This window comes from Phaethon aethereus (genome assembly GCF_964289735.1).
Source record: "Phaethon aethereus genome assembly, chromosome: 1".
In the NCBI taxonomy this organism is placed as follows: domain Eukaryota; kingdom Metazoa; phylum Chordata; class Aves; order Phaethontiformes; family Phaethontidae; genus Phaethon; species Phaethon aethereus.
Genome location: NC_138575.1, coordinates 94946970 through 95019058, shown reverse-complemented (window position 1 = coordinate 95019058; position 72089 = coordinate 94946970). Strand labels below are relative to the sequence as shown.

At 42.6% G+C, this 72089-nt stretch overlaps 2 protein-coding genes across 2 annotated transcripts; one reads left to right on the top strand and one right to left on the bottom strand.

Moving 5' to 3' along the window:
* Positions 1-42127: 42127 nt before the first annotated feature.
* On the top strand, positions 42128-47232 carry COL8A1 (collagen type VIII alpha 1 chain; the record flags this gene model as incomplete). The annotated part of the gene is made up of 2 exons (XM_082005301.1): positions 42128-42440; positions 44326-47232. 2 exons carry the CDS (start codon positions 42128-42130, stop codon positions 46230-46232), a joined length of 2220 nt encoding a protein of 739 aa, XP_081861427.1. The 3' UTR covers positions 46233-47232.
* Positions 47233-53441: 6209 nt separating this feature from the next.
* Positions 53442-71695, bottom strand: ST3GAL6 (ST3 beta-galactoside alpha-2,3-sialyltransferase 6; the record flags this gene model as incomplete). Its single annotated transcript, XM_082006156.1, has 8 exons — positions 53442-53944; positions 55658-55810; positions 59131-59268; positions 60353-60539; positions 62729-62824; positions 69199-69262; positions 70571-70674; positions 71634-71695. The coding sequence occupies 8 exons, from the start codon at positions 71693-71695 to the stop codon at positions 53864-53866; spliced, it is 885 nt and encodes a 294-aa protein (XP_081862282.1). The 3' UTR covers positions 53442-53863.
* Positions 71696-72089: the final 394 nt, after the last annotated feature.

Below are 72089 nucleotides of genomic sequence, written 5' to 3'. Positions count from 1 at the left end.
TCAGCAGGTGTCTTTGGTAGTAGTTCCAAATAACAGCATTTGCCTTATTATCCAGCATATTAAAAATGTATTTTCTGCTGGTTCACATTGAGCTTTCAGTCCAAGGTGGAGGTTGTGACATCTGCTGAAATGAGATTGCATGCTGCTGGAATGAATTCCCGGCTCCCTTCCAGACTCTAGCTCTCTGTTCCTTAGTGGCTTTGGAGCTAACAGAATCATAAATCGAAGCCGATTTGTGTTCTGTACGGCCAAAGAGTTGCAGTAAAGTCTTAAGATGGGTGGATCTCCCAAAGCACCCTGCCAATTAGAACTATTGTTTATGCCATTGAGCTTCTCATATGGTGAATTGTCCAACACTGCGTTGCATCCAGTAGGTTTCTATGCTGGCGTGTTGCAAATATGTGAGCAAATCATCTGGGTATAGAAATAATAATATTAACAGATATTTTGGACCTCTAGCACAGCTTTCATCCCAAGAGCTTTAAATAGCTACACATGTTAATTAAGCTCTTCCAGCTTCCACTATGACGTAGGTAAATGTTAATATAATCATTTTGCAGATGAAGAGACATTAGCACAGAGCTATTAAAAGACTTGCCTGCTGGCTGATATGACTTCTGTGGAAGGTGGATCCTTTATCTAACAAGACTTTTTCACGTGCTCTTAAGCTGCCAAAGATAAGCTGACTACATGTCTTTACATGTTCTGCCCAATTTACCCCTATCTTTTTTTTCAGTCTCAGAATAGAACCTACCATGTGGTGATACATGGATTCTTAAAACCACCACATTTCACATCCTATGCTAGAGACATTGACGTTCACTGAACTGGTGACCTCTGCAAGAATTCATACATTTAATTAATGAAGATTTCATCTTTGAGAAAAAGCAATCCACAAAAAAAAAAAAAAAAAGCAAAGTCCTACCATTTTTTATTACACAGCTCTAAAATAAATCTGAACACTCAAATGTTCCATTAATTTTAGATGCTTTTTAACTTAAAAATGGCAGATGTCCTTCAAATTTCAGTTCTCCTCTCCTGCTAACAAGTAGGCCTCCTCCTCTTCCATCTGCTATTTGTCAGTAACGCAGTGATAGCTACAGGCCACTTCCCAAAGGAGATTTTAAGATCTCTCTATCTTTCTTCAAATAAGTGCTCATTTTAGAAGAATGAAAGATTCATTTTCTCTTGCCATTTTTGGAAGTCAAAGCACATCTATTTTCCCCATCCTTTGTCAAAGTCATCCCATTATACTCAGAAATTTTATGCTTCTTTCCCCAGTAAAAATCCACCTGGGAATAGTTATATAAAAATAGGATGTTAATAGCTGTGGAATTATGTTGCTAGTTTTGATCTCTAAAACAGTTATATCCACCAGTCAAATTTGCAATTTGACCCATCTTCCTTCATCAAACCTCGTCCTATTCAAGTCCAATTTTAAATTAAAATAACCATGTCTTTTGTTTTACTGTTATCAAAACCAAATATGGTATCTACTAAACCTGCCAGCTATCCTGCTAAGATTTGAAATAATTTTTTAATGTTTGCCAGACCTAAAATTTATCCCAGTCAATCTTGTATTATTATTGCCTAAGAAATTAAAGGCATTAACCAGCTGCTGTGGAGGATAAGTCATTTTATATTTTTGTTTGCATTCATCAGTTTTTGAGGGAAGAAAGGGCTGGTGTTTTTCCAGTTTCCAAAAGCCAAAGATTCTGTTTAACTCCATGTTCCCATATAGGTTTAGACTACCATTTCTGAACATGGTATCTGAGGTCATCCCACATGGAATCAACAATAACATTTAAGTGCCTAGGAATTTCCCATCTCCCTGTGACTTGGACACCAGCGAAGGTATTTTAGTCTGTTAAATTCTCAGTAGTTTAAGCCATGGAAACAGAGGACTGATTTATTTTCTGCCAAACATAACATCTAAATTATCTACAGATAATGGTAGATCCATCTTGGAAGTTACAACTGTATACATCACTTTGACTGTGGTGTCACTCTGGTGTCATCTGAAAGAAAGGTGGAACTTAGAAAATGGTTTTATAACTGACATAGCATACAATTTCAAATTAATTCAGATTAAAATACCAGGGACAAAAGAAAGAGGGGTTAACTCCTAGAGTTGTTCTCCCATATGCAAGAAAATTTTATTTTAGTACTAACTGCAGTGTGAACTTCAGAACAGAGAAGTTCTTATTGCCACGTTCAGATAGCTACAGTATGGAGAACAGTTTGGGTGTAGCTAATGCATCCCACTCTGTCAAAATCCTTCTTGCCACCTCCAGAAAAGGCTAACATTCAACTCAATTCTACATTTATGAAAATGTAAAATGAAATCAATGAACTAACATCATTATGAACTTGTTCTTAATTAATCTAAAATGATACATCTGATTTATACTTGAGAAGACTATTTCCAAGCTGCTGTCCAGAACGTTGCCAGTGTCTTACAATCTGCCTTTATTCAGGATCTGTACTTTCTGCACACCTTCATAATTTCAGAAGTGTTAGGATTATGATTAGAAACATTCTTATCACCGAAATCTTTCTCAGAACTCAGAAGAGGTATCCTTCCTTAGAATCAGCATTAGTTCCTCTTTTTATTCTTTATAGAATGGTCTCAGGAATTAATCAAAGTCTGGACTCCTGTGGCTTCTTACAGCTGAATTATTTCCAGAATCTCTGCTTAGTTATGTTTCCATCCAGATGTTCTTTCTGTTTCTAGACTGTGTGTAGGACTTCAGCTAAGTCAAAGTACTTATCACATTTTGCAGTGCTTGTGCTGTCTCTTATTGTATAAATTTGAGAAAATCTTTAAATGCTTCTTTTAAAGTCATTAGTTAATGTTGTCATTTTTACCAGCCCATTTTATTAATTAAATATATTTAATGGCATTTGAAATGTTTATTTCATCACTCATGCGTGACATCTGAGCATCATTTCTGACTTGTCACACACCTCACCTTATAACTTCTGTCTCTTTGAAGCCTTTAATTTGCATAGCAGTACAGCTGGGAGTCTAGTACAGTCACATATGTAAATGTCACCTATATAATCACAACAAATGATGAAATTTTGGAATAGAAATTCCAAGCATGGTAGAAACACAGTGTGTACTGTAAGTTTTAACCAGCTAATGACATTCATAAGAAAAATAATTCAGTGCTTGGAAGAGTGCAGGCTATGATCTTTGGGGTTAGGGAAGCAAGGGGCAGGGGAACACGAGAAACACGAGATCTGGTGAGATCACAGGACATATCCCAAGTGAAACACAGTTCAAGAGGTGGGATGTGTCATAATTCCTTCAAACACACAAGCAGTGTTTCTGCTGCTGATCCTGGGTAAGGCTTCATATTCCTGTAGAAAGGAAGGCTGACCCACTGACTAAAGTACTACCCTGCCTCCTTCCTACGCCCCACATCTCTTACACACCTCCTGACCAACCATGGGGAGAGGATTTAGCCTCATTCCAGTCACAAAATGGGAGCCTACCTCACAAGGTACTGTGAAGATAAATATGTGAATATTTAGGTACTACTGTAATGATGACCAAATAAGCCACTGGCATAAGCTTATCGGGTACTATATTAGCATGGAGAGGAATTCTGCTGCTTGCCTGTAATGGGAAACTCCTAAAATCTTGCCTTAAAAGGAATGGACAATAAACAGCTTGAATCCCTAAGGGGGTCATACTTTACAGTCCAAAGAGGCATTTTAGTTCCACGGGTGGCATTTTGAATGTGTTCTCAGTACTTTTTCCTCTGTAAACCTGAAAGCATTTTACCTTATGATGAAACATACAAATATAACATTTCTACTTTTTTATTAATAATAGCAGACCATGTTCCCTTTCATTTTCTCATCCTAGCCTGAGTAGAAAACACACATCAGTTTGAGTATGTTTAATTGCTTTGATTTTACTTAAGAGAAAAAGTATGATGAACACCCCCCCCCGCTCTGCTTTTCTGCAATTGATATTTTGCTCTCTGCTATGTATGGGGGCATTTCCACCAGTTCAATTTAAGCCCCTGATTCATCAAAGAAAGTAATCACGTACATAACGTATAACACTTAATCACTCAAAAATAAATGAGACAGACAGATACATGTTTAATTACTTTATCAACTCAGTGCTCTAGACACTTGAACAGGAAAGTTTTGCCTTTTCTTTATGATGTGAGATTCTATAATGCTAACATAAAAGCTGTTTGGCAATTTCATGTCTTTTAAGCTTTTTCCATTTGCCAAAGATCAAAGATGTAACGTGTCAAATATTCAGTTATCTGGGTATCAGCAATGGAGGATAGAATTTACTTTTGTTTCTGCCCATGCAGAGTATGTAGAAGACAGTCAAGGTTGTTCTCTGCTCTGATATTTCATCATTATTATGTTTATGGTGTTTAGAACAATTCTTTCAAATATATTATCCAGAAGTTAGCATACTCCTTACGGCTATAGCTTTTTAGGGTAAATTACATAAAAGGATGTGGTGTGGTGCAGGGAGTTTAGCCAAACAAATAAACAAAGCAGCAAGAATTGGCTGGTGCCAGTCAGGGTGAGGAACACTACCTATACCTGTGGTAAATCGACCACATGGGTCATTGCACACTATATTAGCAAGTTATGTGTTCTGATGTTTTATTAGATTATGTAAAAAATGTGCATTTCACTTCATTTTTCCTTATAATATGAGGCTAAGCTGATAAAAATTCCAGGATGGATAAAGAATTGGTTTGTTGAGATTGGCAGCAGTAAGGAACTGGAAAGTTTACTTTTCTTTTTTTGTTTGTTTTTTTAAGAGGCACGCATAAATAACAACAGTAAAATTACACCATGCCCTTTATACCTACTGTTTCCTTTTACAGGTACCTCTCCCAGAAATAACTAGTCTTGGCTGGCAGAAGCAAATCTTTGTATGCATTAGTTAGAATCAGGAAAAATTTCAAGACAGAAATTCAGTAGTCTTAACAGAGATTAGATTTCATCATAAATTTTAAATTCTGTCCAAGTTCATGGTGTAGAAACATACCAGAGAGAAACACACAGTGATACATAATTCTGTCCTGAAGGCCTGGCAAAATTTCTGTCTGGACCAATAATACCTCCCTATAATCTTCTTGGCATTCAGAGGCCTACTCTTTAATTGCAGTTCAGCGTGCTCCTACAAACCTTTTCTGGGGAGGTGGTTTTGTAGGAATTGCTTTGGCTGAAAAGCCTGAGAAGCTTATCACAGTTATAAGCCACTATTAACAAGAAACACATCTTGTGATAGTTCCAGTATCACTAAAGAAGTGGTCTGCCATTACCCATGTCAATGTTTACCTCAAGGCACGTATCTCACACATTGCCTGGGAAACAAAACCTAAGTCACTGAATTTTCATGGACTAAACGAAGTGCAAAAACTATACTTATTTGCAAGCAAGTTGCAATCACTTACAGCCTCCAATAGACTAATCATAATGATTCAAGTTACTGACATTCGATGGATAATAGGAAATGTATTTTATATCTACAGAACAAGTCCAAAGTATTGCATAAATTAAGAAGGTAGAAAAATTCCTCAGGCATGAGGAGGCAAATTAAAAATGGAGAAAAAGGAGAACTTGCTTTTATTGGCTTAAGGGAACACCTTTACAGCTAAATTTCAAAGCATTGTGCCGGTTCCTAATTATTTAGCCATGTATTTCTCTGAATAAAGTCCACAGGAATTGTCTGGTTAAGACCACCCATTTAGTTCTTAAATTTTCATCCTTAATCTTTTGTCTTGATTTTCCATAAATTGTCTGTCCGCTTTCCATGTTTAAATTCTCCTACACATGAAAAAGTGGCATAAAATCAGTCCAGCCTAGCATGTTATGCACTGTGAACAGCTACTTTTGTTATCATATGAGGAAAAGACAGATTTCGATGGGGAGTGGGTAGGAACAGGGCCCCTGCTAGTAGCTGGAACAACAACGAAGTGGCGTTAAGCAGAGCTAATACCTACCTAATTCACTCTCACGATGAGAAACACAGCTCAACTCCAATGCTATAGAGTAATTGCACAGCGTTTACAGCACACTTACAGTTACACTGAAGTTATCATAGCCAGGGAAATACATGTGTCCACATGCATACTTAGATCCCGCCCCACTTAAGTATTTTGCTGGGGCCTGGCAGACTAAAGTACCCGTCAGGTCTGTATTGAAGCACCTGTTGTGCAGCCAGGGAAGAACTCTCACTGTGCATTTTAACAGAGGTCCCTGTCTGCCTCCATCAGGTACCAAAAGGAGCACATGCTTTCTCAAGGCTTGAGGGTGCTGACAAGCTCATGTAAGATGCTTAACCATCTTGCTGACTTGAGCTCTCTGTTGGATACTAGATCAAGGAGAGGGAATGAAAAATACTTAGGTCTTAGGAAACAGAATACCTAGTTCACCCAGCGGTGACCCAAATTACCGACACTATTACTTGATTACATCAGATAGAGTGATTAATGTTTCTTCTCAAGTCCAATAGTGAGTGGTAACCTACTGAGAACATACCCAATGTGACCGATCCTATTAACTGTCCTCTAAATAGGAAGCAAGATAATACTTCATATCCAGTCTAAGTTAGACACATGCACTGAAACAGTAAAGTACCTGTAAAAGGCAATCAGAATGATTCTTTTCAAGGATAGAATATACAAGATTTTTTTAGCAGCACAGAAATCTGATAAAGCTAACGGGAGTACTATCTGAATGATTCTGAATTTACTATGCTAAAGGAAAGAAAAAAGGCAAGGGGATGTCATGACATCCCTCTCTCCTGTTTTTATTATCAGTCACTGGCAGAAACTTGGCATACCATATCTGAAGCAACTGTGACAAATTCTTTTTTTCTTTTTTTTTTTTGTGAAGGAATATAAAAATGCTTCTACCTCACTGTTGCTTAAAGTTTTGGTTATGATTCAAGCATCTCAAAATATTGAGAATAATTGCAACATTGTGTGCTGCCAGCATTTGCAGTACAAAGCTCTTTGTGTTTTTCTCACAATTTATTTGAAAAAAGAACATTTTGCACCTCAATAGATAGTTGTGGTTTTGGATCATGAAGCACTAAGGGTTTTGATCTGTTCTGATTCCTACAACTTGTGTCTCATTTTTCTCATGGCTTAGAACAAAATATTAATGTGACTCATCTGTCATAAGTAATTTTCATATCCTCTACACTCTGTTTTGGTGTGACTAAAGGAAAGATGTAGTTATGTAAAAAGTATTTGTGTATTTTGTATAAGGAAGGATGGGAATCATAGGTACTTTAAAAAAAAAAAGAACAATGTCAGGAGAAAAGAGTGAGTTAGAAATGAAAGCAACTTATATATAGATTGCAATTAAATGTAAAAATTGCTTTAAAACATGCTATTTTGATTTACTATTTCTTAACTTTAAATATCACAGCTGTCATCCCTGGAATAATGGAAAAGGAAATAATAAATGGGAAAAAATAATGTAGAGTTTATGGACTGGCTTGTCCAAAGTGAGTGCAAAATTTGATACTGAAACATTTACAAGGACACAAATTATGCTTGGAAAGCTGGTATATGAAATTGCAAATGTCAGTTCCAGGATGTCAGTGTTTTCTGGTACAGTTTAGGAAATCCTACGTAGCGTGCTACTTTCAAAAGATGTAATTATGTGTACACATTCCTGTGACTTTTCTCCAGACCAGCCTTCCATTCCACAGTAGTTCTCTCTCACAAAAATTTAAAAAATTCACTAGAAAATAGCACAAACAATGAGTACAGCAGCGATTTTGCTACAGAGGCATTTGCAGCAATTGACCAGATTTCTCTCCCTCAAACACCAGATTGAAATATTTTACTAAATAGATCCAGTTCAATGCAAACCTCATTCCACAAAAGTCATTTGAATTTGGGCTGAATATTGAATCAGCAGGGCTTAAGTATATGCTTAAAATAGAAGCTTTATTTATGTGACTACTTAAATTAACCAGAGGTCATGCTGTTTCTGTGTTAAGAGAGAGAAAACAGTGATTTTCTGCATTCCTGTTTTTGCCTTTCTGCACTTGAATTGCAAAGGCAAAATGTTGTTTTCCACACCCAGTTAATACCTGCAGGTAGCAGAGCAGGAGGGAGAGGAGAAGATTTAGTACACAGAAAAGAAATTCTCCCCTATCCTTTCAGCTACAGCTTTGCACTAATTAATTCTTAAAAGCAGAGCAATGAAATGAAACTCTACCAATCAGGAAAACTAATGCTTAAGTTTCTTCTTAGGAATGGTTTCTCTCATTCTCCTCTCTCTTTCATATTCCCTCCCTCCCTGGCTTCTCCAGGAAGTCTTCTTGGGACTTATTTTCTCCATAACAAAGACGACTGCCTTGTGTGGCTTCATGCTCCCCAACATTATGGCTTTAGACTTGGAACTTCTCCAAATAGTCCTAATGTATATATCAGGGTCTCCATGTGATTTAATAACACAGGGGAGATGGGGATTTTATGAGTAGGAAATCTTTCATGAAATTACTTTTTCAGGTTAAAAAAAAATATTGCACCATGATAGGCTTTCAGTTCTGAAAGTAGTTAAGTGGAAGAACGCACATGAAGTGACCAGTCTCAGGGCATGAAGAGATGGATAATACTAATACCAATACCAATACTAATACTAATAACAACAACAAAAACAACAATAATGGATTAGTTTTACAGAGAACAACATCTCAAAGTGGCCAGGAGATCGTCTCAGAAAAATCAGTGGGAGCCTGTTGAGTGATTTACTGGAGCCAGAAATTGGCTTTTTATTGGTTACACTGTGTAGCAAAACCAAACTCTCAGCACTGGCCAAGGGCATCTTTGGAGCAGGCAAGGCAGGCAGGGGTAGTGGTGGTGGTGTGGAATAGGGAAAGGCACATGAGAACATGAGAAGGAAAGGTGGGGACTGTGTCAGTGATGTTGTGGGGGCTTTTTGAGGACTGAGGGGACTGTGTGTGGGGAGGTTGTGAGAGGACAAGACACTTTTTCTGCTCCTACAGAGCAGAAGAGAAGTTGTCTTTTCTCCTTGGGATCCCTTCTTTTTCTTCCTTCCCCTCCTCCCCACAGGGAGGAGGACATCCAGAGACCTTCCCTTCACTTCCACTATCTCCACCATCACCATCTACACATTCTTCTGTACCTTCTTGATTGTCAAGGAGGGGTTGGTCCTGGTTTGGAGGGACAGGAACTAGGACAGGACCAGGGCAGAAAGCCAGAGAAATCCTGCTGTCGCTGGAGGTAGAAAGGGCAGATGTGATTGCTGCTCCTGCTACTGCTGCTGTACTGGGGCCCTCTTGGTACATGCTGGCACGCCTTTACCCTCTCTCTAATCCCACAAAGGCAGTAACAGCAGCATGGGTGGTACAAACAGGAGACAGGAATGAGCTGTTTGGCTGAAATACCTAATCCCTCAGGCACAGGCAAAGTAGCTTGCCATCCCCTTCAGCCTGGCAACTCTCCATTTTGCTAACTACTCAAAGCTACTTCCGACTTTGTGACTTTCCTTCATCTACACAAGAAGCTGAGCCAAAGCCCCAGACCTAAACACCTGAAAGCTGTAGAGAAGTTGGTATCCAGAGCTAAACTGTGGAGCTCAGAGCCATCTCTAAAAGTGCTGAATGGGCGTATTTGTGTTCTGAATTATTGACTCATTGTTTGAAGGAGAAGGCCTGTTTGGCAGGATAAACAATGAAAAGATATTCTTCATAAAACTAGGATGCAAATGGCAATGAGGTGGTGCATAATGCATTGGCAACTTCTGCTCTCCAGGCTTTAGAGTCCTCTCAGAAAGGTGTCAAATGCACATTTCTTTGTACAGCTCAAATGAATTGGATGAAACCAGTTGCAAATAATGCACAGTACTTGGACATTATCTCCTATCGGTTCCCCAGGTGGCAGTGCATCTGCTAAACTGCACCACAAACTGAACAGGGGTCCACTTGCAAGAGATGGAGGGAGTCATGAGAAAATCACCATGGATTATCTACCAAAGCAAAGGCAGATCGGGAGCCAGTGCTAGATCTGGTATTGCCAGAGAACTGAGGTGGCAATCATTACAGAGATTTTTAAAAGTAAGTTTGACACCAGAAGCCAGAAAGCTTTGTAATCACTAATCTAATCCATAATCAAAACCAAAGGCCCTGGAAAGCAGCTAGTTACTTTCTGGGAGGGCTCTGGGCTTTATGAGGAAGGCATCCACCTGGCTACCATCATGTGGCATCTCTCAGAGCCTGTGCTGGGGCTGGGTAGGCAACTGGAGCCACCAGAAGAATCAGATTCCAGCCAGTGCTCAGAAGCTCAAGGGCTGGTTGGCAACAATGTACTCTGGAGGTACCTGGGCTGATGTTTTGAGATCTCCTTTCTGGCAGAAAATGTTCCTCTGTCTAGAAGATTCAAGTTTCTTTTGTGAAAATGTACTGTTTTGACCAAAATTTAATTAATTCTTTTGTCAGATTTGAGAGAGGGAGACCTTACAATAGCCCAGGTGTGGCATTCAGATGAAACGGGTTGTAGCAGGCACATTTCAAATGGGCTGGAATAAATCTGATGTGAAACAGTCAAGCTACCTACAGGTTTCCCTTGTGAAATTAGTACTCCTTTTTGGCTCCCTCTCCAAATGCTTCCTCCCTCTAAGGTTAGCATAGTCTGGTGGCAGCTGGGCCACCCAGGGCACAGCTCCCTGGGGCCCAGTGGGTTCTGGTGTACACGGCACTCCTGAAGCTCAGCTGTGGAGAGGTTAGGAGCCACTACTCTTGAGTTTTCATTTTACCCTGGCTGATAAAATGCTTAAAGTAAGTGGAGAGATACCTTCAGGTGTGTTTGGCTTTCTGGAGTTACTCTGACTGCTGGGAAACCAGTGGTTCTGGAGAGTAAAGACACAGGCAAGGAAGACCTTAGGCCAAATATCTCAATTTTCATCCACAAGGTCCATCAGCATGTGAAGAGCATCATCCTGTTTATCAAAGAGCTCTTTTTCTAGTAGCCCGTGGGTGCATGTGGGATGGACACTGAGCAGCAAAAGGAGCATGTTGTCAGTGTCTGCAGGCAGGGGCTATGCAGAGAGGTGCTGGGCCCTCCCTAGCTCTGATCCAGCAAAGCACTTAAGTATGTGCTCACACTCCAGCTGGAGCGCAGGTTTCCAGAATTCACCATCCAGAACTTTATTGCACTGAACCCTAAATATCTCGATGGCAGCTGAGCCCACCAAATCATAGAGACTCTTCCCAGTCATGTCAGTGGGATTTGGGTCAGGTGAAGCACATATGACTCGGTAGCAGCTGCATAAGAGCGATTAGCCTATAAAATAGATAAGCATATTTTATATTTATATAGAACATTAGCATTGCCTGTGGCTCCCCTTGTTGGCATTGTCACACTACGAGTGCAGTCACGCTTGGGACTTTGTATGGCAATTCCAAGCACATCCTATCCATCCAAGCCTCTGGGGAGCTAATGACTTTATGTTGCACATTGCATGAGAGGGTTTGTATGTACATTTTCATGGGGGCACCATGAAAGGTGAGATTAAGTAAAAGTTTTTCAGCTGTCCCTCAAGCTGATGATTTTATACCTAGTAATCTGAAAAAGCTATGCAGTGTCTCTGCAGAAGGGCGGGAACAAGGCTCAAGGCACTTTTCTTGAAATCCAAACCGATATTTTGATTTACAGCATAATTATTACAGGATTGCCAATAAAAATACCAAAATTAGGATTTTTAGGCCATATTCAAACTGCTACCTGAGTTTTCACAAGCATGGAATAACTAAAAAGGCTACTCAAAGTGAATGATTTGCCACGTTTTAATACTTCTGAACAGTAGACCTTGAATAAGAAGCCTGAATATGGAGTTAAAAGACTATATTAAGCCACTATGTTCGAAAATCGTGGCCAATATTCCTTAACATTTCTGCAAAAAACAATATTGTGCTCATACATTTCTTATAAGCTCTCTTTTCCTCCTAGGGACCAACTTAAAGTCAACAAAGTAACAACGGGCCTAACACAATCAGGAAATCTAGGTCTCTTAAAGTGAAAAGCAAACAACCTGTCCGTCTTCTGCCCTTTCCTGAAATCTAAATGTAAGTATATCCAGCTTTAAAATCCTAAATGAGTTATACATAATGCCAAAAACAAAGCCCAAAGGCTTAAAACTGAAGTTGTCTTAAAGCTACCACCTACACAGGATTTGATAAGTTATTCCAGTGTTTGCTATACACCAAAGCTTTTGAATTTTGAGTAGAAAAATATATGCTACATAAATTTTGGTGACCATCCTCAGCAGCATTTTTTTTTTCCTAGATAATTAAAGAGATCTACCCTTTCAGTCATTCTGCATTGTTTAATAGGTGAGAACATGTAATTTTGGCATTTCATGTTTATTTAAAGAATCTTGTTTTAAAGCTATTTTTATGGTCAGGAAAAAGTAAAGACAGGTTTCATTAAAAAAGAAATGTCAAAAAACATTATATCCTGGTAATAGAGTGAACCATGTTATTGATGTGCTTTTGATATCCAAAATGTGTATGTACACGTCTGCTTCCATATGTACGCACATGTAAAAATAAAGAGCAGTAACATCCATTGGGAAACCCACTCTTAATACAATGTTTAGTTTAGCTCAATAATGGGAAGAATATGTCAAACATCATTCTGAGTCTTAATGGAAAAGTTTCTGACAACTAGACATTAGCTCATAGTATCCACAGTCATCTTATGCCTATGACCATTGTTTGTTATCAAACTTTTGGAATTAAAAATGCATTATTGCTTAACAAGCTGCATTGCAGTAGTGTCCTGCACTCTGTTTTGGTTTCTAGATAGCTAATTAAAAGAATCCACATATTAAGAATTAATCACAGAAATTCCTCAGGCTTTCCAAACATCTTTTAAGGAGGATGAGCACCACATTCAATCGTGTTTCTCTCTCGCGGAGAAATCCTACACAATTTGTCAGAAATGAAACCAGTAGCATCATGTAAACATGACTGTACAAACGCACGGCTCTAGAGCGTCAGGTCTGGCAGAGACCCCGCTCTGTGAACCCACTGAACTTCTCCAGGCACCGGGCTGGACTGGCGCAGCGCCAGGGTATTAGGATCTCTGGCAGTGACCGCCGCCGGAGCTGTCCCTGGTAACCGTTTCACCCGGCATCGGCTGCTGTGACCCGCCCTATGTCGGGTGCTATGAAAGTGGAACAAGAAAAAAAATAATAAAGAACCAAATGGGGGAGGGAAAAGGGGGGAAGGAAATTGTATAGCCCAAGGCTCCAGTCCACAAAATATTAATAGAGAATAAAACACTTCCCAGCTAGTTTTTACATTCTCCCAGAGCATCCATAAGAAAGTTTTAAAGGCCAATCCATCTAGCAATAAAACATCCATCCAAGAATGGCGGTGGACTTTGATAATTGAGCTGCAAAGTTTCCACAGCAGTTGATGAAAAGACTGTGTAAGAACACTGCTTTTTTTATTAGTAATTTCTTCAAACCTTTCAATGAATATATTCTGGCACTATATAACAATATAGATCACTTTTTTAAAAGTATCACGTGTTCAGTATTTTAGAGTCCTTTACCTACAGCAGGTGAAACAGTAATATGAGCTATTAAATATACTTACTAGACAGAAAAAAGCAGCAGTTAAGCTAAGCATTACAAATTAGCACCTGCCACTTTTCATGTGTGGCAAAATTGCTTTGAGAAAAACAAACACTGTCCTCAGCAATTCACAGATATGAAGGAACAGAGAATTAAGGGGAAAAAAGCCTTAAAAAAGGGTTGAAAGTTCTGGAAGATGTTATTTCCTCTTTTTTTAATCTATTCCAGTGAATAGAGAAGAATTTCAGCAAAGCATTCAGATCTGAATAGAAACATCCCTCAAATTAAAAGGAAACAAAGTCCTTTATCTGTAGCAAGAATACAGAAATTTTTTTCAGACTTGAGCATCAACTGGCAGATAGACTTGAAAGGCATTTGGATCCAGTAGAAGTCCTGAGCTGCTACCAAAATCAACAGTCTAATTGTCTCAGCTGAAACTGGGGCTTAGCTTTTGGGTTTCCTGTAACTAAATCTTGCCACAAACAGCTCTGCTAAGTTTTTCCTCTAACAAAATAAAATACAGCAAAATTAAGATAAATACAAGAGACAATGAAGATGAGTATGTAGTTCCCAACATAAGGCAGAGAGCATATGTTAGAGAAAACTCATGAAGATATCCAAATAGTGCATGTCAGCTCTAAATACTTGATATGACAGTTCTTTAAAAATAAACAATCAAACATCTGAAAGTAATTGCTAGACTAAGGGATTTATGTTTATTTTATTTAAGCAATAAGGTATTTAAAAAATGTACTCAGAATGTCTAGCTTGCTTCACATTGCTTTGGTTTTCTGCACAGTGTCATGGTAGTCACTACCCACCCAAATGTGGTATTTTAATAATATTTTTAACTTGAAAAAGTACAGTTGAAATGAAGAAAGCAAAACTATTCAGAAAGTTTACTAGAATGCATAGTTTAACTTCAGACACTTTCTAACCTAATCAAGAAGCAGAATGAAAAAAATGTACTGAATTCAGATGCACTGAGTCAGGTTATAAAGTTAAATGATTTTATGTGGGTTTACTAAGGTCGTATCTCAAAATGGAAAGAAAACCTAAACAACTGAAAGTAATGTTTCAGTTTATATAGTGCAATATTCTTTCTGTCTATCCTTTTTCCTGTTGAACTGTCTTTTATGCCTCTCAGTGTATGAACTTATTGAACATAGTTGTCTTCTCTGTCCTCAGTTTCCTGCTCATTTTCTCGTGCTTTATGTTCCTCCATTCAATCTGTGCTTATCTGATAATAAGGATTAGTTTACCGGTCTGACTTTTCCCTGTCTGACTTGGGGAGCTGGAAGTACTGGATGATTTTTAGTGGAACTTAAACCTGAAATTACTCACGTGTTTATGGAAAATGTTACTTTACATTTCCAGGACCATTTATTTTAAAAAGGAGTCAGTTGCTGGACTCCTTTAGTCACTCATGAAAACCTAGCTTCAGATTCCTCTCAGCAGCTCTGGATGGGAGGAAATTAAAGGGGAATTACAAAAGAAAAATCCTTTCCAAACATAGCAGTGTTATTCAATAGTTTAGAAATTTACTCCTCTTTTCCTGTTGGCGAATGTGGTTTCTTTAACTAATCCAAGCATTATTGTGAATAAACCCAATGGTTGCTTTTGTCTGTGTTTTGAAGAGGGTCTTGTTTAGGGCTTTAGTAGTGATAATTGACACATAAAGCTCTAGTACAGAAGAACACGGAAAAATAACAAGATGAGCTTGCCTCCACAATTCATTAGGATTGGGAATATTCCATGCATACCTCCTGCTTGCTGTTAGTAACCGTGATGACAAGTTTACAATCCCAGGCTGTGCAGAGCAGAGACCTGAAGAACCGGCTGCTCATTAAATTCGCTGCTTCTCTAGCCCCCTGCTCCCCAGACAACCTCACATATGCACACATGTACACACTTATTTCTTGTCTTTGGCAACAAGCTCATTGGTAGTATTTTGACTGGTGATACACAGTGACTGCCCCTTTGCAAAGTGGGGAGAAGCAGCTAACTCAATGTTGCTCAGGCTGAAAAGGGACGTCAAGCCAGGAGGCAGCAGATTTTTATACTGGTAACAGGAAGTTCATAGAAGACTAGAGCAATGTACCTGTCTGATCTGGGAAACAGCTGTACCATAGAGTAAGTCTTTTTATGCGTTTTGCATTAAGCAGAAATCCTCCTGTTTATGTGCTGAAGTGTATGGTTTGTTAACAGATAGCTCATTAACAGCAACATGTAGAGCATAGATCTGCAGTCATCACTTTGCAAGTGTTTTCTACACATTTTCCATAGCTTCCACGTTTAGGGAAAAGTAGCACTAAGTGAACAGTCTTCTTTCAAAAGCCTCATTGACATAATTTATCAGTGTAATGATTCCTTGTGAACTCACTGAGTTTCTTTAGGAAACACCAATGTATTTTCTATGCAAGGAGTCTCTGGAAATCTCGCCTTTTAAGACAGTTTTCTAGACCCCACGGAGTTCAGACACAGAACTCTATTAATACCTTTGTCTTGTAAAGCTCAGGGAATGCTGCCACAGAATGAGATTAAATTTGAAATACGGTCAGAAGAATTAACCGGCTAATAATGATAGTTCAGCTAAAATATTTGTTATATAATTCAACCTTCTGTTTATTTCAAAAGAGTTCAATGTAATTGCTGCGTTTATTTAAGAAACGGGTAAGGATATTCTTTTTCAATTGCAAAAGTTATGCAAGTATATGTCAAATATTACAGTTCGTAGTAGTCTTGCATAGGAACAATTTCAGAGAATCACAGAATGGTTGAGGTTGGAAGGCATCTTTGGAGGTCATCTTGTCCAAGCCCCCCGTTCAAGCAGGGACACCTAGACCGGTTGCCTAGGACCATGTCCATATGGCTTTTGAATTATCCCTAAGGATGGAGACTCCACAACCTCCGTGGGCAACCCGTGCCAGTGCTACGTCACCCTCACTTTTCTACTCACTCTACTGACTCTCACAATTTCTACTTTATACATCTGAAATGTCCCCTGTACTTGTTCACTGCAGCAGTCTAGCTCATGATTTACAAGGGATGGATAAATGTTGGAGCATGATGCTGAAATCAGGGATATTTTAGCTGAGAAGCTGACACGGTAGTTTACTGAATGCATTTTTTGTACCATTTACTGTAGTCACCTGTGTATTCCTGGTGTAAATGGGAGATGGTGTAAATGCGGTCAGCTATACAGCAGCCTGGCGTCGGCGCACAACATGGGAATGTGAGCCATGCCAGCTGATGGCAAAGCTAAATCTTTCTGTAGAACACTTACTTTGTGTGCAAACGGCACATTTCATGCTACTTTAAATTACAGCTATTTTTAAGCAATCTACAACATAGAAACTTAGTATTTTGAACCTGCAAAAAATCTGGAATGTGCTCAGGTCCCCCCCTCCTGTGCAGTGTTTGTGAAGCTGTCCCTCAATACATGACAAACTGGAAAGACAAAGAAAAGGCAACAGCATGGAGCCTGTGCTGACAGCATAAATAGAAATTTGAGTTTAGCAGACAAAGTTCACAGTTTGCAGTGAAAGGTCATAAGGATTTCAGGCATTTTTGGTATTTTGTCTCTGCTGTCTGCACAGTATCAAGCAAATAAAAAAACCCTGATAGACAGCTTCCAATTCTGTATACTTGGCATCCCTGCTCAGCCTGAAGGAACACGGGAAGCTCTGTGTTTGGCATTCTGCAATTATTTGAGGACACGCCATCCTAACAAAGCTTTAACACTTACTCAGCCCCAACTTGCCTGGTATTTTTTCATGTGACATTTGATAATCTAAAAGGCTTACCCCGCTTCAGTTAAGCCAAGCGGCCTGCAGTTTTCTTGCTGAAAATGCAGTATCCAGTTTAGCATGATGGCAAAGACTCCTAAAATGTTAACTCTCAACAAACAGATTATGTTCTTTTTTTCCCAACCAATGTATAGTCACATTAAAATACCAATGCTTTTATGAGAAATCTCCTACAGTCTGTAGTTGAACCAAAGGAGACTTGCAGGAGTCTGATTTTTTAATTATTATTTTGATTATAATTTTTGCCTGCAGTGAGTTCATTCCCTCCTCTGGATATTATTATAACATCTCCTTTAGGAAAGGTTTAGCTCTAGCCTGTGAAACACTGACAATGACATTTTTATTTCCTGGACTCAACTACATTTAAACCAAGTGGAGACAGTTTTCCCAGAGATATATAACCTCAGAAATCCAAAGAAGAGTTTTATTACCTATCATCTACTTAAGAAGTGAGTGCAACCACTGCTTTTTGTGAAATCACTACTTCCAATATACAGGCCTGTACTGATGAAGCCACAAATGAGGAAAAAACCTTCCTTATTAATCTTGTCTTTGGGTGCGTCTCTCATGGGCTTGGAATAATCAGAGGTATTTTAGGAGTGTGAATGGAATTAAGTAGTAAAAATAGGACAGTAGGTGAGCCAGGTATTGGGTAAATTTTTTTGCAAAGTGTATTCTTTTAATTTTCCAAATGAGCTTTTTCTTTGTGTACCTAGCTTTGCAACCCCTGGTGTATCTCAGCGTGATCATACATCAGGAGTTTGTGTGCCAAACACTCAAGCCCATGTGCTTTATAGGCCCATTGTGCCTATAGATGCTGAGAGGTTCCTGCTGGGGTTTTCCCTGTAACTCCCATTGGCATACCTGACAATGTCATGAGGGATCTATTTCCAATTTTAGATGGTCAGATACTTTGCTCACTTTGTCCTTCAAGGTCAGGCAGAATACCTGTTCCAGCTGCTGAGCAACACATTCCTTCATACCCTTCCCGAGACAGATATTTTTTTATCTTGAAATACAAAACATACTTTGTTGTTGGGTCCCGTTATTAAATTTTCTTTACTGTACCTGAAACCTGATGTGCATTCTACCTGGCTTAAAAGTATAGTAGTTACCTGCACAAGTATCCAGTGGTTGTGAAGAGCTAAAGGTAGAAGGTCTCTCCAGACAATCTTCCTTTGACTTCCTTCTCCTTTTAATTTCCTCTCCCCCCTCACTTTTTACCTAGATACAGATGATTTTGCTCTGAGGTTTAGTAGTCCTGAATGGAGCAGAATAAATGCCTGAATGTACATGTTACCTCCTCCTACCATGGTCAGGTGTGGAATACAAACAAGATTTCACATGCAGTTAAACCTATCCAGGAATGAATATGATCTCTAAATGTGAGGTATAACTGTATAGGAACTGCAGATACACTGAAAATTCATTCTGTTTCTTCCCTAAATGTAGAAAGGTTAAGATCAAAGGCTGGTGCTCACCATTTTCTACCCACCAGCAGAAAAATCTGAAGGTTTTGATGTCTCAGAGCAAAGCACATTCCAATGTGATACTCGTCTAGGATAGCTAGAAAACAAAGTCCCTTGCCTTTTGACAAACAAGAGATAGCGTTTGAAAAACTAAACACAGACTAAAAGACAGTAAGCCAGAAAGGACTGAAAGGGAAGATATTTGTTAATGCTCAGCTTATACCATATTTGCCCTGGCCAATACCAGGAATACGCTGTTTGTAATGAGCTGTCTGCAGGTGATCAGAGTAACCAGGAGAAGAGAGGTCCCTCCTCATTCAAACACATAAGCGAACACTGTGTCTTAAAATAAGGTTTTACCTTTACCAGAAAGAAATATCTTTATAATTTACCATTACGTGATAGTTCCGACTCGAAGGCAGTGTAACACATCTGTGCCCCAGCCAAAAAGGCAGCAGCACCTATATAAAGGACAATTATGTGAACATGTTTTTATTTTGCCTTTTTTTAAAAAAATGCAAGCAGGGTGTTAGGCCTGTGTCTGTGCTTTAGTGGATGGCTCACGCCACCTACGGGGCAGCTTCAGTAGTGAGACGTCTCTACTCTTCAAGGACTTCCCCTGAAAACCCAGTACTGTTTCCATACTGATCAAAAACTGGCCCAACAGACATTTGAATTGGCTGTAGTACCTGTCACTATTTAAATATGTATACATCGATAAGAAATGTTTGATCTTCAGATGCACTGCTACAACATTTGACATTCAATGTGTTTGATTTTATAAATGTATTTGCTAACAATCCGTTTTGTCCTGGTTACAAGTAAGGATATATAAATATCTAAACCTCTTTTGATTATTGCACAAATTAGTTACAGTGACTGTATCTGGAATTAGAAAAATTATACAAGATGGGTTTTAAACATCAAGCCCATTTTGTCTACGGAAGACTGCAGTAGGGAATCTAATAGAACTAGAAACAAAGCTTTGCAAAGCTAATATCACTCATAAAAGCTGAATATCCCTGAACTGCCCGATGCAGTGTTTGTATTAAGCCTAGATGCATACCAGTGTGTGGCTTTGGTGCCAAAGAGAAAAATGTCTTAGATTATAGCTGCAGAAATAGTACCTTTTCCTTAGGAATAACAGTATTTCCTTTATACAACCATGCAAGTGCCAGCCTTTCCACTGCTTTCAGAGGCTCATTTTGATCACCCATTTCAGCTCTTTTTTTCACTCATTAGCACTACCTAGTCATTAAGTCATAACAGGTGAGCTCCAAAAGCAGGGCACAGCCTGAGCAGCTGAGCCTGAAGGTGGGGGACACTGATGGTGGTAGGTCCTTCCGCCGGCCCCGTAGCAGCAAAGGGGTAATCCACAGGAGCCCGGGCAGCCCCTGGGACAGACAGAGAGCGGGGAGGTGGAGGAACCAGCAACTGAATGGATGAAGACACAAGGACTGCAGCATCCTTTCCCCACCCAGCTGGAGCACTGGAAACAGCCTGTGGCAGGAGGCCAGTGCATGCAAAAGACATGGCCTCCCCATGCATTTTACCCAAATCATGCCCTGGTTTGTTTTCTTTCTTCAGCAAACTGGGCTGCTTACAGTATGACAAGGACTTACGTGATTAAAACTGTAGTTAAACCAAACAATTACTCCAGACCTTATTACGCTCTTTTCTCTTTTTAATTAACTAATCCACACCAGGCTAGTGCAATTTTCGGTCAGTGCTTCTTTGCCCTCTTCACCTCCTTCTCTCCAAGATTTTTACAGTCTCACTGAATGCCATATTGGAAAGTTGGCAGTAAGGAAGGCTCCTCCACTGTTTCTCAGGAGATGGACTAACTGCAAACAAGAAGCAGTTGTTTCTGCTCAGCCATGTTATCCCAATTTTACACAAGGACAATGCCATCAATACAAATGAAGATTCTTCTAAATTACAGTACTCACAGATGAGTATCAGGGCCTAAAATTTTATTCCTCTCTCACAATGTGCAGGGTTGTTGTAAAGTTTCCTTCCAGTAAGACCCGTTTCTTCTTACAGTTTTTAGTTCTAAGTGAGGCACACAGTTTTCTAGGGCTGAAGGATTTCTGGGAAAGACTCTGAAAAAGGTTGCTCTGGTGGTTTTAAAACTGGAGTGAAATAGGTACCTTACAGAAGCAAGCTAATTTCAGGTGGCTCCAAAATATACAAAATAGTTATCTAATTCAGGATAAAAGATAATGTCAAGACAAAGAAATATATCCCTTTATTTGTAAAGTACTATTCCATCTCTTAATGGCATCATAGACTGCAAAGGTACATGTTCTTGAAAGCTGTTGTAACTAAAGGCGTAGGGAGGATGCTTGTGTGGGAGGTAAAAATAGAGTAATGAATTGCATTTACTCAGACCAAGCAATGAATTCAGAAGCAGTAGCATGCAGAATTTAAGTAATATAGTGAGGATTTGAGAAAAACTGTGGATAGTACCTATGGTTTCATATTAACTGCAACTACAGTTCTAATTTGCATGGATGAAGTAAAGTAATTGATGTGAATAATTGCTTTAGACACTATGATATATACAAAAACAAGGCTGGAAAAAAAGAGCAGGCAAAATATGGCACCTAGCATGAAAAAAAAAAGCTGTTCCAGTCCTGGAGTCCCCAGAGACAAATCCACCTGATTTTGCTTAAGCAAACAATGTGGGAGGGTGTCCTATTTTAATTTCCTTTTTGACCTCCACTATATCGTTTATCTTGAGTGCTCATCTTGTTGACAAATATATTTTCAGGAAACTATTCTTTTGGGTCTCATAGCCCTGAAGAGAACCTGAATAAATGTGTCTGCTCATCAAGACTGACTTGTGGTCTCTCTGTGGCTTTATTTAAAGTTAGAGGTTCAGAGAGACCTGTGAACAGCCAACTGCAGGGCCTGGAGACTGAGAGAAACAATGTAGTACATAAAAGAGCTTACTGCCACCAAACATTTCTTTTCTCCGTAAATTACTGTGTTAGACATTCATGAGCATAAGAAAGATAAGACTGATGACTTAGTATAGCCCTCATTAAAATGCTCAATGTACTTCTTACAACATCGCTCAGAGCTAAGTAAGGAGTTTCAGACCCATTTTGCAAACGAGGAACCGAAGGAGATTGGCAAAGCGTAGCAATACCTATACAGCAGTCCCAGAAGAATCTGCCATGTTTTGCAGAGGTATCAAAGGTTTAACTTTAAACCAGGTAGCATAGGTAGCACCAGCCAGACAGCATCTTGATGCTCACCACAGGTTGGCTTGCCAAGTTACTTCTATTTCTGCACTGTAGACCCATCTGGAGTCCTGAACTCCAGATGTGTCCTAAATGAAATGTGTGAGCTAAGAGACCTTAAGACACTACAAGAAACTCCATTGCCTGTTGATTTGCTTCTCTTTGTTGCTCCTTTCCTTCTCCAATACAAACTGTAATGCTCAAGGTGGAAGAAACTTGTGAGCAGGGGTTAGAACATGCCAAAAAGAAGGTGCTGGGGAGTCATAGCAAGTCATACATACATGTGCAGAGAGGGCATAGGAGCTGGTGGATCAGGACTGCCTTTTCCATAGGAACAAAAAGAAATGGTGCTGTAAAAGGTCATAGAGGTAGTTTTGAACAATCTTATACACATGCTTAAAAATCTCTAGTTCTTTTAAAACTTTAGCCTGCTCCTTGAGTGATGGTGTGCAGACACACAGGAACAGGACTCACAACCAGAATTTTGCCATCCCCTACCGTTGTCCCGTGATGTGAGTAAGCAGGCAGGATTCAAGTCCAACATAGGAGTTTTTCTTAGAGCCAGGGGCCAATCCATTATTTAACTCAGCAATACCAGACAGTTTATAATCTGCCTTCAGTCTTTGTCAGAGATACTAGCATGTCTAAGTCTATCCTTAGGAATTCATCAGGAAAAAGTATAAGCCAGACATTTCCTTAGTTCTCTAGGGGCAGCATGTCCTCATAGGGAGCAAGAGCAGTATTTCACAATTATCATTTTCTATATGATAGAAAATCCCCTCCAGCACTGTAGGAAAGAAACAGTATCTTATGAGAACAGCAAACATTCAGCACGTGCCTCTTTCACCATTCTGATTCATAGCACCAGCCCCACATTCAGAGATAGCAACTGTAGGATTCTGTGTTACAGCTGTGGTAAAAAGTGTTGGCTTTTCTGGATCTGGACACTGCCACCTCAGCTCATTTCTAATGTGGATGCTTTGGCAGCACACAGCTGAGCAAGCCCATAGATGTGCATTTTAAAATGTGGTAACCTTCAAACTGTGTTTTTCTTGAGAATCATCTATATTATAACTAGAAGGAAAAAAGATGGCACCACTGCATTGCTTTACAAAATTATTCGATGTAGGATTATTACTTTTAGTCAGTGAGGCATCATCACCAAGAGTGAACAAAACTGAACGATGAGTAAGTTTAAAGTGTCTTTGTAATGAGTTTGACACATTTGGAAGCCGTGGGCCCTCCCACGCTTTTTTTTTCACCAATCTTCTGGGATTGGACAAAGATCAAACATAAAAGTGTGTGTAGCCAGCACACAATATACGTGATCACTTTGGTTAAATTATAAAAAAGACTAACATCTAACTTGTCCATGTCATGTTATTTGGCAGAACTAATGATATAATTAAATGGGTTCAAATATCAAAAACATATGTATCTGCTTACATTTATACTTTTTTTTCCATTTTCAAAATAATGCTTTTGTTAGAGAATAAAATTCAATGAGCTTCATATGTACTGGTGGAGTTCTTAAACTCAATTATTTCTTCATCACAATGGCAAGAGAAACTCCAGCACACAAATAATCTAGAAGATTTATAGACTTGATTGCAGTGCTGACACTTGGCCTACAGAACTCCCTAGCAGGCCAAAGACAAGTAGTCTTTTCCGCAGGTATGAAGTGGGTTGGCTGATAGCATCAGCTAAGCCATGGTGAAGGATATGAGCAGAACATTTACAGCCCTACTTCTAGCTAAACTAAGAAATCTTTGAAGTATGATATGTTGATTTCATGAATGTTTAAAGAAAACTTCTGCAGGAAATGGGATCCATATGCAGGTTTTCTTGGGAGTTCCTTGTAAAACAATAGTCAAGTTTGACCATAAGTACGTATTTTTAATTTAATAGATAGGTTTACTTTGCAGGTTCTTCCCTCATTCTCCTACTGCCTGTAGGACTGTACATCAGAGACATCCAAAGTCTGCTTTCATTTAATGAAATGGGATCTTTGTCGCCAGTTAAAAAAAAAAAATCAGATATATGAAATAATGTCTGTTCTCATGACATCTCCAGCTCAGTTTCCAGGAAGAATTTAGGATAGTTTTGAATAGATGAAAAGAATGATAAGAAAAACACTTCCTTCAAAAAAATTAAATGAAAGCAACACTCCTACTTATCTTCCAACTCTTCCATCTTTGGAAATTTTCCATTTAGCTCAGAGGGGCTAGGCAAGTAAAGCTGTTCATCTGTGACATCCCATTAAATGTCATCATCAGCAAGATAAGATGCAGTAAAATGGACTCAATAACAATTACTGCTGTCCACATCAAACCAGATACATTTAATCATAATTTGTGATAATTTCTACAGCAGAAGAATACCAATATCAATAAATTGACCACATGGAAAAGTTAAGACTCAGTGATATTGGTGATTCTTTTTATAAATAGGAATTACCTCCACTGCAGTCAAAATGCTACTATAACTGAGGACAGAATCTGGGCCAGTGGTGGATACCTGCTTACTTAGCTACACAATCGTAGGCCAGGGTTTGGGTATTTTTAAGCTAATACAAACCAGTGCAATTCTAATTTTACTGCCTGAAAACAGGAATTTCATAGATCTAAATTGACATTTGCTCCTTGCCAAAATATTTTGCACTGGCACTTACTGTTGGAAAGACCAGTTTTTCCTACTGCCAAGATTTGAATAAAACTCTGCCAAATTCTTCAGTTCTTAATTGAGCGAAATTCTCATTGTAATTTTGCTTGATTAAGAAAAACAGGCCATAGTCTACTGCATGGATAACTGTCTGGGTATACATAGGTTGAGATCTGTTTAAAAATATTTAACAACTAGCAAACTTCATACAGGTTATAGTTCGCGTTAAAAATTAATGGGGCTATCTATGTATGTCAAATTGCCTGTCTGCACAAGTGACCAGTTCCCCGACTGTTGAATTTCACAAGCTTCTAATGTTGCTAATTGTCACATGGAAGTAATTAATTGAGTCACTTGAGAAAAATCTATTCCAGATCATCTAGGGTTTTTCTTTACAATTGTGGAGGCCTGAATTACTCAACTCTAGGAAGTATTAATTTTTTTTACTTTAAAAAATAGATATTTACCAGTGTAACTGATGCACAAGAACTGATGGGACACAAGTTTCCCAAGGTTACAGTCACTAACTGCATATAGTTTTCCATCATGTCTGTTCATATTTCTGCATTTTATCTGTGTCACAGATCCTCCCAAGGAGAATTACTACACCTTCATAGTTAGGAGGATTCATAATACTAAACTTCAGAAGTAATTTTTAGTCTGAGGCAGACAAGGGAAAACTAGCCAGGAAAATTCTTCAACATTATTGTGTTAATAGTTTTGCATTTCCAAACGAAAAATAAGTAGGTTTGTCTTCTCTTGCATAACAGTTATCACGACATTACAAATGCCACACCAGTGTTGTATGGTCACAATATACTGATGACTGCAAGTGGAGGAAAACACAAAACTCTCCGCTTCCTCTCAATGATTTGTTGTGGCTTAGTTCGTTGAAGACAAGCTCATTTCAGGTGTCGTGTTTAATCAAGGTGAGGACTTTATTCCAACCTGAAGATATAATGGCATGTAATCATTATTACACTATCAAAAAAGTAAATAATTTTCAACTGGCCACTGTTATGAGATTCTGCATCATTTGGGAACAAATATAAGCACAAGAAAGGATAAAACAAGGTATAGCTATTAGGCATAAAGAGAAGAGAGATAACATAAGAAGGAATTCATGAAGAGGAGAGGCATGGGTAGAATTTAACAGCAGTTCTCAAAGGTGATTTATGAGATTTGTACATTAGGAGATAAGCCAGTCTAGAACCTAAATAGGAAAAAGAAACAAAACTGCCAACAATGAAAGATACTGTGTTGGGTTTTTTAAATTTCTTAGTGATTTTGATTACCGGTACTGCCTTTTAGGTTGAAAAGAATAAAAAGAGGAAGGTGATAATTTTTTTCTATAGATACTATTTGAAACGAATCCATCCACATCTGCATTTAAAAGCAATGGCATTGTCATGTGGCAGTAGTTTGCACATTTTGCCCACTATGTCTTAAAAAAAGAGATGAAAACTCTCCGTAAGTTTGCCTTACTTCCCCTCTCTCAAATGTTACTTTCAAAAACCTGTAATTAAAATAGTATCTAATGAAAGAGCAAACATGGATGCCATACAATCCCACAAATTATAAAAGGTCTTAGGTGTTTGTCCAGTACAGTCACTGCTAATTTATTATTAAAGCTTAAATCAGTGAAGATAGAAGAAATTGGATTACCCCTCAATTCCAACCAGTGAGCTGCTAAATTTGTAGTATCTCAGTTAATTCCTTCACACGTCCCCCTCTGTTCATAACCCAGTTTTCCTCCAGGCGCTGCTTCTTTGCCTGCCATGAAGCTGCCGTGCTCTGGGGTCCTGTCAGCCAGCAGCGTGAAACAGTTATGCCACCACAAGCTACTCATATAGATGCAGTAATACCAGTAAAGCTGACTTGGGAGTTTTTGATTTCTTTATTTTAATTCTTACTGATTGTTTCATTTGTGTGTATATGCTTATGTGTATATGAGCAGGGCTTACTATCCCAGCACATTGCTCAGAGTTGCTGGTATGGCTGCTTCTCAGCTAGAAGCACTTTGCCGTTTAGAATTCCTTTATCAGTAAAGTGCTCCTACTCTAAACGTTCCCTAAAGTGCACCCTGCGTCCAGCACTGGCACTTGCCAAAGTATCCCTCAAAGATTTTTTGGAGCTCACAAAGCTGCAAACACATCTTTTGGAAACATTAGTCCCTGGATGACTTTACTAGCACAACTTGCGAGTGCAGTCCTTTAAGAAGCTCATTCCTGCAGGATCTAGTCAGCCTTATTTCATTTATTCAGAGTTTTGCAACAATTTTCAGGGAATACAGCTCAAACCTACAAAAAAAATCCTCTCAAACTCTGAGCCTGAGGGCTATAATTATGTACTCCAGATAATCTCTTTCCTTAGCACAGCTAAACAAGGCTTCCACAAAGCACATTCAGAAGTGTTTCTATTAAGAATACATGATTTCCGCTAACATCTGAAAATCTCAGCAAGCTTCTTGTCCTAACATAAAATTAACTTAGAATTAATGTAGGTGCACCATCTCACAGTCAAACAAAACGAACAAACAAAAGAAAATAATTGTAAGCATTGCTGATAGCCATTCTGCTGTTTGGAGAAACAAGATTCCTTTTTCCTTGCTAGAGAAGTATCTGCCTAGTGTATTTATTTTTTATTTGTTTAAGCCATGGCCTGTAGGTAGCCATGAACCTTTGGTTCTGATGTTCAGCTCTAAAAATCTGGTAGACAAAGTTTGTGGGGAAGAATATGATTTCATTTAAGTGCATTGATTTTTCTAATACCAGATTTTGTGAAGTTAGTCATTGTTATCTTAACTGCATCATCCTGGCAATAGCTAGCACATGCCTTAACTACTCCTTCGCATAGATACAAGAAGAATTTTTAAAAATACATATCTGCTTCAAAAAAAATCCAGATTTTGAAACAAAAAAGGAGGACTGGGCAGGGATAACAGAGGCCTTAGCTGATTGACAATACAGGATATAGAACCTTTCAGATCCTAATCCATGAGGGGATGTTTGCATCTGGCCCCATAATGGAGTCCACATGCCTGAATTAGATGCCTGGACTCCATGCATGTGTGTAAGGGGAGTTAAGTGCCTCAGAGGGGGATTCACAAAAGCCACTGTTTGGGGAGCTGCCTAAGCCAGCCAAATAGGAAAAGCTGAAGACTGCGGTTCATGCTAAGTCCTAGCTCTCTCCTGGGTTTAAGTGCCTTCTGGTGAATGAAGTACATAGGTGCAAGTCCCTCCACTCTCAGGTCATAGCCCATGATCCACTTTTGAAGGCAGGTGCCAAATTTTTCTTTCAAAGTCTGAGCAGCCATCAGCAGCTCAAGCACAGTCTTACTCAGGCCATAGAAGAGGGCTCTAACTCCTTCTTTTAGCAAAGGGCGTTGAAGGGTGCATTTCCTACCTCCTAGGCATGCCCCAGCCAGCAGGCTACAGGCATCAGCTCCCAAGGAGGTGGGTGGGAGCTGGCACAGGTCACAGCACACTGGAGGAGGCCTGGGGAGGGCGAGAGCTATGACAGACTGTCTGAAGGCTTGGGAGGTGTCAGCAGGCAAAGGGAGCCTCAGCTCCACGCCCTGCACCAAGGAAGGTTTATGCGCTGGGACCAAGCAGCCCTTGAGGAAGACTTCAGTGGCCTGCCAGCTCAGGCAACAGCTAATCAGTCCCCAGTCAGGGACCTGGATTTCGATTATGGACTGAAGTGCTTTAATTTCTCCCTCCAGTCCTATCTCCTTGTGTGCTTCCAGCCCCACCTCTGCCCCGTAGTGCTGCAGGCAGCTGAAGGGAGGCTGGTGTCCCCCTTTGATCCGGTTTAGCAGCTGGGTAGCAACAGGTTTGTCAGCCTATCACCGCTGGCATAGTCCTTCATTCTGGCTGCAGTACGGATGAAATGCAAGTGCTAGCTCCTGCTGCAGACGTTTTATAACAGAAAGACAGAAGACTTGAGCACTGACCAGCTTTATAGCCTGTATATTTGCTAGTCCCCCAGTTACCAGAGATCATGGGACCAAATGGCAGCACTGAACATTTCATATTGTTTCTCTTGGCATAGAGTTGAGAGACTTAAGTGAGTGAGCGATCGTATTTGCTCTTCAGTACTTGGCTCTGCTTTCCTTTGGCCTTGGTTGGGTTATTCCTAGGTGACAGATATGGTAATTTCAAGTCCTTTAAACCATAGCAGATTGGGTTGCATATAGGAAATTAATTCTGCCTTATGGTATCTTTGGAGCTTAAATGACTATATATTTTCATGGATCCAGGATAAGGTGGGCGGGGGCGTCCATTTTGTGTCTGTGTGTTTCATAAGTATTATTTTTCTTTACTGTGCTTTTGAGAGACGTGGAAAACATTTACCATAAGTATTCAAACCTACAGGGAGTATTTCACAACTCAGGTTGAAAGTTTTTTTGGTGATGTCATGCTACCCTTATTTCTGCACTTGTAGAGCGGGAAGAGAGTGGCGTCTACGTAGGCCTGTACATGTTATACTTGTTTACAAGTAACAATGATTTCAATCTTTGTCTCTCTGCCCATTGACTAGTCAAGTGGTTATGTGTTGAAGTAGACTTGAATAAGAAGCGTTTCTTACCTGCTGCACAAGAGGAAAAGACAGGAGGTCTTTATGGGCAGATTTGTCTGGCATGAACCAAGGATGTATGTGTGCAGTTCAGCTGTGGTGGCAGTGTAGAGGAGTACACCAGAGTTTTTGGTGGTGATTGCAACCAAGCGCCAGATTACGAAGAGATGTACATTGGTCGACCCACTGTCAACCATTCAGCAACTTTCAACTTCATGTCTGCCCATAGATATGATGCAGAGAACAAAGGGTCTTTCATAAAAATTAAAAGCCTGGTTTTGAAACCATTTTAACCAAATGAGTGCTTAGTTGTGTTTATTGTCATTTTAGTCTTTATCAAGAAAAGCAGCATAGAAAATAAAATTTACCCATTTAGGAAATACTATTGTGAGATAATATCTGCTTGATTTTTGTGAATGGAACAGTGTCAGGTCGTGACTAAGATCAGCACATCCTAACAAATATGACAATATCTGCAATATTTCATAATAAAATAGGAAAATAACTGTTGCTAAGTAATTTTAAAACATCCTCCTGATATCCGTCTGGGTGGAATAGTCTAGTATGTTTAACCTTCTAAGGCAAGATCATTTCTTCCACTGTTTGAGCAAAGGTAGGAAAAGTATGCAAAGGGCAGGAATCTTTTTAATGGACAATAACCTTCCAATAAAAATTGTCTGAGAGACAGTAGTTTTTTACATGAAAAATACTTCAAAGACATTTGTTGTTGTTTTCATATCTCCCTTGGACTGGGACTTTGGAGTTCTGAGGAGCTGCAAAGTTAGAACACAGCAAATATAAAAAAGGGAGAGAGGAGCTGCTCTTTCTCTCGACAGGCTCATCAAAGCACAGTGAACGGAAATATTATAAGTGGTAACAATTCATCTCCAAAATAGAGCCTCCAAAGCCTTTTGCTTTTATTAAAAAAAAAAAAAAGTGTCATGAAGCAGCATGAAGGCAAGAGCAAAGAAAACAAAACACATTTAGTACGCCATCAAAGTGAGAAAAGAAATAGAAATGCTATACCGTGCCAGTTTCAGAAAGAGGCAATCAAGCGAATTTTATGGCAAGAAGGCAACGTGTAAGGCCACAGGATTGCAACAGGAGTCAGAGAACAATAAATTGTTTCAAATTAAGATCAGGCCAAGTACTTCAGAGTCCCACACAGATTTCTTGCTTCATAGTTCAAGAACTCCCAGGACTGTTAAAGTAAACATTGTCCGGGTTGCAAAGGCTAGAGTATGATTGCTGCAAAGGGGCACGTGAAATAAAGTTTCTCTATAACCAAAAGACTTCCACTAAAGAACCAGTGCACCCCAAATTAGACTCTTTTCCTTAATGAGATTTCATGATCTTGATGCCTTGTTAGGGTTAATGGCTCCTGTCTAGATCACTGTAAAGCACTTAAATTTAACCAGTATGTGTGCAGTGCTAAAAAGAGGAGGGAAGAGGAAGAGGAATATAGTTCTAAACCTCAGAGAAGTCCCTGCTTCATCACTGATAATAAAGAGGTAAAAACTTACCCCTTTCCAAAGAGCCATCCCTCCTGCCTGCCTCAGGCATCTGAGAGGTGCCAGGAGCCCTCACCTCCCAAAATGCCCCACTGCAGAGCTCTGGCTGGACCTCAGTGGTAACGGAGACAGGCACCTGCCTTTCCCAAAGCGGCAGCTGGGCTCTATCCACCCAGGACACAGTGCAGCCTTTCTACCCCCAAAATAAAGATATGGTGACAGTGGCTATGGTGTGGCAGGACGTCACCACGGCAGGGTGTCTGCGGCTGGCCCACAGGCCATGCAAGGCAAGTCAGACCTCAAGCAGCACCAGCGACTGAAACAGCACTTGCTACAGTCTCAGGATCAAGAGAAGCACAAGAACAGTTTCTGGCCATTTTCCCCTTGTCTCCTCAGGTTTGGCACTAAGCATAGCTTAACTAGTCTGAAAAGTCAAGCCTACACAAATATTACATCTGCAGACACTGTACTGGTTATACAATGTTTAATCTAATAAAAAGACAGATTATCTTCCCTCTGACATCTGTAACACTCGCTCATTGTCATTACCGAGAACAATTTTATAATCAAAATTTTCCTTTCCATTGCCACTTCTTGGGAGGTGTTTAAGAAAAATACGTACTCTAGCACCTATTTGTGTCTTGCGGGTGTTAATGAAGGGGATTTTTGCATACATATCTAAGCTTTCCTAAAGGCACTGAGATCTACTAATTCACACAATGCTCCCCCTCTAAGCGGTCTTCCCAGACACATGAGAACAGGCTGTATTAAAATAAAATCTATATAGCCTGAGTGTTTCTTAGGACTCAACACACCTTTGCAAAGAATATACTTTTTTTTCTGCTTTTAGTACAATATTTTGGTTAATCAAAGGAGAAACTAAGAGTTATCTGAGCAGTAAAACTGGTAGATATCCTTCAGAATAAGATTCTCCGCCGCTTGTGAGTATTTGGGTGAAGATTCAGGATACGTTTGATTTTATTAATTGCCACAGAAAAAGACAGTCTTCTTCCCTCGCTTTTGTCTACTCCCATACATCTGATAAGATGAAGCATTTCACTGATTAACAAGTTTAACACTAAACTGTGCAGATTATTCACATGTCATTTAGAGCCAGTTGCTAGCGTGTGGCTTGTTCACAAAGCTGTAGCTGGCTGAACCAAGTGGTAGCGAAATGGAAATTCTTTACGCTTTTACCAGTGAGTATAATTCATAGCAGCACTGCTAGAGGCACTGCTTTGGATTAAAATAGTGAAATGCTGTGATACACTTTGCAAACCATTGTACCATAATAACATGAAAACAATTGTACCATGAAAATTTGGGAGGCTTCTACTGCACGCAGCCAGCACAACCTATCTCAGGGCAGAGCAAGGCCAAGAGTGATGAATGACAGCTGAGAGGGAGGTTTCCAAAGAAAGACTGTAGTTCCCTGTCCACACTGTTTTGCAACCAGTAACCACCATAATTCATTATCAACACCTTGAGGTTCAGCCTTCTGGATCAAGCACTTCAGTCTGAAGTACATCTCCAGTTGTCTGTCTTTGCATTTATTTCGGGGTAGGGGACTGGCAGTCGATGTGAAGCATTTTCGCCAGAACAATCCCCAAACTAACAATGCCCCCAGGAGAGGGTTGGTTGACCATCAAAACACTTCCATGAAAACCAGCCTTGTTGCCAGTGGGCTGCGCACCGCAAACCCGTTACATCTACGAGGAGCTCCTTCTGCAGCAGCCGGTAGCACCACTGCTTCAGAGAAGGAGCCCTCAGTTCAGTTTCCACGTTGAACAAACAGCCTCTGCTCGGATGCATCGGCTGCCAGTCCCGGGCTCCGCGCCAGGAGGGCGATTATGTCCCGATAAGCGGGGAGGCAGCTCTGTGCTTTGATCACTTCGTGTGTTCCACGTTATCGGGTCTGGGTTTATGTGCCTCGCGCAGCCGATCGCTGAATGGGGAGCTAGTGGCAGTCACTTAAGTGTCTCCATCAAAGCCGCCTGCCACCAAGACTGTAGGCAAACTGCCCAGAAGAGAGCATTAGGCAGAGGATTCAAGCACATGCTGTATGACAGAGAACAGGAAAATGTATTCAAACACAGGTATTTACTAAATCCTACCTATAATTAATTCTAATCCCATAATTAAAGTCGCATGCTTTTCTGCAAACATTCCCCCACGTTGGTCCTTCCTCCCCACCCTGAGGTCAGACACCGATTCATGCAAACAAGTACACGCCACCACGCAAGAGAGCTGCATCCCTGGGGACTGTGGTCACCCGGCCAGCAGATGCCCAGCTTGCTGATCCTTGTCACGGCTCCCTGCCATCTGACTGCAAGTAGCTTTCAGGCATTTTCCAGCAACCAGCTTCTGGGCCAGATCCTCAATGACATGCAAGAGACTAACTCCCCTGGAAATCAATTACTAGCACCAGGCATCTGAATACCATTGTAAATCATGAGCTTTGTGTTTGTGATGAGTTGGCAGAGCCCTGTGCCTGGGAGTTAGGGGTTGTAGAAATGCCAATCTCATCACGCCCAGGTTTGCTGAGAGAGATGGAGATGCCTACCCGGGCCCACGTAGGTAAGCTCACAGCAGACTGAGCATGCGGAGAGGACTGAAGGCAACATAATTATGTCTGCATAGCCTAATTTCTCCTTCTCCTCATGGCTGCTTCCAGTCCCAAGATGTGTGTTTTCACATAAATACATGAAAATAGTTGTCTGTGTGCAGGTATTTGTACATACAGACGCAAATGCAAATATACACTGTTTGTTAGTAAGAAACTGGGGAAGTCCAAGGGTGCCATTTTCATCCAGAGGCCTGGGTGACCATCCAGATTGAGCACACACACAAATGTTATTTGCAAAAAGACTGGAGACAGTTGTTTTGCCTTTGGAAATGGATTTACAAATGGATAAACTGAGATCTTGCCAGGCATTGTACGAAAAGATCATATAATTACCACTTGAAGACCAAGATATCTTATAGGTGATTACCAGCTTTTAAGACGAAGCCATTGTTTTCATACTTCTCTAAGAAAGCAACGGTAGGCACCATTTTGAATTAAAAAAAAAAGAAATAGGCATCTGCCACATGTTGAATATACCCCATGAGCAGCAGGTTTATGCATGTGTGCCTTTTAAAATGTTTATTATGACAATCCTTGTTATGACTGTCTTAGATTTAGTAAATACCACATGATACTCACAGTTGTTAGACCTTGAGCAAAATACAATTTAATTTAAGTTCCTGAACAATAGCTGTTTCTTGGTAATCTAAACTTAACACAGACACTCAACACTACTTAGTTTCCTTGGAGGGGACAGTGAAAAAGGAGAGAGGGGAAAAAAAACAATCCACCAAACCTGATCTCTGTGGGAGAGTTTCACAAGAGGCAGGATTACATTTACCATCAACCCTACTTGCATCCCTGCTGAAGACCCTTTAGCAAGGTAAACTTTTTGCCTACTCAAGAAACAGGTTAATCACCTTCAATGAAGCTGCAGTGTTAACCAAAAAAGTCGGCAAGAAAATCCTCTAACACTTAGTTTGAAGTTTTAGAAGGCAGGCATTCTTTATTGCAGCCCTGGATGCACGGGGGATCGCTCCACCTAACATGCATGCCCTGAAACAAAAGTTCACCCTTTATATACCTTAAAGACATGAATAATCACACATTTTCCAAGAAATCTCCGCCTCCCTGCCTATCTACTACATTTACGTAATGCTGGTATCGCAAAACTACACTACGCACGTGCAGGGGTCTCGGGTGGTCATCGGTGGGCGTTTGGGGAGTCAGCCCCCTGCTCCTTTTTCCCTTTCATGGTCACAGGTGTCCTGAGGATAGTTTCTTCTCCTTGGATGTTTGCCCCTTCTGTTGTACAGCCAAGTGATCCTTGTTTGAGCACTCCTGCTTGGATGTTTCTACTCTCAAGGTTAAGATATCTTCTCTGTACTCATCAATCTCTCAGTCCTTAACTCCTTAACTCTTTGTTTTAATTTCATGAGGCCTCTTGGTTCACACACCTGCTTTCCTTGTGCTTAACTATTTACACATAGCTGAAGTGTTAGCATTGAGGCAAGTATAGCCTAAGGACTATGAGAGTAGGCTGTTAAAACATAATCACACAGTTATTAGGCTAAAGAAATCTTTAAAAGTTAAACAAATCAAGTAATCAATAATCTTCTAGAAAGTACATAAATGTATCAGTAGGGACTGTTAAAAGTAAAATGATGCAGGACCCCAAACCTGCTTGGGCTGAAGTCAGGCACTGAGCAACCGTTTCCTGTCAACGGCATGGCTGAACCCTCACACAAGGGCTGCGCTCTCCCTTACCATCATCCTGCTCTTGACTGCTGAAAAGAAGATTAAATCAGCATAGCTCGTCTTAATTTGTGTCATGAAACTGGTTAGCTTTCAAAGGAAATTTGGTCCAAGTTGCATTTGGTTGCCTTTACTCCCTCTTTTTATGTGGAGTATGACAGAATTTTCAAAAAGAAACCCCCCAAGCTGAGTTTAATAAGTTTGAAAACATCTGTCTAAATGACATAAAACCTTGTTTGGCACAGAAAGGCTGAAGAGTGCTTTATATTCAAGTGGTAAAGTGTGTATTAAATGGCAGTCTAAGCTCTGAGCAAATGCAGAATTATTTGGCAAGCAGAAGGTTGTTGGGTTTTCCTGCCCCTGAAAGTACAACTTCCCACTAAAATTCAGTCTCCGTGCAGTACAGGGTATCCTCAGATCCCTTCCAAAAGTACTCACTGACTGACAAGTTGACTCCTCAAAGGAGTTTAATGATCCAGAGATTAATTTTAGCCGAGATTAAGTTTTGAAATCGTGTCTTTTGAAAACTGTGGACAACAACGTGCTGGGAAGATCACTGCTCGAGTCACCTACACATCACAGCACTGCTGCTGAGAACAACCACCAATATTTGCTTGACTTTTCACATCTAAAGACATCCCCTGCTTGAAGTCACCCCAGATACTCACTGGTGCTGAGCAACTACAGGAACTAAGGCCTTGAGAGCTGCTCTTCTCATTTTGTGCTAAAATTTCTTAGAATAAAGGTCGCTGGCTAACAGAATTAATTTACAAATGCCCCCCCCCCAAAAAAAACCCCACAGTGATTAATCTAATGCTTTTCAGGTGGTAGGGACCTTAACAAAAATATGTGTAGGGGTGGGCGTGTGCACACGCTTGCAGATATAACCCAGCGGTTTAAGGGAAGCATATTGTACAAGACAGTTAGTTGTTACCCAAGTAACATTAAAAATGAGAACAGGAAAAAAAATGGCTATCGCCTCGTGAAGACTTTGTAGCTTTCTCTTACCAGCCCTTCGTTGACTCCACATGAGCTGCCATGTACCTCTTCCCGTGAGCTGGGGGACAGCCACTGAACTTCCCTGGAGGGCTACTGTGCATCTAACCCACCAGCTCTCTGCAACACTACATATTACTCCTCACGTACGGTAACACGTAATTTGCCATTTCCATTGCATTATGCTGTCCCTGCGTGTCTCTGTATGACAAAGAGTGACTTTAGTGAGGTTTATAACGTTCCCATGGCATTTGACCCCCTCATCCCCAAGAGCAGAGCCATCCCTGGATACACTATTGTAGATACTTGGTAACACAATCAGTTATCAAAGTTAATCCAAGAGTAGCCATGTTCCTAACCACTTTTGATCTGAAGCCAAAAACATCCTAGAGAATTTAGCTTTTTAGCATCAACTATTTTTTAGTAGCCCTCTTCTGGGTACAAAATCTCCAGAGTCACCAGGATTTTTATTTTGCAAGTTTTGCAGCAGTCATTTTCCATGTGGAAACCTGAGTGCTGGCGAGTCCATCCCCTCAGTGCAGTGGGGAACGGGTCCCTGCAGCTTTACGCAGCCCCCCTGGAAGGGACCCCAGGGCAGAAGAGTTCAGGTCACTGAGACCTACTCAGGCCTTATGCCTCTTTGGGAAATAAAGCAGTTCAAAAGCAATGCCTGGTAAATTAAGCCCATAGGGCTGGTCTCTGGGCGAGTATCTTAGAGATTGTGAGACATGGGTAAATTTCAGTTAACCCCAAAATTGGTTGCAGAGCGATCACTTCTCTGTAAGAACCGATAAATCAAGGTCTGGCTTCCACTCTTTGCAAGACCACCTATGATTTCAAGTCCCACATGGATGGGCATCACTCTTTCCATACATTCTTTACACAATTAGGCTAAACCAGCCATTATTTCTTCACACCAATTTAAGAATTATGACTGCTGGTACATTTTGTTTTGTCTTCAGTTTCTACTGACAAATGCAAATAGCCAGAGGAAGGTCCTTTCTAGTTTTCTCAGGAGAACAGCTCTACCAAAGACATTATTGAGAAATGTTTTCACTTGAGCTTTGCCCGTAAAAATGTGGTTTTTCAGGGACTCTCTCTCACCCACAGAGCCAGCCACATGCGTTCATACACAAGCAGCTGAACACTGTGGTTTAGGATAATGTTCCTTCACCCTTGAGTGGCTTGCCCTACCCTAGGTAAAGCAAAATGTTTGTTGTGTCTTAATCTGAACGACTGGTGCAAAATGACACATCACACACCATGAAGGCACAGTTGCTTCTTCTCCATCTTCCTTCAGACATTCAAACAGTTAAGGTACAACTTTGCTTTCTCCAAGCCTTTGGCTTCTCTAGAGGTAGATGCATGCACTGATTTACCTGCCATAAATACACAGACATGTTCCCATTGCTTTCTGAAAGAAACCCAGGAAAATCCCATTCAAAAGCCAGCTTACTGCTCCACTGACAGACACCTTTGAAAGCATATCAGATCACATTACATGAATGTGTTTGGAGATGATCCCTAAATTGCCTGGATTTGGGTGAAGGGTGTGGGAAGTCTTACACTTTGGCTGCATCTTCAGAACAGATTTTTCTCCTCCTCACTCTGGTATTTTCCTTAAGTCCTCAATTTTCACTGCTGGGAAAATCTCCTTTTGGAGTTCATAAGCTCTGGAGGACCTGTCCAACATTTAGGATCTACACACTTCTTTTAAAAACCAAGAGCAAGATTTTTGAAGCTTTTAGGTATTTAAAGATGCTGGTGGTTTCCTAGCAAGGAAATAAAAGCTGTGCACCCAGGCATTCAGAAACAAACTGCAGTGCAGAAAAAAAAGACCTTCAACTTCTCTCTCTCAGCACGTAAGTAACTTTTCAGAGAAGCTGAGTAGGATGAGACAGGCAATGAGCTGAAACATTGAAGGACTATCCCAGGCATACCTCATGCTTCAGGGCAGGCTTGCCTTAGAGTGACAGTGTCCGATAGCAATAATCCAGCTGGATCCACTGCCGGGAGGCAGTGAGCAGTAGCAGTTGCACACATGACTCTATCACATTTCTCATCAAGACTAATTTTGTCTGATCCCTCCTTCCTTTGGGAGCAGGGGGAGAGACGAGCCATATGGCTGGCACCAAACACAGGCCGCTTCCCGGGTACCTGTGGCAGATCCCAAGACCCAGAGAACTCACAGGAGGCCACCAGGGAGGCTCTGATCTCCTCCCACAAAGACACCAGCCAAGTCCCATCTAGCCCGAGGTTGTTCAGTAAATAAACCCCCACCTTCCACCTCAGCTAGTCACAGGCATCAGCCCCAGCCAAAATCAATAGATGACAAGCAATTTGTCATTTCCAGGCCACACTGTTTTGTTTATGATGAGTCAAAAAACACTAAAGGAAACACAGATGTAGTGAGATCACCTCATTTTCTGGAGCCTTCCTATCTCTAGAAGTCTTGTCTGATCTCCCTCAAAATTTCCACGCATGCTCACAAAAACCTCTCATGTGCTACGTGGTCATGTCTGTTAAACTGCAGGTGCGTTGTGTGATGTTTGGCAGGTCTGAGGGAGCTCGGCACAAGCAGCGGGAGGTTGAGTTGACCCTGAGCTGCGGGCAGGCTGGTGTCTCCCTGTCGGAAATTTTTTTCAATTATTTCAAATAGCTCCCACTCACACACAAAGCCCATGTCTTGTAATAAAATCAAGGAGAAAAATCACATCCAAAGGAATTTTACCTATTTCCCTCTCCACTTATTCCACTGAAGTTATCTTTTAAAAAACAAAACAAAACAAAAAACTGGCCACCAGAACAACAAAGTAGCCAAGAAGCTAATTTAATAACCACATTCTTCAAAATCCACCCTGTCCTTCATACTTGTAGGTTTCAACAACAGTCCTAAATCATCCAATATCTTCTAATTTTTTTTTTAAAGGTTTCACTGCATTTCTCTCTTCATACAGGCAATGTTTTTCATTTGGGAGAGATGCACAGAATGCAGCAAATTTTCCAGTAGCTGAGATTTTCCCTGCAAACTGAGGCAGGTGTTACCCTACTCAGCTACAGAGAGGCAAAGCTGCAGCCGCTTACTTGTTATGGTACAGAAAGAACCAGAAAGGCCAACAGAGACAAGAGTGGGGATACTCCCCCCAAAAAAAGGTTGCTCTCAGGGTCCATGTGCCCAGATGAAGCTACAGCAGGTTAATAAGTTATCACGTTGCAGTTGAGCCATGGTAACTGATCACCGTCCTCACAGTCCAGTGCCATTGAGCTTTAAGCAGAAATACCACATCCCAAGGCCCTAATCCTTTAGCGCACAGCAAAGCAGGCAGCCGTGGGCTAAAAGCCACGTTAAACTCACTGGAGATGAAGCGTTTGCTGAAACACTTTGCTGAACAAGGATGAGTGACTGTGCTTGGGCTTTAGCTACACTTAGAAACTCCTGTACATTTTGGCTCTGGTTTTCTTTGCCACATGGCAGCTTCTTACATCCAAGACCTTGAATTCCTGGGATAGAAAGTGACTGCAGAAACTCAGCTGTGCAACATATGCTCCATCTAGTGTTTCTTTACTAATATTTCATTTTCTTAAATGTTTTTTTTTGCTGTTAACACATAGTTCCATCTTTTCTGTAGTTCGTTTGTCTATTTAGGATCATAATTGAAACTATTAACCTTCTGCTGGTTCTTGTAACTACACAGTTTTGACTTAGCCGCCACTTACGCCTTCAGTAATGATGATACACTGATCTCCATTGAGAGATTAGATCTCATAGACCAAAATAAAGGAGAAAGGAGCAGCAAGCATTTCCCCAGGTGCTTTGCTAACGCAAAGCGAATGGAGAACTTTGAGCAGGAGTAAAACATAAAAACTGAATGACACCCAATGTTACCGCCTGGTCAATAACCTTCACCACAGCACAGAGCAGCGAGAGAAGCAGCTTCTCTGGGACAGCCCATGCCAGCCCGCCCGGTGCTCGAGCCGAGATGTACAGTGGCGAGCGGGGAAAACACGACTCATGACTGCAGGGCTCGACACCTGTGGTGGCACTGACCTGATCCCTGAGCTTGGCAAGTTTCGCAGCCATCCTGCAGCCTGCTCACACCTTCTGCCCACCAGGCACGAGTCCCTCACGGACGTGTTGCAAAGTCCCACCTACCCAAATTACTCTGAGGCCCATTTGGGGGACCTACTGTACACTACGCAACGTTAGAGGAGGCAAATGGGGCCGCTTGCTGTCCCCTCCTCCATAAATACATTTTCTCCCTCCAACCCCACGTACCTCTCACGCTTTCCCCCGGCTCTTGGCAGTGGCCTCACCTGCCCCAAGCCAGGTCTCTGTGGGGCCCCTGCAAGGATGTATCCCAGCCCACACTGGGTTGCGCAGTCCCCCAAGTGTGAGGAGTCCTCCCTCATGCTGCAGAATCATCCTGCGCAGGGGAGCCAGGGCTGCAGCCCCGCCAGCAGCTGGACTCGGGCAGGGAGCAGCCACAGGAGGAAAAGGAGGAAAGCATCTCCCCACAAAAAATACCTCCCAATGCATAAGGAGGCACCAGGCTGAGCCCCTTTGCCACAGACTGAGGGGCTTTTTTGTCCTCTATGTTGAACCAGGCTGTGGGGAAAGGACAGGAAAATAAGCAGGCGGCACAAAGCCCTTGCTGCCTCCTCGGGCCACCCTTGTCACACCTGGGCTCAGCCGGGCCCAGCAGCTGCTGGCAGCGAGTCCCAACCAGCGGTTTGGCAAAGCTCTGCTGGCGCGCCTGTGTGGTGAGGGCTTTTCCAAGTGCCCAGGTTGGGTGCAAGGCGTCTTTGCATGGTGGAAAAGCAGGGATGGGCAGGGGGACAGCCGTCAGGCCTGGCAATTGCCATGTGCAATTGAAAAGAGCAGGACATGCCTGCCGGGCTTGGCTGTGGGACAAACTGCAAAATACTCAAACACATGGAGAGTCTCCTTGCTACCTCAGGGTGTCCCCAAATTTGCACTCATTTAGGGAGTTCCCGGTTCCTCATTTGCTGCTCACCTGCAGAAAGGAAAGCCAAGAGCAGATGGGACAAGAAGTCCCAAGCTTATATTTTGTTAAGGAAGAAAGAGAAAGAAAAAACAATCATGTTCCGTTGTGTTAGCAGAGCTGGTGAGGCACTGGGATGGGCTGCCTGGGGAGGGGACAGCATCTGCAGCGGGGGAAGACCTTTAGAAGATAGTTGCACATCCCTGGAGAAAGGCTTGGGTTGGCTAATCCTGCCTGGAGGCAGTGATGGCCCACACAACCCCCAGGTAGCCCAGGTCTTCTGGGTGAAGGCTGAGAGGATCGGAAGCCAGCTCCGGAGGAGAGCTGTCAAGCAGCTGTGATAGGAGTGGAGAGCCCCTGGACTCTGCAGCCACGGGGCACAATCCTAGGGACAGATTTAAGCTGCAGAAACTGAGCTTTCATTGCTATGGAAAGCATAGCAGGACGGGCGTCGATAATTTAGCTTCCTTGGGCAAAAAGTGTTTAAGAGATCCCCCCGTGCCCCTTGCTTGTTCTCTCCCTGAGCTGGAGCTTGCAGCAGAGCTCCCCAAACCTTGTCATGGCACTGACACAAGTGAGAAGGCAGCAAATTGCAGCTTGGGGATGGGAGGCAGCAGGTGCCCATGCAGAGAAACCACAGAGGGCACTGCCCAGGGTGTATGGAGTAGCATAAAACTAAACGCATGTAAGGACATTTGCTATAATAATACTATTTGAGTAAGAGCTTCCAATAAACTGCATATAGGGCTGCTACAGGATGTCCTCCAGGGCAACACACAAACCAGAGCCAGTTTGCAGAGGTTTAGGTTCAGTTTGCTGTAGGAAATGAGAGCAGGTCAGCCCTAATGGGAAACGCAAGACACGAGAAAAACATTTTCTGCCAACCCTGGGTTTCGTTGTGTTTTTCACAGGTGATGGCCATGCTGCTCTTCCCCGTGCAGCTGCTGGCAGTGGCTGTCACCATTTACCTAGAGCTGGTGAGGTCTGCTCAATGCGGTGTCTACTATGGGATCAAGCAGCTGCCACCCCAGGTGCCCCAGTACCAACCCCTCGGACAACAAGTACCTCACATGCCGCTGGGCAAAGAAGGCATCCCGATGCAGCACATGGGCAAGGAGGTGCCCCACATGCAGTATGGGAAAGAGTACCCCCATCTGCCTCAGTACATGAAGGAGGTCCCGCAGATGCCGCTGCTCGGCAAGGACATGGCTCCCAAAAAAGAGAAAGGTAGGCTCAGCACGTCCCTTGCCACCCCTGCACAGTCCCGCGTGCTGCCCCACAGCACTGTCTGCCTGGGGAGGAACTGAAGATGAGGAGCAGGCTGCTGCAGGCTGGGCATGGCACCCAGGGGCCCCAAGGACTGGCCAGGCTGGTACCTGGTCAGTACCTGGCTACGGGTGGACAAAAGGGGCTGACGTAAGCTGTGGGGCAGCTCGGGGTCAGCAGAGGAAGGCCACAATTATCCCCCGGGCTGCAGCACAGCCTCTGAGCAGCCCTACGTGTGACAAGCCTCCAGCACCCAGGGCTGGCCCTAGGTTTGTTTGTGTGCTTGTTCGAGTCTAGGAGAAACCTCGTAATCACACCTGCCTGCAGAAAACCCTCTGATGGGGTTTCAGTGATGGCCCGGGTAGACAGGCTGGGGTCCTGCCTGGAGCTGCTCCCACTCTCACTGCAGCGACCAGACATGAAATAAGAGCTAAAAGCCCCAAGATTTGAATTTACAGGAATATCATGGTTTTGTCTAGATTTGTCCAGACCCTGTGATTTAGAGGTTTGCAGACAAAAACATACAATTACTCTTCTGACTCTGCAGTTCTCTTTCTGTGGGTTATTTATGGGCATAACGGAGGCATTGAAGGTACAGGGCATTACTGCACGAGTCTGCAGTACAAGCACTTTCAGTATTCCGTAAAGGAAGTTTGTATAACGTTAGGATATTTAAGAAAACAACAAAAAATGGCCGAAATACAAAGGGCAACCAGAAACAACCGGTGTCATAAAATCCTTGTGGGGACAGCAAGCGATCTGTGCAAGTTCAGACAAGCTAGTTAACTCTTTTGTCTTATTGAGGGTTCAGCGTAACCACAGCCTCCACTGGCTTGAGGGAAACGGAAGATTGCAGGGCCTATTTTTGGAGTGTCTGAACAAGCACAACTGGCTGTTAGTAAAACCAACCCATCTTGTGAGCAAGGGAGGTTTTCTACGTGCATAAAACACAACATAGGGAGAGAGGGAAGGTTTCTGCCTCCCAAAGAACAGTTAATTCTCTTGCCCTGAAACCTCATCTCTTGCCTTCCCCCAAACCTCTCACTTCTTTATACATTTTAGAGTGGGTGAGAAGCAGACTTTCCACGTAACAAAAAGCCTGCAGCCTGAAAAGCACCCAACTCCCACGCGGCAATTCCCTCACCCTGACCTGCAATGCTAAGCGGTCACATACACAAAAATGTGGGTTTGGACAACAAAAACATTTTGTGAAATGTTTGGAAGAACTCTAACTAGACATGGTTGTGCCAAAAACCTGTGGGAGCTTAGCAATGCTGGATAAGGCTGTAGGCTTCCAGCAATATCTTAATAGGAACCAAAGCCTTGGTGAAAATGCAGTCATACCTACATACAAACTTCTTACTGATACATGAGCAAGATCAATTAAAAAAGATAGTAAGCCCCTCCAGGAAAAGCACTTTTATGCCAGAACTGCTCCTACAGCACGAGACCACCGAGCAGCTTCTGCGTCTGCAAAAACTCTTAAAAGTAATTAGTCTACAGCAACCTGGGACAAAAAGCAGATTTTGCTGCTTAAGATTGTATAGGTGGAAAACACTAGTAAAGTGCATAGCAAAACCCAAGCAAATACAATGCAAAATAATTATTTTATGGTAACAGAAACATGCACGCAAGCTCAGGGTACGCAAAACAGTAGGAACATCCTCTTCTTCCAAACACCAACCTGCACCTCACTGTCCAGCTCTGCCTCCTCACCTAACACAAACCCAAGAGGCATCATAATAAGCACGTTCAATTCAAAGCTTTGTATTTCTCGAAGGATGCGGTTGCAATCACCTTTTGTCTCTCCCCCTCCCCTTTTTTTTTTCGTTTCTTCCCAACCCAGAAATGCCTGTGCGCAGTCTTCGGGGTGAGCAAGGTCCCCCTGGTGAACCTGGACCAAGAGGGCCACCGGGGCCACCAGGGTTACCGGGTCACGGTGTGCCAGGAGCCAAAGGAAAACCGGGCCCACAAGGATATCCAGGAATTGGGAAGCCGGGTTTGCCAGGGATGCCGGGGAAACCAGGGGTCATGGGGCCCCCAGGGCCGAGAGGGGAGATGGGGCCAAAGGGAGAGATTGGGCCCATGGGGATACCTGGGCCGCAAGGACCACCGGGGCCTCACGGGCTTCCCGGCATAGGAAAAGCGGGTGCTCCAGGGCTGCAGGGACAGCCGGGGCCGAAGGGTGAGCCTGGGATGAAGGGTCCCCCAGGAGTTCCCGGGATCCCAGGGCCCAAAGGGGAAAAAGGCGTTGGAATCCCAGGTTTGCCAGGGCTGAAGGGTCCACCTGGGCTGCCTGGCCCTCCTGGCCCTGTGGGGCTGCCAGGGGTTGGCAAGCCAGGCATGGTTGGCTTCCCTGGCCCACAGGGACCCCTAGGCAAACCAGGACCCCCAGGAGAGCTGGGCCTGCAGGGGCCCCCAGGGGCCCCCGGGATCCAAGGCCCTCCTGGCCTTCCCGGTGTTGGCAAGCCCGGCCAGGACGGCGTCCCCGGCCAGCCCGGCTTCCCAGGAGGCAAAGGGGAGCAGGGCCTGCCTGGCCTGCCGGGGCCTCCTGGCCTCCCCGGGGTTGGGAAGCCAGGCTTCCCTGGGCCCAAAGGTGAGCGTGGGGTGGGTGGTCTGCCCGGCCCCCTGGGGCCGAAGGGGGAGAAGGGGCACGCGGGGCCGCCTGGCATGGGGGGGCCGCCGGGAGAGCCAGGCCAGCCGGGACTACCGGGCATCATGGGCCCCCCAGGGGCTGCCGGCTTCCCAGGACCCAAAGGAGAAGGCGGTGCCGTGGGGCCGCCAGGACCGGTCGGCCCCAAGGGCGAACCCGGCCTGCAGGGGTTTCCAGGGAAGCCAGGCTTTCCTGGGGAAGTGGGGGCCCCCGGGCTGCGGGGGCTGCCAGGCCCCACAGGGCCCAAAGGGGAGGCTGGGCACAAAGGCTTGCCAGGGCTGCCAGGTGTCCCAGGGCTCGTGGGGCCGAAAGGTGAGCCGGGGCTCCCTGGTGCCCAGGGGCTTCAGGGCCCCTCGGGCATCCCGGGCATCGCGGGACCCAGTGGTCCCATCGGCCCCCCGGGGCTGCCAGGGGCAAAGGGGGAGCCTGGACTGCCAGGACCCCCTGGCTTCCCCGGTGTAGGCAAACCCGGTGCTGCGGGGCTGCAGGGACCCCCGGGGAAGCCCGGGGCACTCGGTCCCCCTGGCCAGCCAGGCCTTCAGGGGCCACCTGGCCCCCCCGGGCCTCCAGGTCCCCCAGTCATCATCCCACCCACTCCGCCAGCCGTGGGACAGTACCTGCCCGAGGTGGGACCAGGGATAGACGGTGTCAAGCCCCCCTACGGCTACATGGGCAAGAAGGGCAAGGCTGGCGGCGCCGTCTACGAGATGCCCGCATTCACGGCCGAGCTCCTCACCCCCTTCCCCCGGGTCGGGGTGCCCGTGAAGTTTGACAAACTCCTTTACAACGGCCGGCAGAACTACAACCCCCAGACGGGGATCTTCACCTGCGAGATCCCCGGCATCTACTACTTTGCCTACCACGTTCACTGTAAAGGCGCCAGCGTCTGGGTGGCGTTGTTCAAGAACAACGAGCCGCTGATGTACACCTACGACGAGTACAAGAAGGGCTTCCTGGACCAGGCTTCGGGCAGCGCCGTTGTCCAGCTGATGCACGGAGACAAGGTTTACGTTCAAATGCCCTCCGAGCAGGCGGCAGGACTCTATGCCGGGCAGTACGTTCATTCGTCTTTTTCAGGATATTTATTGTATCCCATGTAAAACAAAAACCAGACACACACACATAGACACAAAATCAAAACCTTTCTTCTCTGCTTCAAACTTTTATACCATGAAAGATGCATTTTATGACCGTTTTGGACCATCTTGTACAAATAAAAAAATAAAAATATACCAATTTTAACATTATGCACAGCTAGTTATAAAAAAGGTGTGATGAACATATCTACAGATGTGTATCAGGTTCATAAACAGTCGTTTTGCACCCGAGGGGGCCATATTAGCTGTACATTATATATTTCTGTGATGCCATGCTTACTTCATTTCATTCACAATAATTCAGTACTAAAGGTTCAAATCAGTGTACGTCACTCACTCCTGTTGGATATTTGACTGTTGCATTGATCATAGCTATGAGATAAAAAACAGTGACTTAAACCAGAGTAGGACTGTCTCAAATCATATAGGAAAAAATTGAGTGGCTTTTTATTTGTTTGGGTGGGGGTTTTGGGGGGTTTTTTTTGACAGCAGGTCTGCCTGACAAGCAAAGGATCTCTTAGCTGGAGAGCTCTATTTCCCTTCTCCCCATATAAAATATTCCTGCAGGTGTGGGTTTTGTTTGTTTTTGTTTTTTTTTTTTTTTTCCCCTGAGCAACTTATTTATGATGGGAAAGGAGCACTGATGGTGTAACTATTCCCCACGAGCCCTCTCCAGCAGTCGCTGGACCCAGAACGCCACCAGTGATGCCAGCAGGCGCTGGGTTCACCTCCAAACGCCACGGCACTTGAAAAGCCTCCATCTGCATTTGCACGGTTGCAGGTGAGCTAGATCAGAGACAAAAAGGAAGGGTTCCCCATTTGCTTCGTGCCACCCAGTTGAGACATTTTGGCCAACATGTGGCAATACAGCAGGGCGGAATAAATTCGCTGGGATTTCTGTGCTGGTGCCAAGAACCTGCGTCTGTTTGGCTTGTCAGAAGAGACGCCTATTCTGCCACTCAGCGAAAATTAAATCAGTTTACTCTCCAATGACTAGGCAAAGCAGAAGTAGCTCTGTTTGCTAACGAACTAATTTGTTGTTTGAGATCAACCAATTAACTTTACCAGCAATACTGATCACACAAATTTATCCGAGAACTTCAATTTATATAAAAGCTGATTTCCAATCCTTATTTATATGTTACCGATTGTCAAGGAGAACCTGCGGGCCTCGATCTTTTCTGTACGCGAGGAAAGCAACTTCTCTGCGAGAGCTGTCTGTTCATCAATGGTGCTAATCTCACCTCAAAAGTGTCCGTTTCCAAAGGGCAGCGCTTTGCTGAGGTTCCCTGGACAGTGCTGCACATCATGCACTGCTACGCTAGTTGAAAAGAGTTAAATACTCATCACTTCTTCAGTGTCTTTAGCTAATGCTACCGCTTTTGATTCAAAAACAAACTAGGTTTTTCATGCAGAACTAAGATTGGATTTAACTGGCATTACCATTATTTAAATGCAGAGTTTAATGCAGTCTAACATTGACTAAGGACTCCAGTGATATAATGTGGTGCTTTATCTCAGAAATTTTATGGAATGGTGGCAGGAACGGACGGACAGTTTACCAGGCATTGGTGACCGGTATGTTCCCAGAATATATGAGATATGTCAAAAGCAAATAATTTTGTATTTAAAATTTTTGTACTGATTTGAAAAAAATATCTTATTAAATATCTTTAAAAAAAATTTTAAAATCCTGTCTTCATTCAGCAGAACAGTTAGAAGGAACATCCAACCCGCTGAACTCATCTATCAGACCACAAGGACTCCGAAACAGAGAGCCTGATGTGAAAAAAATAAATGAGACTCTCTTTTTCTTTAGTTCCCCTCTACTGGCAAAACCCGCCCTAAGCTACCGTGGGGACTGCGCTGTCCCAGCATCGCGTTTGGCTGGAGAGCATGGCTGGGGCCGGGGGAAAGGCGCAGAGCGAGGGGCTCTGGCTGGCGGCTCACGGGGACAAGACGACATGGGAGCACAGCTTAAGAAGGCACAGGGACAGTGTGCGGGAGGCAAAGAAATCGGAAGTCATCGAGGTGCGCTCTTAAGGGTTTGTGCTTGCCTAAAAAGCCGGAGCTGACTGCCCAGGCTGGGAGGCGCGCACCACGTCCCTGGCTCTCCCTGCGATGTGAAAACAGCTTTTCCCATTTTTTTCACCTGTGGCAAAAACCTAGTGCGAAAGCGGCCACGTACTTGTCACTGATCCACATCGCGCTTCAACCGCGGCTCCATTGTGGGGAGTAAATTACAACCCACGGTGCAGCTCCCCCACCTCGCTTCAAAGACAGGCACTTCCTCCAGGCTGGTGAATGCCTGAACTCTCAATACTAAAATGAATGCATTGAATACCTACTTGTGTCAGGTAATCGTTTTCTAAATCTCCCTCAGGACGCCCTGACACTGCTGGCGAAGCAGCTCCCCGCTCCCCAGCATCTCATTTTTACTGCACAGAAAGAGAAAACAAAACATGACCGAAGTATCGCAATCAGTGCCTCTCACTTTCTATCTAAAGTCTTTTGTCACGCACCATCTTCTTAGTTAAATATCTTTTATTTTAACGTTCCCCTGAAAGTCCCCAGTAAGACAGGCAAGATTAAAAAAACATGAAAAATTAAAATCAGGAGGATACTGCTCTTGATCTTACCCACAAAAACTATGCCCCAGCTTTGCTTTTACTCAGCCTGAAGTGAGATCTCCACCCGCAGCACAGCTCAGCCTACTCAGCTTCAAAAATTTTCAGCTCTCTTTGCTCTACTAAGCACCAAAGGTTGTTCTGAACTTGATACGGCACCTGACAACACTGTATGTACTTTACACAGCATTAATAACGGGGCTGGGCACACGCGCGCATCCACACACACACACAGCAATGACCTTGCAAAAATAAGCCTGAGGGCACCATCTTTCACACAGTTTATTCACAGGAAAATAATCTCTTTCCATTTGTAGCATTCAAAATTTCACTTGAAACAATCATAAGAATGTCTTCGAAATACAGCTGGCGCTTTAAAGGCATATAAAACTTAAGACAAATGGCAAATAAAATAAGTATTTGCCAATACCAAAAACAGATGTTGAGCTTCATGTGTTCTTAAAAATCAGACTCCACTTAAAAGCTAAGGTATTTATACTACCTCCCAGGGCATTGTTAAAAAGGAAAGCAGGGCATAGGAAACAAGAGGTACCACACACTCGTTATTAAACACCAAAGTTGTGATTCTCTATTATTATCACCAATACAGTCACTGGAAATGTCATTTAGTGATATCTTTTAGGCACTTTCAAATTCATAGCTAGTGCAACAGTTTGTGACCTTCCTTCTTAAGTTGTATCTCCGTACTTCCCTCAATTATTACAGCAGAGGGAAAAACACCTTCCTGACAGAAAACAAGCAAAAAAAAAAAAAAAAACCTCTAAAAGTCTGAGCCAAACAGAGCTTTCGGCTGATGCAGGTCATCCTGCCTGTTCTGTGCGTACTTAGGTACCTTAGAGCTGGGTCTTTCTGATGGTGCAGTATTTCGAGGGGGCTGGCAGACAAAATGCAGGAGCACCTTTGCTGTAAGATGCTGCTGTCTTGAAATTCAGCAGGCTGCTGGAGAACAGGACAGCAGAAAGAGGGATGAGACCATCTGACACGGCAACTGATGCAGGAAGAAAACTGATGGGAGACACCGGGTACCTCTATAGTTACACCGTTACCACATATGGAAATACAGCCGGCAGCACCCTGGGATTCAAAACTGGCAGCTTCACTGCTGCGATAAAAAAATTGGGTAGCTTTTAAAAGGAAGTTTCAGTGCAGAGATTTCACTTTCAGGAACAGCAAAAAATAGGAAACAGAAGATCTTAGTAGCAGCTCGCTCTCAGAAAAGATACAAGTATTTGGCATCAGTGTTATTGCTTTTTTCAGAAACTCCCAAGGCAAGTCTTTGGTATTGCAAAACGCCTGCGAAGATGCGTGCCCGGACAGAACAGACACCACGACCTGCAGGCTTTGCGGGGAAGCACGCTACGTGCAGGTGTTCTTGCCTGCCTGAAGTCAGCGTGAAAGCAATACCTGTCCTCGAGGCAGAGCAGCAGAAACGGCCGCGTGATGCGGGTGATGAAGCAGGGCTGCTGTACACGGAGTCCTACACCACAACGTCTTACGGGGATGGGGAAATGAATCACTCGGGTCACAGTTTATCACTGAAGAGCAAAGCTACTGGCCTGCAAGCTGTGCTTTCAAAAAACACCCGTACCCTGGGGTTTGTCAGCAGTATCAGCTCTTGCCTCCAGCCTGAGTGAACAGGTCTGGCTCTAAACATTACTCAGTCACCCTGGGACAGTGACCTTGGCATACGTGGACTCGACATCCCTGCAGGAGCACAGAAGTGGGGGAAAAACATCCCTGGGAGTACTGCTTAATTTCAAAAAGTCAGTCATACAAGTGGGGAGGCTTATTAAAAAGAAATAAAAAGGAGCAGCCAATAAGGATAAATGCTTGTAGATAGCATATTAAATGCATTGAGAATATCAAACATTATATGGAAAAAAAAAACCTTAGGGAGACAAAACCCAATGTAGTAAAAAAAATACTAATAAAGGAGTCTATCTTAAGTAACAGTTCGGGGGCAATGCCATTTGCTTGCCATGAAGCCTTTTTTTCCAATTATTTTGGGGGAATTTAACTATAGCAGGAAAAAAAAAAGCAGTAAACCTCCTAGGAAAATTAGGAGAAGGAATCAGCTTGGATTAGTGGGAATAATATCTCTGGAGAGGAAATAAAGCCAAGAAAATAACCACATCCTCAGAATCACAGGTCCCTACCCAGCTCCTGTCGCTGGGGACGGGGGTGGAGAAGCAGAGGGAAGCAGCCTGCACCATCACAAGAACCCGGCACCATGAGGAGAGGGCAAACTCAACAGCTCCCCTGGAGAAAAACCTCTCAGTCTGTACTGCGTGACGTTCCACGGATGCGGCTGGATCTGCGGCAGCAGCCGGCGGGAGAGCTGGGGGGCCCGGCTCCAGAAGCGACCGGGGGTTTCGAGGGGGAAGAGGCAGCCCTGCTCTCAACAGTCTGAGATCTACCCAGGACTTCTATGTAAAGAGAGCTGGGACGACACCACGACCTTTGCAAAAAAGTCTTACCTCGGCATTTTTTCCACATGGAATTGCTATCGTCAGTAGTCTAAATCACTGCAGGTCTGGGGCTGCAGAGTCACATACAAACCTTTTTAATTAACTGAAATAATCACAAGAAATAAATGCTGGTAGAGACAAGGACAGTAGCGTCACTGTTTTCTGATGCAAAACCCCACCTGTTTGTATTCAGATTTTTAAGCAAAGATCTCATCAAAGCCTCAGAAATGTGCATGTTTAAAAGAAAAAAAAAAGGAAGAAAAAAAAAGGAAATGAAAATAGCTGAGTAAGAGCCCTTCTGCCACCTGGTGAAGAAATTCTGCTTTCCCCCATTTCCACCACCACAGGACCTCCCACGCTCCTCTCTCCCCCACGCTCTTGCCGGTCACCCTGCAGCATCACCTGCAGCAGCTGGGCCCAAGGGACACACATCCAGCTGGCAACACCATGGCACAGCCTGTCCCTTGCTGGGGACACACCTGGGTCCTTCCGCACACCATATAGACCTTTTATGACATCTGGAGTTACTTCAGGTATGTCCAATTTGCTTGAAACGGACTGAAGCTCAGGAGTCATCAGGTGAAAGCACAATCCTCCTCCCCTTCGGCTGTGGCTCCCTTCCAAATCACACGGCCCTCACTAATTCCCCAACGGCAGAGCCAAGGAGCTGAAGAGGGAGATGAGGACTACGGGAAGGTGGGGTTTTGTAAATACCTATTGCACTCCCCAGGAGAAATAGGAAAAAGAAAGATGTCTCTTCACTGGTCATTTCAATGCTTATTCCTCTACATTGCTGCAGCAAAGAAATTGCGTTCTGTGTAATCCTCAGCTTCTGAAAACACAAATACCATTCTCTTGACCTGCTAGAGGTTTGTATTCATACTGCAATCGTTTGTACTGCTCCAAAACGTACTAAAACTCTCTCTTCCTCAACTTACTAAAATTCTCTCTATAATTTTCTTAAAAAGCAGTTTTTCTACCAACTTTAAAGACCTTTTTTTTTTTTAACCGGACTTCTTTGTGCTTTCTTTAGGTGTGATTGATCAAGATAACCACAAGATCTTCAAGCAAATCTGCCACAATTAAAAAAACAATATATATACACTCTTATGAGAGAATTGGAACGGCATATTACTTGTTCTTTGACAGTTGTCAAGGGCATTCCCAGGCAGATTTAACTTATTCAGCAGGCTTGTCTGAGACAAGCCAATACAGGAAACTGAAATGTCCCAATAAATGTTTCAGTTAAAATCCTGAGTAAGTTCCACAGCTAAGTGATTTAGTTCAGCCACAACTTTTAAACCTAAATGTCAAGACAGGAGAGGTAAACAGAAATCCAATGCTAATTCAGCTGAGGTACATCTTGGATGTTCCCTAACACACTCCACTGCCAAAAAGGGGACCATTCATTGCTCATATTAATGCATGTCAAAAGTGGAAATGCATTACAGCATCTGAGAAAGGAGATTGTGCTGGTTTGGAAAAATACACCTCGATTCCTCGGGAGTGAACAGAAAGATTCACGAGATCCTGTCCTGGAGATCTAGGAATCCAACAAGCGTTGGCTCTAAATTTAAACTCAGACGCAACCACCTCTGTCCCAGCTCACGTTTCTGTTGTGGTCTGGGGGAAGCGGCTGACACGCAAGGTAGTTAGGACAACTCTTCAGTCTTCATACTCCCTCTTTTCTCAATTTGTGTCAGGTAATCGTTCAGTTTTCCCTCTTTTCTAAAGAGGGAAGAGTCTTCTAAAGAGGGAAGAGTTTTCCCTCTTTTCGAAATTCACCAACTGTAAAATTTATTGGACGCACAGCATGGGGAGTATGGTTTTCCATAAACTTGGTACAACTCGAGCACTGTCAATACCAACATCTCCACAAACCAAGCCAAAGGGTCTTCACTTTCGGCAACGGCAGGCAGCAGTTCAGAGTCGATGGCCAGTGCAGAAGCTGTGGCCTCTTTGCTGAAGATGGACGTTCCCTCCTCCGGAGTAGGGCAGACCAAAACCTGTACGCTCTGTATGTTCCCCCTTCTCCCAAACACACAGTAACAATTTATAGGCATCGTTTTAAAGCCATTTTCGTACTACAAGACAGACATTTAAGACTTCCCATCCCATCTACTAATTAAACACTGGTTGTCTCAAGTCTTTTGACAGTGTAACTCTTTCGGAGGGCAACATCACAAACAGAAGTATTCCAGAGAAGTAATCACTTGGAAAGAGTTCTTGCTGATAAATAAGTGATGTGCATCACATTTTTACATATCCCTGATATTTTCAGCTGAAAGTTTCATGCTATTCCCATTATTAAATAGCTTCACAGAAATTCAGTTAACTCTCTTTGCAATAGTCCATTACCATCAGGCTTAGAAGAAGCTTCTGCCTTGGTGAGGTTTCTGTACTCCTTTTAAACAGTAAACAGTTATGCTGCACTTAAAAAATAAAAATGTCATACAAAAAATAAAATTTTTTCAATTCTTGAAAATAGCAATTGTTCTTCGTATTTTCCATTCAGCTTTCACGTCAAATTGACCACAAAGTTCTTGTCTATAAGCTTCTTCAAAAATTTCTGCTCAGCATTGATGTTGTGGTATTCATTCTAAAGAGATGTGAGGGAATAATAAAAAAAAACAAAACAAAACATTAAATTCAAATTATTACCAGAAGCATCACTTCGTTGTTCTTTCCTTTTAATCACCTGTGCTACTTGGAAGATGCTAAAGGTAGGAAAGCTCTGGGGAAAAGACTTCTTAGCAAAGGCTGTAGCACAGTCTCCCAAGAAAACAGGTGAGTGACGCTACTGCTCAAAACTAGATTTTCTGTTCGGACACAAACCAAAAAGCATGATCCTTCAGTGGCAAGAAGGCGTGAGACATGGTCTCAGAGAAGTCCTTCCATTACTAACCCTCCCAATTCCTCCCCGTGCTTAGAGGGAATGGCTGCGTAACCACATTTACAGCACAAGCAGTCAGAAAATGAATAATTCTCAACATTTCATGGCAGGTTCCCGAAAAGCACACATCAGGCATTTGTAAATCGGATGCATCCTGCCAAACAGTTTCAAGAAGCCAAAACCAATCCATCCTCCGTGCTGCATCCAGATCCTGGATACACAGGAGATCACTGAGGTTAGTGGAGGACAGCACGAGGGAAGTAAGTTTACTGACAATCTTAAGACATTGAATCCAGTGAATTAAAATGAATATAATACAAATACTGCATAAAAGATTATACATATATATAGTATATTTACAACTTAATGCCACTAAAGAATTAATGATAAGGTTTTTTTAAAAAGTTTCAAGATTTTAGGAAACTTACAGATTAATGTCTATTCAACTTGTGATCAATCTTACCCAAGCTTGGTATACATTGCAAAAAAGCACCGGCAGAGAGGAGCCGCAAAATGAAGGCGAGTTCAGTGTCAGAGGAAAACTATCGCAGAGCAGCAGGCACCTAGGAGTCCTCAAAGAGACATGAGAGGCTCCTATGGGCATTGTCCCTATCCTTCCTCTTCAGGAAAGGGGGGAGGATAGAAAACGGTCCCCACATGCACGGGGCATGCACGTGGAAGAGAAAACTGTTCACACTGAGGTAAAGGGCGGCAATAGAGTTGTTCGGAGTACAGAGCTGAAGACAAGAGCAGAGACAAAAGAAAACAGAGGCAGGATTGTAGCAAAATAGGAGGGAGCAGAAGGCATCCCTGATGTTTGCCAACCTCCTGCTGCTCCCTCTCCTGATGAGTTGTGGCTTCCCACCTCCTGGAAGCAGTTCCTTCTCTTCCAAGCCCCCTCCAAGAGCTACTTTTCCTTTCTGCTTTCAATTTCTGAAAGTTCAGTTCTTTTCCTAACTGCAAGCTTGTGTGTCTTAATTCCTTCCATTTCCCTTTTCTCTTTTTTCTCTTTTTTAAGAAGTTTGGCAACTATGACAAATTGTACAAGTAGGTGCCAAGGAAAAAGAGAATGCAACAGAAACAACGCTATTCATGTTCTGACAGTGCTAGCAAATACGCCTCTATGAAGAAGAGCCTCGTAGCCTAAGGATAACACCAGCAAAGCAAAACAGAAGATACACATAGACGTGTCTCTCTCAGATGTTCCAGAATATGGTGTAGCATAAGGAACACAAATATCATTATCACATTTATCAAAAAGAAAAACAGAGATGAAGAGATTCAAGCAATGTTAAGCCATGAGCAGCTGAACCAGGAGAAGATGGGGGGCCTTTCTGACCTGCAGTACACGCTTCTATCTATATTGACTTGCCTTCCGCACCAGCTGCATTTCTCTCAGCATAAGCAAGTGTTTGTTACCTGCATCATCTGAGACATTGTGTCGTTGCCATAGTAGTGCAAAGAACTGTTTCTGTCAGTGAAGTCGTACTTGAAGCCTGCCAGGTGAACTTCATGGCATATGTGAAATGCTAGTGTAATGGCAATTAGTCCCGTTGTTGGATGCTTGGGTTTCTAAAACAAAACACAAAGAGCATGCAGACATAAATAACGGCAGCTTGACAGCCAAAGCAAATCTAAGAACAAAGTCAGTGGAAATCAGGCAGCCTGGCTCTTCTACACACGTTTGGTTTTGCGGTTTGATCCTTTCATGTCTCATAAGGAGCAAGGTACTGCCACAGGTCTTCCATGACCAGGGTTTCTGCCATGTTGGCCTTCCCTGGGATTCTCCGGTTTCTAGTGAGGGCTGAGCCCGTACTGTACCCCTTCCCTCCACACAGGCATCAGGAAGGTCTCCCCATCCCACTGCTCAGCAACCTCCTTTCATGAAACTGGTCAGGCTTCAATATATTAGAGACCATTTCACCCCATCAAATTTGACTCCATGAGCAGATGTGCTCAGAAGTTTCCAGATGATGGAGATCCAGACGAACAGAACAACATGACAGGCCTCAAATCTTCCTCACACCAAATTGAAAAAACATGAATGCTACTGCTACATAAATTTGTCTGCATTTGAACTTTTTCAAAGCAGGGAAATTCTAGAAGAACACTGCTTTAGACCTTCCCCCACTATTTCCATTAGAAGAAAAGAAACTGTAGATAAAATTGCTCATTTCTCCCTACAGTGACACAGCTCAGAAGTAAATGCAATGTAAAATATCAAGAGCAGGTCATAAACAGGTTTTATCTGTGCAAAATTAAGAGCACCTAACCACAAATTAGCATTTCTTACAAGAGCACAGAACAACTCATTGCAACCATCTATCCTGTTTTGTGATCAAGTACATGACTGTTTTAGCAGCAGCAACAGCTAAAATGATCTGGGGAAGTAAATGAGGCAAGGTTTGTAGAGAGAGGTGAACTCTTTCATTAGACCAACAGATGAAGCTGCGGGGAAAAAGCATCCCCAGAAATGGACAAAACTTTCAGGCACTAACACCTTTAGCTAAAATAACAATTTTCTCTGAGACCAAATGAGCTACACGCTTTCGGTAGCTGCAATCAAACCTTAAACTGAGCACAAAGTCACATGCTTTTTTCAACTCTTACCCAAGTCTCAATTCACTTGCTGCTGGAAACAAAGCAGGCAAACCAGTACTGGACAACTCTGTGCAGATAAAATGCAGATGCACTCGATACAGAAAAATATTTCTTTGTATCATATAAAAAAAAAGAACAAACCCCCAGGAAAGAGTTACTAACATCAGCTCTGTAAGCCTAATTAAAGTTGCAGAACTGAACTATCACCTTTTATATAGAATTTTTTTGTACTTTTATACAACTCTGAGTACTCCAGAAATAACATCAACTTAAAATGCACACTATTGCCCAGGGCTCCTGCCAGTTAGCAATATCACTTTCTGCCCCAGGGGCCCAATACCATAAATTTACTGGTGACTCTATTGCAATGTCCACACTAAACAGGACCCCAAAATTATGGCAGGAATGCTACACGTCAGGATTAGTGCTATTTGGAAATATCAGGAATATCACAGGTTGCAACTAGCTCCGTTTACCTTTGGCTGTCATAAAGTTCACCTCAAAAGAATACACTAAGAACAGCAACACTACCTTTAAAATGTATTGTCACGCTAGCGCCCCAGCAACACCCAGATATCCTCGTCCTGTAACAAAACGTGTTCAGCCAGGCACATTTAATGGGAAGGGGCACAGCCCTGCCTGTGAGGGCCCTGCAGCACCTTCTGACTTCAGCGCATCGGATTTTACAGTTGTTCTTCCCGGCTCTGCTAACACCATTGCAGCCACCAACGAAGAAACGGAGAAGCTTGGTGGACTACGCACAAACGCGCAGACAGGGAACTTGAGATGGGCTTAACGGAGAAGGCAGAGACAGCGGGGAAAGCAATAGTGGTCTTCGGCGTCTCCCGCAGGGAGGCCAGGGGACGAGGGGCTGCAAGACCCCTGGGGTGGAGAAAGTGGGGTCTGGAGGTGGCGGAAAGGGGCTCCAAGCAGGGACACACTCTGCCCCAGCTCCGGGCACGGGCGCCCGGTGCGCAGGAGAGGAGCAGAGGGGACGCACACTACCCAAAGCGACCGAGGGGCCTGTGCCTTCGTACCAGCTCCAGGACACCACGCACACCCCTTCGGCTCGCTGACAGCACTGGTCTCGCTTCTACTCCCACTGCGAGGGGAGCACAGGAAGAGACAGGAGGGATTTCTGGAGGCCACGGATGTTCTGTGGCCCTTTAGGAGAGAGTTAGGTGCCCACCTGTTATGCTGCTTTCTTCCCACCCTCGGCTGAAGAGCTGAAATGCCACGGAGCCGCAGCAAGCACGCAGCCAAACTGGGTATTCCAGTTTGAGAGTTAATAAGGGAGGAAAAAGCCACTAGTAGGCTCAAAAAAAGAAATTTAAAAAAAAAAAGCACAGAAACTCCCAAAAGCAAAAAAAACCTCAACTCCCTCAAATATTAGAAAGATTCAACCAGAAAAAAATTGTGGCAGATACTCCACAGTGACAGCCTGTCAAACGTTTCCACACGTGTCAGCTGGCTGATCCCGATGAAGCGGCTCTGTGCAGCGGTGTGACCCCAGGGAACCGTATTTGTGCTGAGCAGCACGTGGTCAGTCCTGACTGCGCAAAGGGAGGTCTCCAGCTTGAAGTCTTACAGCCATCAGAAACATTCTTCAGTCATAAACTGACAGTTAAAATGTATTTTTATGTCCAAATTGCCAGTTAAGTCATTACAATGCTTGGCATCATACCAGTAAGTACAAGAATGCTGCTAGACGTACGCTATTAGCGCGGGGCTGGAATATCCTGTATGGTCCCTAGTCCCTACCCACACCCAGCAGTGTCAAACTGCAGCAGTGTTAGAATTACTAAGTTGTTGGGTTTTGGAGGGATTTTGTTTGTTTGGTGTGGGACTTTTTGGGGGTTTTTTTTGTTTTTTTTTTTTTGTTTGTGGGGTGGTTTTTTGGTCTTTTTTTTTTTTAAGAAAAAACTATAAAACACTCTATATTTAATAATTCAAGACTCCTTAATATTTCTAGAGGCTCTTTGGATTGGCCATGTTCCAATGCCTGTCTGCTTTTCCCAATTTTGTAAAAGGCAGTAACGTCCGTCCACAAAAGTGGTCTCATTTAATACTAATTACAGAATGCATAAAAAAAAAGATTTTTGGTATACAAATCTACCCACTTTCTTTCTGGATTCCATTTTCCCATCTTTTTCGAGGACCAGCTAAATACAAACTAATGCAATGCAAACCTAAAATATGTTCTAACATAGTCCACTATAATAAAGAGATAATTACCTCTGAATATACTTTTGGTTGCACAAAACCAAATGGCAGAGAAGAAAAAAGCCTACCTCCTTTTTGGGAAACCTTGTTGGGAAATTAAGCCATTCATAAGCTGTTTTTCTGGTGATGCTGGGGTCGAGAATCCTGATTTGACTAGATTTGTATATCATGTTCAGGGCCGGTTTCTTCCAAAAGCCTTTAGCACTCTGTAACAGGCAAGCAAATACACATTTTTTTAAAGGCTATAAACAGTTGATTTTGGTTTTGCAGCAACTCTAACCAGAGCAAAATCCAAGAGCAGGCGGTTGAAGAAGAGCAGCAGCATTGAGTCTCCCAAAGTTCAACAAACACACATGCCAAATTGTGCTCCTGCAAGAGAATAACCCACTGCAGCAGCAGAGGCTGAGGCCAGCTGGCTAGAAAGAGTTTTGCAGAAAGGTGCCTGACGGACAACATGCACCAGCAGCATGCCTGGAGGCAGTAAATGCTCATCGTGTGCGTGACCATGTTAATGAAAGCATAGAGAACAGGTAGACAGAAGTTATCACACTCAGGTACTTTGTACTGGGCCTTTCTGCGGTCTCACAAATGCTGTTTCAGGCTCCCTCTTGTGCAAGACAGTTGCAAACTGAGGCAAGCTCAGCAGAAGGCCACTAAAATGGCCGAGTGGCTGTAGCACACAGGAAACAGGAAGGGTCTGAGGAGGCTGGATTTGTTCAAGCCATCTTCAACTATCTGGCAGGGGTTTACAAAAAAAGACAGGATCACACTCTTCTCGGAGGTGCACAGTGAAAGGATGAGGAGAAATTCTTTCCAGTGAGGGTGGTGCAGTACTGAAACAGAGATTGTAGAAATGTCCCTGGAAATACTCAAAACGTACCTGCATGATGCCCATGATGCTTTGAACTTGGCCTTGCACTCTTTCAACATGGTTTTGGACTAAAGACCTCTAGAGAGAGGTCCCTTCCAACATTATTCTGCAATTCCACAAAGTGCGCAAGATAAAATAATCTGGGAAATGGCTGGAGCATGCATGTTAGAATATGAAACAGTGCTAGGAAGAGGATTAAAAGGTACTTCCAAGAGGAAAACTGCTTTGGGATGAGGAACTGATCAAACGTGGGTGAAAAAGAGGACAAAAGCATTTATGGGAAAGGCATATTGAGCAGACTGACTGGGAGATCCAGTGCTTCCTCCAGCTAGGAGGACTAAAGGTTAAAAGCAAAACAGGTAACTCACATGAGAGGTGTGCGGCAAGCTGAGCCAAAGCACATGAATAATTAAACTCACTATTTTCTGGCCACCTAGTATCTCCCAAAGCCACTTCAAGTCACGTGGTTTGAAGACGATGAGAACAACAGTTGTATTAGGGTCATAGTGGATTGGATCCGAGAAGATGGATTCCGGGTAAGAAAGGCGGAAAGTCGTCCTCCTCCCAACATCCTCTTCGTACCCTATAACAGGGCCATTATTCATTCTGCAGAGGACAGAGACACGGAGATGGCAATGACTACCCCACCCATGTCCTTACTATGCGGTGGCTGGCACACACATTAGTCTGTCTGAGAGAGCGTGTCCAGGTACCGTAGCGTTTAGTGGCCCAGCATTTACTTATCACATTACATGGTAGATGAGCAATTACCAGGTGCACTCACCCTCTAACTCAGAGGGATCAAGCACATACCGGAACTTGGCCACGGTGGTTTAGAATACAATCACACAATTGCTTATTGTGTGTCACTTGAGCAAGTGGCCTTCTGATTTGGCTCAAATGCAGAAACTGGAGAAGATCAAAGAGAGTATATGGCTTGGAGAAGTACCCATTGCTCCATCCATGATCCAAGTCATACAGTAGGCAATTCAAGAATGTTTTAATACTCTTCACTGTCTACAGCATATAGGAACAGGGATTATGACTGTGTACCTGATGCCAATACATCTTTATGTTTGCTTGGGTTTGTTTGTTTGGTGGGTTTTGGGTGTTGGGTTCCCCGCCCTGCCCCCCCCAGTATTTGCACAGCTGGCACTGGTTTGAGATATAACAGGTTAATAAGCAGTGAGCAGGTGGGTCAGCACTCTCTGCTCTGAGGTGTTAGAGGGGCTGTGTTTAAGTCTCCATCTTACAGTTTTTGCTTTGTGGGTGTGTTGCATATTCTTTGGAGAATTTAGGCAGTCTCTGCATGCTCCATTCCTGCCAGTGTGACTGAATGCTGAGAATAGGAGGCACGTGGTTTAGGAGTAAATGTTTGCAAAACAAGGTATGCAGACAAGGGAATATTTCAAAGTTTTATCAGAAGTTGTAATTAAATACGGAAACACCACCTCTTTGCTCAATTCACAGTAAACAAATGTGTATTATATTTCTGACGCAGTTTTGAATTTAGAGCTGTTTTTAAGTGTGACACCAGTCTACACAAAAATTTCAATTTTAAGAAGAGTAGATAGATCTACAAGGAGCCCAAATACTGGAAATAGCTTAAAAATAATCCACGGAGCTTCCTTGCATCATTATACTACAGTGAAAATAAGCGCAAGGTGGGTTTTCTTTTTGTAGAGCACCAAGTTGTCAGGCAAGTAAAGTTTCCTAAGAAGGGGGATATTATCTGGATCATTTTCTATCATTTTAAGTTTATAAGGGGAGCTGCAGTTGAAGAACTGCATGTATTTTTCCACCTTATCAGTATGCTTTCACATGCATGTCAAACTCCAGGCTTTGTATACAACTTTCTAGGGTAGCGCTTGAAGACTGAAATACTATTACTAAAATGAGCATTAGGACTGATGACAAGGTAACGAAAATGAGATTTTGTTCAATGTTCAACACAATGTTGAAGCAGACAAAGTGAAATGGCAGCTCAGAGGTTTTAGTGAAAGAGCACACTATCTGACAGGGCACCTACAGGTACAAGGGCTGTTTAATCAGTTACCATCTCAGTTCCTGTACAGAAGAAACTGATTTATCTTTTTCTTAATGTGCAGAAAATTCTGTTATAATTAGCCAAATAACCCATTTTCAGTTTGCTTGGCATTTGAGCTTCCCCCATGCCCCTCACCTGTTCTTCTCTGAGCACTTCCCCAGTTTCCCTAGTCCAGATGCCTCTTCTTCAGACCCCAGCATGCTCCGGTAGGTTGAGGCATCTCATAAACTTCCAGTATGAACTAACTTCATAGTTGAGAAAAAGGGGCAGACATCAACATCATCCTCCAGCTGACATGTGCCTTGGGGGGGACTTCCCAGCATAAACATCATTTTTAACCCACTCGGAGCAACGCACATGCCAGCACAGGGGTCAGACAGGTGTGGTGCAGGAGGTAAGAGGCAGGGCTGCCCGGGATGCTGGCTCACAGCGAGGGGTACATGCAGGGCTCCGGGCTGTCACATGCTTGGACCCATCCCTGACGGCAGCGTCTTGCACGTGTGCATCCATGCACAAGGCAGACTGACCACCCAGCGATCTTTCCTCCCCTGTATCGATCAGTCTGTGTAATAACACACTGACCCATTTTTTTCCTAAGTTTTTTTTTTAAATGAGGGCTGAGAGAGAACAAGTAAAACAGGAAGTTTTATACATTTTCATTTGTATAATAACTCCAAAGCTACTGGCTGACAGGAAAAGTTTGTTAATTCTTTGCATGTACACAAAATGAAAAGGAGATACCATTTACCTTATTATCACATCATATGAGTCAATTTTCTCCCCTAATGTCTTATTTCGAAGTACTCCTCCATTACCGACCACAACACACCGTCGACAGGCAATGCTGTGGAACAAACAGAACTTTTAATATGCACATCTTCCCCCACTTCATATTGTTATTAATGATATATTTGCATTTACCTGGCTCATTTACTAACTGAAGTCCTGTATCTTTTACACTCCTTGGCCCCTACAGAGCAGTCTCTCTATCACACACTGAGGCAGCTTTCAAAAAAAAATGTGGCTGCATTATTTCAGGGACTGCCAGAGTCAGGAAACAGCTTCTCAATGTAAAACTGTTCTTATACAGGTCCTTTTTCTAGTGGTTTGCTGTTTCAGATCATCTAACCAGTTGGTGATATGGGTGCCATTAGATAAACCATCTCCCACAATGCTTCAAACTTGTCCCAGTCTGGGGGTGTAACAATCAGGATAGAGTATGCCCGGAAAAACTAACTCAAATTAAGGTGCTTCTCCAATATTGTACAACACGAGATCTCCAGCATAAGCTAAAGCAGCAAGATTTATGTTCACAATTTACCTTACAGGCCTCTGAACTGTACCTGTGAAAAACCTTAGCCCAATGACACATGTGACGGCTCTTCAAATTAATATAATCATGTTGATTTTTCTCCTTCTACTTAGAAAGTGCTGTCTAAACTTGATTAAACACGTGATGAAGTGCATGCTGTCATGAGGGATACACTTGATTAAAAAGTTGCGTTCTCATATGACTAGATTCGAATTAGATGGCATTACTAAGTATATAAAACATTGAACTACTAATTAGACCTTATACCACATCATATCAAAATAGTAATTCCTTTCAAATTTGGAATATATTCATAGTTAAAAAGCACACAAAAAAGTATTATGCAAATGCTAAACTTATGAAAGTAAATTCTAATGGTAAGATTTTCCAAGTTATCCCAGGTTTTCTAAGTGTATCTTCTGCTCTCTACTGTCTTATTCCAATACTAGTAAAATATATACTTTGCTAAAAAAAAAAAAGCACACAGACAGGCTTGCTGGTTTTTTACTCAAGAACTTTTGCCTCTTTAAGGGAGGTTTACATTCAACATGTAAGATTGCAAACACATCCTTACAGAACAAGCACATCATTTTTTGTTGTAAAAATGCTTCTTTATTTAGAGCAAAAGCTGTTCAACTCGGCTGCAGCAGAAACAATGGCAAAATAAAAATGTTGGTATTTTCTTCAGACACAAACAGGCTCACAGCTTACTGAGGATGAGCCATCTCCCAAGGTCCCACTCCCATTGTTCTTCAAATAACAAAAAGGCTCTATGCTATTTCTTACCCTAAGGGATCCCAGGACTGTGTTGCAAAGAATACTATAATCTGTATTAAATGCCCAGTGTGCCACTTTATGCAGACTAATTAAGGTCTTTCTCCTAGATAGTCCAACCTGCTTTTTTCAGCTGAGGAGAGCATTATTCAACATCAATGAAAACAGCCTGTTCCAGCCGAGACTGACCGACATCTCAGTGTACAAAGCAGTTCCCTGTATTTCCTACAGAATTGTTAATGCAGTTATGTTGTACGGCATGTGGACTAGGGAAAAGAAGCTGGGCCTCAAAGCAATGCTGAAAACCTGACGCTTAAAGAAAAGGTGAAATAAGAATAAACGCCAACTGTAAAAAGCACTGTATTTCAAAAGAAATGCTGGGATGGCACCTCCTCACCTGCTGCGCTAGGGCCACATCTGCTATATAAATAGTGCTGCTAAATGCAGCTCTCAGGGTAGGGTGGCATGGAAAAAGCTGGCACACCTTTCACTAGTGTTGCCTGAGCAGCTCAGTAGAAGCCAAGAATTCATAAAAAGATTTCCAGCTAATGCCACAAGTCCACGTGGCTCAGCACCTCGGAAATCAGAGGGGTGAAAACCCGTTGCACCAGCCTGTCCTCAGTATGCCCATTCCCTCCACACCCACAAAACCCTCCCCTCCTTACTGCAGGACTGTTCCAGCCCATTCATTTTCAAATTAGTTTTTCAATCTAGTTTTGAGATATCCTGAGAAAGCAGGCTGATGAACATAGTCCATCTTGCAAAGTTTACAGTGGGAGGAAGGGAGCAGAAGTTACCCTTTTCCTGAATTACACTGTTACTTGCAGCTATATCATAGACCTCAAGCAAGGTCCTGGCCTACAGTGAGAAGAAACAGGAAGGAAAAAAGAAAACTGGACAAAAAACATGATCGGTAAGTGATGAAGGTGGAATGAGGGAGAAGGGGAAAAGCGCAGAATTAGCGTATGGTTGCATCACATTTCCCTGTCATTTACAGCATGCCTCTGTAAATCACTGAAAGTTCAATCATCTCAAACCTCTGAATTGAGCATCGCCAAAAGTTATGTGGCCACATCTGGGTAACTGAGGTACAAACCTCATCACCACAATGCAAATCCTAAACTGCTACTCATACTCCAAATCCTGTGGTACCTCTTGACTAGAGCATCCATCCCCAGTACTTGGTGGACACCATGGTTTGACAGTGACTGAGAACACCATACATGAACTCATCTTCAGGTGCGTAAATAAAAAGGTAGTAAGAAGCCAGAAAAATTGCTCCTGATCTTGCTGAATATTTTCTTTTATACTCTACATGGTGTGAATTCTCAAAAACGATATCAAGTCCATTACAAGTGATTTGTAATATTCTGACCCTGATAAGCAGCCAAAAGTTACTTTGAGAAGGCAACGCTTGTTCTGTCCCTTTAGATGAACTTGAAGAGATTCCTTATTACATACCTTCTAACTTTTGGCAGAGGGTATGATTTAAGAAGCTTCTTCGCTATGTGAATCCCTAGCTATTGAAATAATGCCTTCCACTCCGGTATAAAACAGAAGAGCTTTTTGGTTTCCCCTCTCTGCACTGTGCAGTTGTGATGTAGCAGGACACATTCCAGGCAGGGAGGGTGAAAACGTGACTTTAGAGCCGGGCAACTGAGGTCTGCGCAGTTACAGATACTGGGTAGCTGCTCTCACATGAAATCCTAACTCTTCCCTCTTACTGACGAACGCAGACCAGATCTTGTTAGCGGCCAAGAACTGACTAATACTACTTGCATGGAAAACTGAGTGAAATTTGAAGTTTGATTAAGCTTTCAAACTCCAGTGCTCTTAACATGCATACTCAAAATAAAGTTATCAGCTACCTTCAAATAACGAATGAAGCATCTAACATTGGCATGTGAACTTTTGAAACAGATAAAGTCAACAAGCAGATCACATACTCCTGAGGAACTGTACATTAATATAGTCATGAATACAGTCAAACAAATCAGAAAGACCAGCTTTTAATCTCTGTCAAGCTCAGGAAGTTGAAGCGGGCCAGATCAAACAGGAAGTCTGGCACGAATGTGCTATTTCCGAATTGTCTCCTCCCCTTAGCTCCCACTGCCCCCCAGTATTCAAGTGTCTCCAGTTACAGTCATAGGTCTACATCCACAGTAGAAAAAAAGTTTCCTTTTTCATAACTTTTTCAATATTAAGAAAACCCAAACACTCACTCCAAAGGGTGAGTAACCCTCACCCTTTCTCCAAGTCAATAAATTGGCAAGAAATAAATTCAGATGTCCAACAACATCAGGTATGCTACAAGTGAAATATAACAGACTAAATATCTAGAGGTCCAGCTTACAGCCACCAGCACAATACTGATGAAAGTGAAAAATATTAAGACCTCAGCTATAACAATTGCCATAGCAATGGTCTGAGTGACTAAGGGATTGCATTTAGGTGTTAAGAGATCTGCTTAGAGTATAAATGGATCCTGATGCAAGTCGCATGGTAACCAATCTCCAACATCTAAATGCAATCCCTTTAGTCACTCAGACCATTGCCTTGTTCATGTGGTGTACAAGAGCCTCTTAATCTCAAGGTCAGGCATTAGTTTACGTATTTTGTTTATATGGTGAAATGCTATAGGAAACATTTTCCTAGGCTAAAAAAGAAAACCATTGTTAAATGGAAATGTAGCCTTTAAAGGTCAAAAGGCTTGCATCCTCCACATTCCACTGAAATACTGTTTCTGTGGAAAAGGGAAAAGAACATCTCAAACGCAACTCCTTTAACACACACCCCCGTAGTCAGTTGAGGAATGCAATTTCCTTTGAGGTTATTTGGTAAAAGGAGGATGCAGAGGCCACATTTTGTTGACTCAGGACTGTGTAAATGCATTTGTAAGAATTTACTGCTGTTGAGATTAGAGTCCTGAGAGTGTTCAGTGAGTAATTATGATGAAATGGGTAGAGCAGGTGTTCAGAGGTGACTCTGTGAATACACCCCTAGCCTGGAAAATCCTTCTCCTATGGGCTATTCCACTGAAGTTTGTGACACTGTTCAGTTCCAAAATGTTTTGGAGAACTAGACCTTTACCCAGTGAGAATTCCACTTAAGTTTGGAAAAAGACACTGTTTGGAAAAAAATCCTTTGTAGGTAAAACTGTACATAGTGAGTTAAGTCACACACAAAGACAGCAATTTGGTGTCGACCAACAACAAATACCATAGATTTGGTGCTCATATAGCCTAATACTTCTTAAAATACTTTATAGCAGGTTCCTCCACTTTGCCTCAAGAAAACTTTACAGGGAAATTCAGTTTGTCTTCTGCCAAGAAGGCTGAATTAGGCAGCAGCATTACAAAGCTGCCTAATAATTCTGTATAACTGGACGACATTGTTAGGATTAGTTCCCAGAGTGTTTCACATTTAAAAGCCACTGTATCTCCATTATAAAAGCTCTTCCCTACTACAGTGATTCATGCCTTAACAGTACTATACAGAAAATCCAATGGATCCAGAAAGAATATATTTTATGAAGTCATTGTACATTTGATTTGTTTATATTACTCCCTAGTAAATAGTAGTAGTTCTCATTTTGTTTCAGTACTACTGAAGTATATTACTTTTATTAAAATGAAGCATATCTCCCAGAACCACTAAACATACCTATATCTCAGACAACCTACATTCAAAGGTTAAATACCAAGTTACCTTACTTCTGACAGGTAGACACTTCCATTTAAAAGGTACTATGCTGTACTGCAAGTGTCTCTACTTCACAGCCAAAACGACTATAGTGCTGAACTTGTGATTTCAGGAAATTTCTAATACAACATTTGGCATTCTCCTTCAAACTCCAGACAAAAGACTAGCCTTTGTCAGCCAATTCAATATAAATTTCCCCAACTATCACACTCCTGATGGGGGGGGAAGGAAAACCCCCTATTTTCTATCACCTTAAGAGTAAACCTGAACATCCTAGAAATAGATACTAAACACAGGGAAAGGAAGAAGTACAGTAGGTGAAAAAAAAGAAACCTGAGTATTAAAACAAAGATAGTTCTTAGGCTTGAACACCAATTATTTGTTCATATTCCACGCAAGTTTAATTAAAATGCGATCCTGGCATTTGGCCTGAAGCAACAATCTTCTGTTTGATCTCCTTGTTTAAAAAACAAAACCAAGTACAGCCAACCTCAGCACTATTTACATTCAACTCTATTAAGAAGTCTGCATATTAACATGATATATGGCAGGTTGTCAGCCTGTTTGCTAGACTGCAAATCTAAGAAGTCATTTGCATCACTTGGTAAATGCAGAATTTTAGTATATTGGCTAACCCTACTACACTACCTCCAAACCCTCTCCCCTGCCAAAAGAACCCAAAGTGCCAAACCAAACCCCAGCAACAGCAAGACACACACACACACACACAGAAAGACCCTGCAAAACCAAACAAAAAAAATCCTGGCAGAATTGGCTTCTAACCCAGAGTTTTAATCTAATGCATGGGAAGCGAGTTATCTAAGGCATGCTCCACTCCATGCCACACCCTGGTTATTCCCAAAATGCCAGGAACAGCCTTTGCTGGCTGCTTACAATCTCCCCCATTCACTGGAAAAGGAAGCTGAGCACACATACAAACGAGGGCGTGCGGCAGGCCAGCGGATGCAGCGGCACGGGGATATGCGTAAGATTTCTTTTGCGTACAAAGAGTCATTGATTTGCGTCTGCTTATCTCAAACATTCTCTAGCTTACACTAATAATGACTTTGAAAGAGGAGATCCCATTCACTTTTTAAAGGGTGGTTTCACTTCCCTCAGGTATGAAAAGATACTACAGGAAGATGGGACTTCGTTCAGTTAGCAAATTTCTAACACACTTATAAAAAGAAAACTGTAAGTTTAAGCTCCCTCACAGAAAAATTACTCTTGAATGCTGGTGCTCTGTATATTTAAAACCAAACTTACTTCAATTTTTGAGTCAGTTATATATTGCTTGGACACTGTCAGTCAGATCCACATCCTGGCTAACTTGATCCATTACAGGATAACACCACTGACATTCATTTTCAGATAAATATTAAATATTAAAAATGCAATGAAAAGAAACAGTAGCAAATAAATGACCTCACCTGTCACCTTCATTGGAAAGCCCACAGTTCTGCACTCTTGAAAGGGCTAAACGAAAAAATTGCTCTAGAAAGCAAATACAAAAGAGGATTAATGAAAATGTTCAGTGCTTTCCAATATAAAAATAAGCATACCACCCTGCCTAGAGCATTTTCAGACACAGTAGTTTTTATGCGCTGTGCATAAAAACCAAGAACGCTTGTAATTTAGGGCCACAGGTCAATCAATGATGCCAAAAAAATTAAGGTTTATCCGAGCTCCTCTCTGGGAAGCTTCTCCTGCCCCAACACTCCCCTGATGGAAAACAGTACAGGATTTGTATCAAAAAAAAATTTTTGTTACAGTAAATAAGTGTCATAAGAGTATCCAAGACCTGCATCCTAACTGACTTTTTTTCTTCTCCCCACCTTCAGCTGAAGCAGCCTTGACCCAACGGGGGCTGCACAGCCAGAGAGAGCAACAGCATTATGTGTCTTGGGAGAAGACATCAAACCAGCCTGTGCTCACTGGCAAAGCTGGGGAGAGGCACCGTCCCAGCTCTCCCCCAGCAGGCAGGAGCCTGCTGGACGTTCAACGTGCCTCTGAGACGGGGCCTCAACTCATTCCCAAACATACTTTTCCTCACCGCAACCTCAGAGATGTGGGAAAATGCACCATCCTTGTTACACTGATGGAGCACAAATCGAAAGTCTAAAGCCCAAATCCACAGCGTACTAGGAAGGTGCACTGTTCAGTGTTAAAAACTCTGAGACTTTACAATCCTTTCCAAAAGGGCGACCAAGACCTTTAGGGTCTCTGGCCCTCTCTACTCTGTCCTGACCAATGCGGGCAGCAGGCAAACACTTTGCATGGGTACAGCAGCCATGCCATGGCAGGAATATCCCCTGCAGCTTCAGTGACACCTCCCCTGGTGGGAGAAGCTAGCCCAGTAAAAGGGAAATTTTGCTGCTGTAACTGCCCCAACCTGGGGACTTCTGCCTCAGTAGGAGTCTGGATCCCGATCGGCTTAGGCATGTTGATCGAACCCCATCACACTGACCCAGCTAGTATTTCACCTAGCCAAGCACTAGCTAAATACCTACAGCACTCCAGCCCACACTCAAATGAAAGGAAGCTGAATAAGCTCCACTCTTCCTCACTCCCACCTTTTCAGAGCTTCTCTACTAAGAGGCACAACCCCAACATCGTGTTTTATTTGTTAAAAACAGGAAGGTGCCAGGTCAGAGGGACTAAACGAAACCATTAAGTCACTGCTAGATATGCCCAAAAGGATTGGCATCAGTGAACAGGAAAGACCAGGGCCAGAGATTCAGGTGGTCTTACATGCCATTTAGGTATTTCTGTTTGAAAACAGGGTACAGGGGGAACACAAACCTGCTCTCTTTATTCCGTAAGGTAACTCAAACTTATCGCTCCCGTGGAACTCCGCCACTCTGATAAAGTCATTAGCACACAGGAACGGGTATATTTTGTCAGCACTAATGAAGGGAAAAAGTAAGAAGTTTCAAATATCCACATGATGTATTTGAATAAACCAATAATTTATTAAATCATTTTTTTAAAAAAGCTTTCTTTATCATACTTCAAGTATTATCAATTTTTAAAAGAAGAAAACTCATGAACACAGGGAAAGAAAGCAAGTGACAGAAAAGGAGTAGATTTTATAATGGAAAATATAGGTAGAGAATGAGATAAAATTAGTTCTCTGCTAGTATAAGTCATACTGAGTCATTAAAATTGCATGACTGAAAGCTTATACCATGAGACAGCATATTTAAGAGAATACGTAACCCAGGAAGACAATAAATAACTTCAAGTTTGAAAAGTACGTAAGAGAGGCAGGAAGGAAAATTAAGAGTTGTTATTATTATATATGGCAATTTAACAAACAAGAATGGGATTTGAAACAAGTGTTTTAACGTGAAAATACCATCTCCTGAAGACATGAGCTTATTTGAGATGCAGCCCCATTCCAAACAAGCAGCTGGCACTTTATGGCTGTGTTGACATTAGTAAGTAGTTTGGGGCAACAAGGGTATAACTATACAGCAAGAAATTATGGAGTTCTCACGTTCACATTACGCATCTCAGGTTTATTTTACTCTTGACTCATTCTAGTAGGGTCCCACAGATTGAACACCCTTTCGCAGCTGCAGCGCCCCAGGTATGCTCCTGCAGTGCACCTTCTGGCTTAGCCAGAAGTCAGATAACTGAAAGGAACCCAGTGCACATGTGCCAGGGCCACCCTGCGATAAGAAGCATGCCATGTGGTGATCACGAGGAGGTTTGCCTCAAAAGCACATTCCTCCTGCAAACTGGAACATGACAGAGTCACACCTTACAAGCATCAAGATAGAAAGAATGGGTCACTTCTTCCTTCAGAAGACAGGAAGCACAGACAAGGGTTCTCTCATAGCAGGGAAAGGACTCTTATTACCGTATCTGACAAGTCAAGCCAAATGAATAAAGAGTAGACCCAATCCTGTCACATGCTACCATGCCCTTGGCTTCACCTTGGAGGTGACACACACTCACTGAACTGGCTGACTTTCTGGCGATCCTGTGTAATAGGTCTTATACTGAAATATTAACACAGAGGGTCACAGTCACAGTGAAAAAAACCTAGTGTTGATCATAAATACCCACTGCCAGCACAGGACTTGTTTCTCCATTAATATTAATAGCTGTTAAAAAAAACCCTCCCTCTCAGCTTCACAAATCAAGTATTTCACTCTAAGCTCTATGTATTCAGAAGATACTAACAGTAAAAAGAAAACAAAACGAAATGAAACAAACAACAAAACACCACAGCCCACACACCAAGAACTGGGCCATACGTTAACTAAGCAAGATCAGCTAACTTTCAGACATCATGCACTAAACACCCATATTA